The 72089-nt window shown below is 38.0% G+C and overlaps 3 protein-coding genes across 5 annotated transcripts; 2 read left to right on the top strand and 1 right to left on the bottom strand.

The window, feature by feature from the left end:
• The first annotated feature begins 19263 nt into the window (after window positions 1–19263).
• Window positions 19264–27184, top strand: LOC113330441 (protein FAM91A1-like). 3 transcript variants are annotated; one of them, XM_026577252.1, is made up of 13 exons: window positions 19264–19492; window positions 20349–20501; window positions 21167–21284; window positions 21625–21721; window positions 22125–22231; window positions 22744–22866; window positions 22988–23141; window positions 23407–23467; window positions 23569–23945; window positions 24315–25971; window positions 26216–26522; window positions 26601–26647; window positions 26841–27184. In XM_026577252.1, exons 2-11 carry the CDS (start codon window positions 20374–20376, stop codon window positions 26475–26477), a joined length of 3084 nt encoding a protein of 1027 aa, XP_026433037.1. In that variant the 5' UTR covers window positions 19264–19492; window positions 20349–20373; the 3' UTR covers window positions 26478–26522; window positions 26601–26647; window positions 26841–27184. The 3 variants fall into 3 exon arrangements, with proteins under 3 accessions (XP_026433037.1, XP_026433036.1, XP_026433035.1); XM_026577251.1 differs by adding an exon at window positions 20075–20218 and having other exon boundaries at window positions 26216–26647; XM_026577250.1 differs by having other exon boundaries at window positions 26216–26647.
• A 363-nt stretch (window positions 27185–27547) lies between these two features.
• On the top strand, window positions 27548–38402 carry LOC113330538 (isoamylase 3, chloroplastic-like). The gene is made up of 24 exons (XM_026577340.1): window positions 27548–27832; window positions 27919–27979; window positions 28061–28129; window positions 28896–29053; window positions 29381–29474; window positions 30107–30343; window positions 30597–30701; window positions 31385–31489; window positions 32320–32454; window positions 32583–32669; window positions 33257–33308; window positions 33563–33626; window positions 33731–33830; window positions 34662–34762; window positions 34947–34998; window positions 35372–35434; window positions 35941–36030; window positions 36128–36200; window positions 36390–36469; window positions 36857–36961; window positions 37039–37137; window positions 37282–37343; window positions 37683–37794; window positions 37881–38402. Exons 1-24 carry the CDS (start codon window positions 27705–27707, stop codon window positions 37992–37994), a joined length of 2346 nt encoding a protein of 781 aa, XP_026433125.1. The 5' UTR covers window positions 27548–27704; the 3' UTR covers window positions 37995–38402.
• A 31299-nt stretch (window positions 38403–69701) lies between these two features.
• LOC113330513 lies at window positions 69702–71156 on the bottom strand. The gene has a single exon (XM_026577315.1). It carries the CDS (start codon window positions 71154–71156, stop codon window positions 69702–69704), a length of 1455 nt encoding a protein of 484 aa, XP_026433100.1.
• Window positions 71157–72089: the final 933 nt, after the last annotated feature.

Below are 72089 nucleotides of genomic sequence, written 5' to 3'. Positions count from 1 at the left end.
GTCTTTCTCGGGAGAGATATACACCTTCCTTCTCTTCAAAACTCTTTGGTTGAGAATTAACCCTTGCTTCAGATTCAACAAGTTTCTTTTTCGAAAAAAGAGATCTCTTCGAAGAATTTCATATTCTAATTTCTTAGAATATAGCTCGTCAGTATGATGTTTAAGAAGTGAATCACCGATTTGGTAACCAATATAATATCCTTGAAAAACCTTCTTCAATTTCTTGTTTTCACGACAAAGAGGAGTCATAAAACCAACGAAATCTGAAGAATTCAGTTTTTTATTTTTCAAAGGATTCACTAGTTTAGAGTATTCAAAGATATCCTCTTCTACTTCTCGTTCAAAATATGAGTCATCATCGTCGGAAATTTCATCCATCCTTTCTTCTAGACAAATTTTCCACTTGTCATCGGTTTCTACATCATTAACAAGATTAACTTGTCTCGTAGAATCTCTAGAGATGATTTCTTCGGATATTGAATCTTAGATGCCATCATCAAGTGTTAATTCAAAACTCTTGATGTCTTGCTTTACGTTAAATAAATCATTATCAGGTTCTATAAAAACCATTTTTAGATTCCATTCTTATAGGTTGGATCGTACCAAACACAAATTATTAGATCTTTTCGTGTTTACCTACTCTGATACCAATTGAAAAGACGGGGGTACCCAAATATACCTCAATCTAAAACTTTTCTTACCTGTAAGTCCTTTATCCGAAAGTGATTATCTATGGACTGAGTCGAGACAATACAACTAATCGGTTCACACTTCGTGTGATCGTCTATGGATAAGAGATCGAAACAATACAACAACGAAGTGTGTTTGCTTGATAAAAAGGTTCAGACTTAACCAAACACAATAGGATAACTTATGAAGTAAATAGGAATTAAGGTTTGTGTATTTTACTTCTAATTATAATAAACACAATTATAATTTCGGAAATAGAAAAGTAAAATACACAGCAAGATATTGTTAACGAGGAAACCGCAAATGCAGAAAAACCCTGGGACCTTGTCCAGAATTGAATACTCTCCGGATTAAGCTGCTATACAAAATTAAACCAACTTCGTATAGTTAATACCAAGCAACTAAACCTATAGTTCACCTAGTTCCGTCTATATTCCCACGCCTCCAACTTATGAATAAGTCACGTACTTGGAAAAATTCCTTTGGTTCGTACTCCAAACAGTAAAGGAACAACAAATCTGTTTGGTAGCAACTCTTTTCAACCAAGTGATGTGAGTTCGAAAAGGGCTCTTCTGTTTATCTCAATAAACTCCTTCGTTAGGTTCTTAGATCTATCTTATTATCAACTATCGAAGTAATTGTTAAGATTTTGCAATCAATACTTTTAATCACAAAGAATTGTATTGATGCCGATCTACACAACTAATCAATCTAATCTACCACAAGGATATACCGATTATAGTTGGATCCTCTATACCGAAACAAGTATTGTGCACACCAAAGATTATGAACCCCAAATCAGAAATCTTAAATATCTTCTTTGTCTTCAAACATTTTTAGATCTTCAATAAACACCTGCGCACAACAACTTGAATCTCTTGTGATCAATCACGCACAGAACGGAGTCTGTTAACAATGGATTATCACAAGACGTCTTTAGATCTACAAATAGTTTAAAGATCCATGTCCAAAATTCGATCTAGTTTGAGTGAATCTTATATTAGAAGAGAAGATTCTCAAGCATAAACAAACTAGGTGAAATCAAATTTCAACCACCGTTAGTCAATCAAATCAATCGAAAACACAAGATAAACCGCAATTATCTACTTTCCCACCAACGGTACTAATAGAGCTTCTCAATCCCAAAGAAGACTTTCAACTGCGCGGCCATAAGAGATTTTGCCTAATTAGTTTACTCTCCTCTACGAATAGGCGGCTTCACCAGTAACAACACAACCGAGGAAGTTTGTTGTCACGAAGGATTAGTCTGCTCGAAATGCAAACTTTTATATTTATAGACAAGGAAGTTTGGACACTAAGGAATTTCCAAAACTGAAAATATTCTCAAGATATGCAATATATTCCAAATTCGGTTTCCATAATTCCTGGAAATGCTCTGTCCAAATTATTGACCTAAAATCTCTTTGGAAAATCTCCAACTAGTAAACTAATTCTCATTTTCCTAAAATATTCTTAACTTATTTATGTTACGATCCTGGGATTTTCTTCCTTTATCTATTAAGGAATAACTTTGAACAATTAAAGATAAGCGTTATTGCACATGTTCAAAGTATGTCGACATCCTTACTTTGTAAGTCCTCTTTCATACTTACAACCTTGAAACCGATTTTCCACACTTCCAAACCAGTTTAGAATTGGTTCATCTGACTTTCAAGAACTATGTAATTGATCAAGAACACTCAATCACAAATCATGGGTTCCACGGTTCTACCAAAACAAGTTTTGGTTCCACCTCGATGTGAGTATTGTGCATAGTCACACTAGCTTTACAAAAATTCGGTTTACTAGGTACTAGGATCGGTTCCCCGCATATATATGGTATCTAACTTGTACTTGCTGCACATGTCCATAAGATCAGTTCCCCTTTGCCTAAAAACGTGTTGCACATGTCCATAGGATCGGTTCCCATTTCTGCTAAAAACTTGCTGCACCTCATACAAGGATCGATTCCCCTTTGTGATGTGTTGCATCTCTTACTAGGATCGGCTCCCCTTTACCCAGAGTCGATCATACACAAAATCACAAACCCAATCATACCATCTCAGGTGATTACTTAAGATCGGTTTCACTAATAAAAGCCAGGCCTTTGTGAATAGTTTTACCAAGAACATAAACAAGTCATGAGCGGTTATGCTAATCACACATATTGGTTTTTCAAAAGATATGCAATGAATAACAATACCAATAATGCCTGGCGATTTCCTTTTCGATTCACAAAACAAGTTCATGAATTTACTTCCTTAAAACACATGTAAAACATTGTTTCATAGGATGAAATCCTCACCTCATACCCATACATAATCACAGTAGCATTTAAACGATTATGTCGATGTCTTATCTACAAAGTTTAATGGTTAAGCAATAAACCTCGTATTGTATTCCTTAATACTATGTCTAACTAGAGTGTTCATGCTTCGCAGTTTTGTTTTCAATATGCATGACTTGAAAGATACGTTAGGGAATGAAACAATTCAAGTCAAATATCGTTAACCTCAAGTGGAAGGATGATGTTGTCGTTGTAGCTTCTTACTTCTTCACTTCTTCAAGTCTTCGCAATACTTGTAATATCTCATATCCTAATACTTTCAAGCTAACCTATACGAAGTTGACTCTAGTACATAATCAAGCGACTCTTTAAATGAGTTTTTATTTACTAAAATATGACAACCGGACTTAACATACCAACGCTTGGTGGGTTCAAATGAGCTATGCTCTAACATGGTTAACGATGTATCACAATTCAGGCCAAAAATGAATTCAAAAACAATTCATATTTAATAATCGCATTAATACCTGCAAAATATAAGAATAATATCCATGGAACGAAATCTCTATTCCATTTTTATCTTTGCTTTATATGTCGCACTTGTAGCTTCCATAAGGGATTAAAAGAGGATATTACATAGGATCGTAATTACCACCTATCTCAAAGACTTGTAAGAAGTTAATCCCAGCCGTTTTATGCACTACTATTCCACATAGATACTGTAATACCAACTGTGACAGACCGGAAAATTACGCCCTTGGCGCGTTTCCCCACAGGTCGTAACTTCCCTGATGCGCCATGATGATGCTACAATCCGGGCATTTAAGTCTAGGCAAATGCACGTCCATTCGTCTTTGCAGGCATGCTCGTGGAGCATGACGCAGCCAATTTAGCTTCCACACCGTTCCAACTCACCCTTGATCCGCAAAGGGTTTATTAAGAAAATAAAGACTTTCCTAAAACGGCAAAAACGACCTTTTGAGGCCCTAAACGATGGAATTTGTCACTTAGAAGAGTGTGCTATAACTGATCTTTAGGTTGCTCTTTAATAATCAACTGGCAATCCAAACGGTCTTATCGTTCTGCACATTGAAGAAAAACATGGACAAAACTATCGCGTCTATTCAAGATTTCCCTTAACAGGTTCAATACATTTTTATCCAACACATCATTACTTTCCTTCATCCTCCACTTAATCTCCTGATCTGTGTCATAAAAATATATTTGTAGATATCGCGGTCGAGGTACTTTATCTGAAGCTAAAAGACTACCAATCCTATAGGAAAGATGTCCTTAAATACGGAAAGTATAAACTCCTTCAGTACCATCGGCAATATCCTTATCAAAGTAAACCCCAACGAAGTAAACGAAAAACATTGATTATAAGATCTGGTGTTGTTCATAAACTTTTTCCCTTTTTCTCCCTGATCATCATACAACTCTAGAAGTTCTATGGGTGGTTCAATAAATGGTAAATGTATCTTCCCATTACTACAACAAAAATTATATGATTCGCGATAGAAAAGCTTCGTTTGACATTTTGGACATGTTTCTGATAGTGGCAAATTGTACTTTACAAATCCAACTTGGTACGATTGTAGAACAAAGATCTTCCCCCAATACTTCGACATGGACAGCCTATCCGTCTTCCAATCTGATTTCCTTGTGGATTTACTCTAAATAAACCGAGAGAGCTCAACATTTATATATATTTAGCGTACAAAGTAAACCAAAAACCTTATAAATGTGCATTTGACTAAGAGCTTCTCCAATGGAATGTGTGTGAAGGAAAAAGTCTCCATCCACATAGGAAACACAACCATTTTTATAAAAAAGCATCTCCAACCCATTAATGTGGGGACGATGTGGCAAAAAAAAGTTAGACATCGTCTAGGTCAACCTCTAGTTTTAGACATTCACTTAGAGGATGTCTTCCCATTCTAGTCACACTTTTATTAATAAAAATCATTAAAAATAAAAATGGAAATAATTTTAACCAATTATATATCTACAAACAAGTAAAAGAAGGATACAACACTTTATGAGTTGGAGATAAAATTTACTTTCTCCTAATATTTAGGATTTTATACCTAGAAGATGTCTTAAAAATGATGCCACGTAGGAAACATCCATATTCACCATTGGAGAAGCTCTAAGGGGGTTTGGTTATAAATGCTAGTTATGAGATGATGTTTTTAATGCTACCTACCCCGAAAAATAAATCTGTAGAAGAACATGACCCATTGTGGAAATAATTTTTATCTTGTTTCAACTGTAATGTGTCCAAATTGATTTGACAACAATTGGACCCAGATATAAATGAACCCAATGTTTATCTTGTCTTATCACTTATATAGTTCACCTTGTGTACCTATTTCTTGAGACTGAGCTTGCGCCATGAGTCGAGTGCTTCTACGAAGGTTTAATGCAAGACGGGCATCCGTTGTTGCATGAATTGAGTTGGCGAAAATAATTATTAGGTCATCACAAAAAAACTACTAACATAGATGGATATATACTAAGCCGATATATATATAGCGAGATATGAAAGATAAGACTATACCGATCGCATTTTGTGTATCTGCTAGTACTCTAGGTTGATGTTGTTGATTGAATCTCGGACTTCTACGCAGCTGAAATTGGACGGCATGACTGCCTTCATTTACAACAGTTTTGGCAGCAACTTCTGCATTAACTTGCTCATACATCTCGTAGTGTTTCCCATCATCAGAACTGCTATAATTTGTTGACACATAGTTGTTGTTCTCTCTAGTGTGTAACCAATAACTATGCCTCCATCGTGTTTCTGTCAGGAAAGTATCTGATGTTTGTTCGACGTCGTTTTCTGTTTACCAATAAAAATGTGTCCAGTGGATTTCTCAATTACAAAGAAAATAAAAATAAAAAGCGAAAAAAAAAACAATTGATCCGAATACGTAATGAAATGAAATGAGTATATTGAAGTAACTAATATATAGTAGCACATGCATTTAAAGAAACACATTCAGAACCATGAATTCAGAGACATTCATAATTCATCTAGAATACATAACACAGTTTGGATAACTTTTCCTATATAAAGAGTGGTCCAGATTGTTATCCAAAAATATAAATCTACGGCTCTTAGGGGATGCCTCAACACTCGGCTCACACGCGTGGCTCTTAACTTTCCCCATTCTCCACTTTTGAGCAAATGAAGAGTCATAGTGAGAAATTATAGTTTCTTGGCTGAGCTGCAGAGAGAAAAAAAATTGAATCTGGGGAAAATACTTCCGCTCAAACCCTAGGAATGAAAAGTAAAATTAAATGATCTCCTTTTGATAATGACGGTATTCTTCAAACAAATCCTAGATTCCCGATCAATCAAGCTACTCTGAGGTGCGAATCTGTGGGAAAATCCTTTCTTTTTTACCTGTTTTTAGCAATAAATAGGTAAGGGTTGGAACTTTATTTTGATAATTTCTCTATTGCATGTCATTTTATGATTTTAGGGTTAATTTATCCATTCTTTTTGTGGTTAAATCAAGCTTTTTAAATAAGTTGTTCTATTAGGAAGAAAGCATGGTCAGTTGGATAGGTTCAGAAACACGAGAGGAGAACTCAAAGTAGACAATGAAAATGTTACCTGGTAACATTGCTTCATAGTTAATAGTTTGATTTTATGTTTTGGATGGAAAGATCAATCGAATTGATACTTTGACTTAAATTATAGGAAATTATTCTATTTTATCGTATTCCTATCGGAGTTTAAAGTTTTTGTACGGCGTAAATATATTCATATTCTTCCTATTGACACCATTGGTATATCTGGAAAGAAATAGAAAACAATTCAGTTTTTTATACAACCTCTTGCTAAAGTTTATTGAAACAAAAAAAATAACATAAAAAAGGTGTTGTTGGAAGGTATGGCTTTTTCTCACACAGTTGTTACTTTTTTGGTTATATTTGTCTTCAAATTCCTCTAATGAATATCTATGGAGAATAAAACTTCAAGTATATAAGTTGTTTGATCTAAAGATGTTTGTTTCGCTTTTTTCTTAGTATCATTTTTGGTGCATAACTTGGGATACTTTTAGTTTGTAAGTCTATAATACATAGTTTACTAACTTAATTATCTTTGTTTTAGTAGGTCGTAGGGGATCATTTGAAGGAATGGTAATTATTATCGCCATGTAAACCTCTGCTGAGCAACAAATTGAGATATGCCTAATCCTTATGAACTTTACTACTAAAATGTTTGATGTTGTGACTGAATGAAAACAAATATCATTGAAGGTGTGGCAACTATTTATGGGAAAAGAACCACAATCTCTTTTGGCAACTTCAGATACTCATAAGCTAGATGGGAAGACTCAACCAGAACTACATGGCATACTAGCTAGGTACTATCATAGCTGGATTCATAGGTAGTTAGTAGCTCTGATGATATTTGTCTTTGGTTGAGATGTGATGATAATTGATATGATCTATCACTGGATGTTAAGTCAATCAACAAGCATCTTAGGATTGACTTTTTTTAAGGTTCTGGCATGAGGAGATCTCAGTCTTTTTAGTGTTCTTGAATTTGTGTGCTCGAGATGCATCATACCATTTTCCTAATTATATCAGCAATAACAAAAATTGCATCAATGTAATGTGGGTGGTTTCTTATTATAACTTATTTGTAGATTTGGGGTTTCTCTTATTGGCATGACTGATTGAAAAACTGAAACTCGAGTTTTATATTTACTGCAAGGTCTTTTTGCATCAGTTTTGTGTTCGAGGCTGTAAGCTCAAGCATAAGAACTGAAAGAATTATTTGTTGCTCTTTATGAGATCCTCTTTGCATTGTGCTTAGTAAAATTCCATATTTTACAAATAATCTTAAAATTTTCGTTTAGCCTTAATCTTTACAAGTACTGTAATCTCAAGATGTTATATTTGTCATTTGCAGCCGTATGGATTTGATGCTGGTTGATCTAAGAGAGGAAACGTGCTGATGCAAGGGCATTACGTGCTTAAAGGGCTAGGTCTTGGTAATAAAGGTATGCGATTGGCTGACCAGGTTAGACATGTCAAAATGAATTCTATTGGTCCATTTCATATATTTCCATATAGGGAAAACAACATTGCTTGATATGTCTAGGGAAAAATATAAATCAATGCACGTGGTTTTTCAGACAAAACACAAAACCTAGCGTGTGGCGTTTGGTAACGAGTTTTATTTTCGTCTAGAGGGAAGGAGCCCATTCGACTGATTTTTGTTTTTTTTTTATTTCGGTATGAAGTGAAAGAGGGATAACTAGGGTTTCAATTCGTAAATAAGAATTCTTATACCCGATCATTATCTTCTTCTTTGGCTGCAATCAATGCCTCTTCTTCACTTCCATGGGTTCACTTAAGATCCGTTCTTTTCGTTGTTGCTTCTACTTCCTACTCTTCTTCTACTTACATACCAGTTTTCAGATCGGTAAGTAATTATTATATGTATTCTTTTTCTTCTTAATGACTACCAATTGATTTGATTTCAAGATTTTCTTTAGTTTATAATTTTCAGAATAAAGTTGGATATTGTAACTCCGTGATGAGTATTGGAATTTCAACTCTGGCATGTTAAAACAACTCTTTTTATGTAACTCAGGGATGGGTATTGTAATTTCAAGGTTTGTAACTATATATTATATGATTGCTGGGTAATGAAATTTCAAGGTTTTTATGCTAATTTTCTTTTTTGTAATCTTTAGTATCGTTAGAAACTTGGCTAGATTTAGAAAATTTAGGTCTCAGGGTTTAACATGATTATTAGTAGTTTAATTTTTGAATTATATTCCAAGTGTTCGTTACGTTCTCCCATATGCATTTTTTTCATCTTTACACAATGGTTTGATTGGTTACTGTTGGGCATAGGTTATTATGAATACAATCCTATTATTTTTCTAGGGTTTGAGTTATTATTGTTTTCGTTGATAAAAATATCGAACCATTGTCATTAGGAAACGGTACAAGAGGTATTCAGGTACTAAAACCTTCTCTGCTCTGTTGGAGGTTTGAACGCAACATTTACAACTATTTTTAGAACATAAAATTTCCATAAAAATTAGTTGCTTTGTTTTTTTCATATCCCTGTGTGCTCGCTTAACTCTCGGTTGGTGTTACAGGGTTGTTAGTGGGGCTTATAATAAGCGGTATGGGTATTCTAAAATTCAAATAATAAAGTCGTTTTGTGCTTGATGAAATTTCATGAGAATGTTTTGTACCCAACCATTTAATATTAACGATTTATCTGGGTGCATAGTGCACAAGCTGGTGAAATTATTGGCTGCACAAAAGCAGGTTAATCTTGAAAAAGCGGGGGTCTAACAACCACACCCAATATTTCCCTTAGCAATCTGTATGGACAAACTCCAATATACTTTTTAGAGAATCAATTAGACAGTTAGACTCAATCAATAGAAAAATATATCAAAGAGTTTAAATTTCTATCTCTCGATTTAAATCTTACTCAAGCAAACTACGAGTCTCAATTGTTTGGGAAATGAGAATTTCCACGTATGGTGTATAGGATACGCTCCTTCATTTATATCTACATGAATTCAGCTTTTATGCTTATTAGGTGTGGAACAACCCGGCATCAATATAGCTATGTAGGTGTGGAAAAACCTGGCATCACTAATATATATTGTTCGAAGAAGGAGTTTGTCCATATACATTGTTTGTGCATTTCCAGTGACTTAGTCACTTTGATGTTTGGGAAAAAATGTATTGTTTTCCAAATCTTGCTCATGATTTCTTTAAAGTTAAATGTTATTCCTGCTGGGCACCCCTTTTAGGGATGATGTGCTCACCCATTCCCACTTTCAGTTTCAGAGACAGATCAGAGTTTCGCAACGAAAGCTTTGAGGAGTTAACTCCGTTAATTAGTTAACTTCTGATATGTTTATTATGTTGTATATTTTATTTGTAAACCAATTGACTATTGTATATGCATCATTTGAGAGGAGTTCTTGTATATATAATTCTGAGCGGGGTTAGTTTTGGGTTAAGTTTTTGTAGCAGATTTCTTAATTGAAAGTTTAAGTATTTGATTAGGATTCGTAGTGCCTCTTTATTTAGTTAATCTCTTGGATTAGTCAGCTGCTAGATTAGGGGGCGCTACACTAACTTTCCTTTCACATATCCTAAGAGCAAGTCTTTTGACGGAATCCAACTTATTCCAAGCTTGGAAAAAGTGTGAGATGTCAAGTCTAATGGGTTCCAAGTTGGTGTCATCCACACCTTTCTCCAAGCCATGTTCCATGGTTTTATGGAATGGTATGTAGAATCCAAAAGAATGATAATCTGACTAGCGATAAACACTATTCTAAATAGCATGCTAAAAGATAAAAAACCTCGTTATTCTGAATAGCGTGAGTTAAACGCACAAAAGCTAATATGCAAATATTTTAGTCAAACACCATTGATCAAGTCAAATGCTTTTCTTTTAAACGTTAAACGCGTTTGGATTAGCGTTTCTATGATTTTATCATAAAATTTGAGCTTCCATGAATGATTCCAAATACTGAGCTCGCATGCAAGATGGTGGATGGAATTCTTCTACTATAAACTTAATCTAAGAAATCCTGGATAAATTGGGGCCTATGGTGATTAATTGGGGCCTATGACTAAAAAACAAAAAGGGTCATTAAGAAGTAATCTCTAGAAACCCCTTATCCAACTATTTAGTTAATGGCTAATTTGTCCTTGATTACTTAGCGTTAATTTAGTTGATTATTAGTAAAAAATCGTGTTAGATGTGAAATTAACTTGTGTTAATGAATCATCTAAACATGAAAAAAATTAAAAATTTGAATTTTTTTTTAAGAACACCAACCAAGAATCGGTCTATGTTCACATTAGTATCAACCGATTGTAACTTCAAAAACATACGAATTTTTTTTGAAATTTGCTTTTACCCAGAATCGGTTTATATAGACATGAATCAACCGATTATCCATAATCGGTTTATAAGGACATGAACATAAACCGATTCTGGTAACTTTTTTCTTTTTAATCGGGAAATTATGTGTTGTTAAACATCAAATACAACTATCATTTACTCTACTCGATACATATACTCGAGTTAGGAATGAGTATGATTTCATACTCATTTTCAAATCGTTTGAGAAGTCATACTCGTTTTCAAATTCGAGTATAAAATTATACTCGTTTTCAAGTTGGATGCAAAATCATACGCATTTTCAATTCGGGTATAACACTATTTTCACTTGTACTCGAACTGAAATCGAGTATTAACTAGAAGAAAAAAATGGGTTAACCAGAATCGGTTTATGTGGCCTTTCACATAATCCGATTCTAGCAAAAAAAATACAGAAGACTTGATATTTCACATAATCGGTTTATATGTGAGGCACATAAAGACCGATTATTGATTCTCTACAAATCCAAACTTTGACTCAGAATCGGTTTATGTATGTGTACTCCAAAAACCGATTCCTGATAACATCAACTAGAATAGCTTCATTCTAGGGCACACATAAACCGATTCTGGGTTGATTTTTCAAAAAAATAGATGACGAAATTTCAGAGATTCATGCTTAAATCGTTGTTGATCTCTAAAGGAACGGATTAAAGGGAATTAACTCAATCATTCGAATTTGTTTATCGCCGATTTTTTTTCAAAAACCAAAAAATAGAGAATTAAATTGTTGTTTGTGATTAGGTTTTAGTTTTTTTTTTGTCGATGAATTGGGTTATAATTTTTGATTGAAGATTGTTAATACAAATGATTGTTAATATAAATGATTTAGATTTTAGAAATTGTTTTAAGAATCATTAAGAATGTAATCTAGTATTTTAATACACTTTAGACACCCCTTATCGTTCTCTATTGGGTAGATGAAGAAATCCATATGCCCCAATTTAACCAGGTAAGAAATGATAGAAATGGAGTAACATTCCCCGATAATACTTGCTTGAAATAAGTGAATAACAAAGAAAACTAATAGTAATTTACAAAGATTTGGCCGGGAGATGTGCAACAAGTTCCCCCCCGATACATTTCTGAATAATGATACCCAACCTATGGAAAAGAAAACTGCCTAAGTTGCGCCCCTTATTATTATTATTATTATTATTATTATTATTATTACTACTACATAATTAACTAATTGGAAGCCTAACAAGCTAAGATCCAAGCAACGTAATACTACAATAGTTGAACAGGTTGCCGTGCTAGCCTACCAGCGAGCCTCATGAGGAACAAAGCCGAGGGAGCCGAAGCGGATAGTGTGGCTAATGTCGTCGCAAGGGGGGCAAGCTAACTCCACATTCCATGTCAAACTCTGTAATATTGCGCCATCTGGAACTCGAACCTGGGACCTCGGATAGGGGGGCTGAGATTGTGTCACAAGGGGGGCAAGGTAACTCTACCTTCCATGTTAATTCCTGTAATATTACGCCATTGGGGGCTCGAACCTGGGACCTCCTGGAACGCATGAAACTTTGGGAAACAGGGATGACTAGCTGAGCTAGGTGCCCGTTTATTATTGTTATTATTATTGGAAATAAACAATGTTCATACAGATTTTGTTGGTAGTCGAGCTACCAACTGGGCGCCAACACCCTTTTGGATTGCAATGCCAATTCTATGAAAAAGAAAGTTGCTAGAGTCTCTAGCATCATTGTTAGCCAGGAAGTTCTTCAATCTCTTTAAGAATATGGTAGTGTCTTCCCCAAGTTCACCTAGTATGGTGAAAGCTAAAATACCCAGCTCATATCCATTTGCTTCACAAGTAGCGAGATACTTGTTGTGTTTGCGAAGGATAGCCTTTGAAATTGCCTGACCGGGTGCAAAATAACGAATGTCACTCGTGAAAGGAAACATACCTGTGATGTCGAAACATGTATCCTTGCTGTTGATCCAACTGTACACCAACAAATCCGCGGGTAGCATAGTGGTAGTCCCTGAAGAGAGACCTAGTGACGCTTCTTTCCTTGCCGAAATACCAGCCTTAAAACAGACGTCGACAAAGATATCCCGTACAAGATCATGGCGAAATTTAAGCCCGACCTCACTGGCACAATGTAGTGCATGGTCCCCGTATATGTCCATTTCTCTGTTGCAACAAGAACATCGACTTCCTGCTTCGAATAGGGGGATGCCGTAACGGTAGCTGAGGACGCATATGAAATGACGAGGGCTGATTGTTTGGTTTAAGCCGCTGATGGGTATTGCCAGTAGGTAGTCCTGTGCATGCTTGATTTTGTTACTCTGCCAAAGCACATTGTCTTTCACAGACATGGTATAGGCCGTGGGGATCGGTTTCTTGATAGCTTCAAAATATTTTAAAGCCAACGAATGCATGGAATGCATGGGTAGGGGGCTGTAATATCAAAGCTAAGAGGAGGAGACTGAGTTCCGCATACCTGATTGTATGTCTGCAGGGCTAGCTGTGAAGTTTCACTCGGTCCTGAAGTTTCAACCTGTTGCAATATGGTTCTTTGGACCGTATGCATCTGGAACTGTGAGGAAAGGTAGCAATATTTAGACGTGTCACACATCGTGTAGACTCCCAGGCCTTCGTCTTTGATATGAAGCGTCGCCAACCGGAACTGAATTGGGCCAAAACAGGAGCCATCTGCTGTAATTAACAGCCGAAGGTATTGATAAAGGGAGTCATCATAGCGAGAGGCAGCATGCTCAACAGCAACTGGTGCTGTCATGCGCATTGTGAAGTACAATTTAGAGACTCCTACACAGTTGCGCAACAATAATAGATCGCACTGGAGGTCTTTCAGCTTTTTCACCATGTTCATAAGGTGGATAGTCTTCTCGACTCGTTGGGATACCATGTCTTTGCAGAAATGTAGGTTTAGGCTAACCGGGCCACCTAGTAGTTTGACTCCGGCTGTTGACCTTCCAATGTCATGTGGGAAAACGTCTTTGTTGCAGCTCCGGGGATCTGCGTTAGGCCAGAATACCTCCGTTTTGTGAATATTGAGATGTAGACCTCGAATGGTACCTTTCTCCTTAATGATCTGTAGAGCTTTAGAAACTTCTAGGGTGTTACCAATGATCGTGCCGTCGTCTAAGCGCCACGCCTGTAAGTCCAGTTTGCACTTGGTTGCAATGTTCTTCAAAACGGGGTGCAGTGTGAGAGCGAATAGTAAGAGTCCAAGGGGGTCTCCCAGTTGGACCCCTTGTGCCGAGGAGAGGATGGAATCCTTATAATATAACCTGGACGGAGACGCATAGCAGAATTCGACCCATCGAGACAAAGCTGGGCAGTGTAACCTCACCTTCTAAATTAGTGCAGTACGATCCACCATGTTAAATGCATTCATGAAATCAGTGAGTAACATGGTGGTGTATGAACTATTGCCTTTGATGTCCAGTAGCCTGTTGACTACGTGAAGGATGCTTTCACCGCCGCATGGGACCCCAACGCCAAACTGATAATCTCCGAGGAACGACGACATTTCTTTCCCTACCTTTGTGGCAGCCAGTTTGGATACCAATCTCCTCCAAATGGTACCTGATGAGTGCCAAATATTGTATATATTTATCCCTTTTTGTTGGCTTTTTAACTCATCTTTTGCGCATTAATTCTACATTTTATCCCATATTCTGTATTTTCATTGTTTTCAAGAATAAATATTTTTATTAATTAATTTTGCATTTTTAGGTAATAAATAAAGTTCGGATGAGTCGTGGAGCGAAAAGAGCAGAAAAGTAGTGAAAAGCCGGGAGAAATTACGCAAGGAAGCCGCGAAGAATGGTGCGCACAACCTCATTTTCTACACACAAAAGCGCCTCCGTTCTCAGCCATCAGATCAATCCTCAGAATCCGACGGTCGCTTCACACATCCTTCCATCTATCCGTTCGATTCCACTCCGATCCAATGATCCAACATCTCAGATTCGCCAACATCTAAACTTGAGGTCTCCGCCTCACACCATAGCAACACATACCCTATTCCCAACCAAACAACCCCTAATCCTAATCCCATCGAGCTCTTCTTCCCCTCCTTCCCAAAAAGTTGCAGAGCTCTGCAACACCACCTCCCCTCTCTGCCGCTGTCGCCTACACCACCACCACACCATCACCTCGAGTTCCACCATCACCACTCCATCCCAAGTCTCTCCCTAGTCTCGTTTCTAGCATCTAACTAGGTGCTACAAGCTAGAACAGTGAGAAGCTAGGTTTCACCAACAGCGAGGAGAAGACACAATTGAGGGCTGGAAAAGCATCAGAAGAGCAGAGGGGACATACCCAAAGCATGGGTCGAGCCAATTTTGGGAGAATGTAAGCAAATTTTATGTAATTTAAAATTGCCCTAATTTTCTGATTTGGGGAAAATGGGTGTAAACCCTAATTTGCTAATTTGGGTATAAATAGGACTGATGTGTGATGAGAAAAACTTGTTCTTGGACTAGCCAAGCTTCCACCCAATTTGGGTTAGGTATTTCATTGCACTGTTAGTTTTTGATGTTCTTGTTAAATTTCAGTTTCAACTGTTAGTTGTATTTTCACCCTTAATTGCACCTGCTGTCATGTTAGCTTGCATTGTTAAATGTTTGTTTGTGTATTGTTACTGTTAGTGTATTGTTCCTGTTAAATGTGCTCTTGTTAATGCACTGTCAATGTTGATGTGTATGTTTGTGGTTTAAATGTGTGATAGTATTCTGTTTAGGTTAGTGTTAGTTCACTGTTAATTTTTATGTTAAACTTGATGTTACATTTGAAGGAATGCTAGGTTAGATACATCAGTGAGGCTTTGAACTAATTGTGTAATGGCAAGAAATCAGTGCTCAAAGCAAGCTGATTTTCTTGCCATTCCTTGTGTAATTGCTTAACTCTAGTGCATTGTTGTGATTGTGCAATGGGAGGAAATTAGTGCTCATAGCAAGCTAATTCTCCTCCCATTCCATTGATATGCCTTAGAATGCCTTAGCCTTGTTAGCTTCTTCTCCTCCCTGCCCTTGGCTAACAGCCTTGGTTTATGTGATTTTTGGTTCCTGCTACTTGCCATTGTTTACACTCCATCTTTGCATTGTGCTGTGCACTGCCTTGTGCTGCTGCTACTTGGTTTCTTGTTGCTTCCCTTACTGCTGTTTTCTTATCTGGTGCTGCCAGTTCTTCCATGCCCTGCAACTCTGTTGCTTGTCTGCATTTTCTTCTACTGCTGTTGCTTCCCCTGCTTGTGCAGCTGTTGTACAATACTGCTGCTGCCTTCTTTTCTTTGCTGCTGCAGCTCCCTTCTCTTATTCCACTGCTGTTGCAGCAACAGAGTTGCTGTCTTCTTGGCCTTGTGCTGGGCACTGCTTCTGTTGTCTGCAGTTGCTGTTGCTTCCCCTGCTAGTGCTGTTGCTGTTGTCTGCTGCAACTCCTTTGCTGCATTGTTCTCTTCCCATTGCTGCTGAAGCTGCTGCTGCAATCCTTGCTGTGCACCTGCTCCTGTTGTGCATTGCCCTTGCAGCTGCCAAGCCAAGTCCAGTTCTTGCTACTCCAAAGCCCAAAAGGCCTAGTTCAATAGCTAAGCCCAATACAGTTAAGCCCAAGGCTCACTTCAGACTGAAGCCCAATTCAGTCATCTGTGGGCTTAACCAAAGCCTATTTGTTTAAAACCAAAGCCCATTTGTTCTAGACAACTGAAGCCCAAATTCAGTAAGGCCCAATCCAATGCAACCAACTTGTGGGCTTATTCCATAAGCCTAAACTCAAAGGCCAAAGCCCATTTGTATTTCAAAAGAACAAACTGAGCCCAAGCTCAGTTCCTTTTATTAAGAACAAACCCAATAGTACATTAAGCCCAACACTTCCAAAGGGCTTCTAAGCCCAAAGCAAATTTAGGAACCCAATTAGCTAAGACACATTTCCGAAACACACCCGATCTCTGTGGATCGACCCGTACTTGCACGAGCTACAACTGACGACCGTGCACTTGCGGTATTACTGTAGGCCCGTTTCCATTACGCTTCATTTCTATACCCCTTTTCGGACCTGTCAGTACCTATGGCAATAGGACGAATGCCACCACCAGGATTTTGCAGGGGAGTTAGAGGAGCGTTTGATATAAATTCTCCAAGTACAGATGGGCAGTTGCCAGCTAACCACAAATTAACCACCTTGGTTACAGAATTAAGTAAATCATCCGCTACTGCATTTGCTGAGCCGCTCATGGCGTCAAGGAGATGTTGAGAACGTAACCCGTCTCATCTACAGGAGGTTCCTTTGGGGAAAACTTTGATTGCCTTGAGCACAGACACATGATCAACTGAAATGGCATCACACTGAATGGCTTCAGCCGGGATCGTTGGTGGAGGAGCCGGAGGGTGTTTACGCTATAGTTCTGTAAGTGTATCTACTGTGAATGCAGCCACACCATCTGATCCCAAAACCTTGAATGCTGCAGCGTAGTGTCCATCCGAGAGTTTCTTGCGGCAAGCATCTAGGTTTGCACAGATCTGAGCTTGTTTGCTCTTAGGCTTGCTCAACTGACATCGTTTAGGTTGGTCCAGCATTGTGTTGATCAAAGTAAGACAACCATTTGGGTCACGCCAAGTTACCAAAGCTTGGTTAATTGAAGTATCCTGTAATCTTTTCCTTGTCCCTGAACGTTCCTCTGATGCATTCCTGGGAGTATATCGGTTTAGGGTGCATATTGGCAGCAGAAGAAGTTTAATCCAGTGAGATATCTCCCTTGGGTTAGAAATTACTGCATCTAGGCAAGATTTAAGGGTCCTGGAAAACATCAGCCTGCACGGTGCAAGGATTGAAGAAATAACGATGAATTGTCTCTGAAAAACTTTGTTCAGTAACTCCAAAGAGAGGGACTCAAACTGGACATCTGAGGATGTAGATGGAGATGGAGTATTAGTGACTGCCGTTGAGGGCTTTGGTATGTCTGAGATGAGAAAATTCACAGTGTCCCCATTGGATGGTCCAGGGATGATGTTGTTACCATGTTTGCAGGAGGCGTGTAAGACCATACAATGACTGCATAACCAACTGTGCAATTGTTGCAATACTTTTTCCCACGCAATGTAAGTAACCCTGTCAGTTGCCAGACGATCTCCGCATTGCTGTTTTGCTTGTTCTGATGGGAAGTGCCTGTCAGTAAGATGTCTCTGAAACGAACTACGAACATATCCCTTTCCATTAGTCCCATCGTTGCAGTCGTCGTGGTTTTTGAAAGGGCAGTGAATGCGGCCATCATCAGGAGGGATGGAGGTTAAACTACGATGAGGTTGAGATGCAGACACGACATTAAGCGCAGGAGGAGAGGATGTTGTTACAGGCTGAGAAGAAGAAGAACGTGTCCGTCCTCTTGGCATGGTGATAACTGCCCAATCGACTAGAAAAAGTTGAAGATCAGTGCAAGCTAAGAAAGCTCAACAACACACTACTACATGAATTGAACAGGTTACCGTGCTAACCTACCAACGAGCCTCATGGGTAACCTAGTCAAAGGAGCTGAAGCGGGAGGGGGGTTGAGATTGTGTCACAAGGGGAACAAGCTAACTCTACCGTCCATGTTAATTCCTGCAATATTACGTCATTGGGGACTCGAACCTGGGACCTCCTTGAACGCATGAAACTTTGGGAAACAGGGATGACCAGCTGAGCTAGGTGCCCGTTTATTATTATTATTAGAATAAAGAGTATTACATTAACTAGTTGGAAGCCTAACAAGCTAAGCTCCAACAACGCACTACTACATGAATTGAACAGGTTGCCGTGCTAACCTACCAGCGAGCCTCATGGGTAACCTAGCCAAGGGAGCCGAAACGGGAGGGAGAGCTGAGATTGTGTCACAGGGGGAAAGCTAACTCTACTGTCCATGTTAATTCCTGCAATATTACGTCATTGGGGGCTTGAACCTGGGACCTCCTGGAGCGCATGAAACTTTGGGGAACGGGGATGACCAGCTGAGCTAGGAGCCCGTTTTTTATTATTATTATTATTACTCCCTCCGTTCCTTTTTAATAGACTGGTTTCTATAAATAAATGTTTCAAAAAAATAAGCTGATTTTTTAATTGGGAAAGTCAAATATTATTTTAATTTTCTGGGACTACTTTTTTATTAAGTTCTTTTGATGACAAGTGTCATGTGGACTATTTCACTTAACTTCTTTTATTGACAAGTGTCATGAGGACCACTTTCAATGATTAGTTCTCTTAATTTTCTTAAATTCCTCTATAAACAAAACTAGCCTATTAAAAAGGAACGGAGGGAGTATTATTATTATTATTATTATTTTTTTGGCATAAAAGCATGGGAGGTAAGAAAGAATAAAATAAAAAAATTTCCAGCAGTCGTCTTTACTACTTTCCCAGGCAACGGCTTCTTTGCCTGGACTGAACCCATCAAAAAAACAAGATTAAAATTTATCTTAGGTATCCTCTATTAAGTCTCCGACTCCAAAAAGAAATCAACAGTTTCGAGCCATTCCATGGTTGAATCTAAAACACGAAACTGAAACCCTAGATCGATCTTCAGCTCGATTTCTTCGACTATCGTCAACAAAACCAGGTACGTTGCATCTCTCATTTAGAGCTGCTTGTCTGCTTTTTAGATCTCAGGACAGAAATGTTTTTCTTTTACTGTACTGAAATTTTCTTTTGAGTGTCTGAGTTTGACTTGTCACGAAGAAGAATAGTGGATTTTGTTAAAATTTGAGCATACATTGAGACATCCGTTAAATTGAGTATAGGTGAGAAGAGTGAGATGACTTTCAATGTATGATTTAGGTAGATCCGTTTGAGATCTCGGAGAATGCAAATGAAAGAATTTGAGGTTTATATCTATCGGTAATGCATGCCAATTTGTTAAATTGTGAGGAACGTGGATGGGACTTTTGATTTTAATTTTGACTATAGATACTCAATCAGCAATCAAATTTTTAAATACCTAAAATTCATACTTCAAGAGCAAGTGTGTATTAAGCACTTTATTTTGGCTGTAACATTTCGTTGTGTTTCCAAAGTCAATTCCCATGGACCTAGGGTTGTCCCTCTTTTGACACTAGCTTAACAGTGGTGCTTCATAATCTGTTGGTTTCACTCTACAGCGACCCTTTATAATGCCACCTACATTTTCCTCTTCCATTTTTAGCACTCGGAAGGTGGACTGCCGAGCGCGGATTGGGTTGTTTGGGAATCCAATAATAAGGACAAGATCAATGCACCTCATTATCATTATCTATAAGAAAATGAACTTTTGACCTTGAAATAAAGTTTCACCTACATTGCTTGATAGGTGCGATCTTTTGAACTCGAATCGCATTTTTAATAAAGTTTCACCTAAGGCATTTTCAGATGCTGAAGTTAGTTTGTTATAGCAATGTGCATTTTTAATAACCTTTTATTTCTGCTGGGTTTCATTTCAGGGAGAGAATCAAGCATTGTGATACTATGCAGCATCTATCCACCACTATCGAGGAACAGCTTCTTTTAAAAGCAATTAGAGAAGAATGCCATTGGGACAGTCTACCAAAACGGCTTCAAGCAACCTTGTCTTCTAAAGATGAATGGCATAAAAAGTTAGTTAATTTCAAACACTCTATTTGTCATTTCAAACATTTTACTCATCTGTATTCACGCTGAGATCGCATACTCAAGGTGTTAGAGTTTGGTGAAGCTGTTTTAACTAGCCAACGAGGATGAACTCATGCAGTGTTTATAGAAACCTGGCCTAAATGCACATGCTATGTGCAGAATGGTAGTACACTTGTGTCAAATGCTTTGTGCTGAAGTTTGAATATATCCTTTACAAGATCCAACTGTTTTGAAGCCTGTAACTTCTTAATGAAAGACTTAATAGAATTTAGGAATCACATTTTTAGCTTCTCATTCCAGTGTTTAACAATTGTTGGGAAACTAATGGACACGAGGATGATTTGCATGTGAGCTTTATATTGTAATTTATTTTCTTTTTCATTTAATTACACTGTGTTGCGGATGAGTCTGTTTTGGAAATATTAATTTGGAATGTTTACATCTTTCAGCTGAGTAGAAATGTTTCGTAATTTCATGTATCAAAGTTTCTCAACATCAAATAAGCTGGCTTTGTGATTCTAGGCTTCTAGCTTTCTTACTTATTCTCATGTTTACTTCAATATTTCCTGCAGTCCCCTTGATGTTTTCTTATCAAAATCAAAGAAGACATTATCATCTTAATTAACAAAGTCTCACAAAATATCTGCAGAGTAATGGACCATTGCATAAGAAAGCGACTCCAATGGAACACTTGCTTTGCTCGCAAAGTGTGCAAGGAAGGCGAATATTATGAAGAAATGATGCGTTATTTGCGAAAGAATCTAGCTGTGCGTACTGAACCCAAAAATGTTTTCCCTTGTTGGTCCATGACATTGTGTATGTCATGTCACTGTAGTTCTTAATCCTTTGTGACTTTAATGAAATAAATGCATTTGCATTCTATAGACTGGTAATTAAACAATTCCTGCTCGAATCATTAAAGACACAACTGATCTCATGACCTGAGTGATTCCTGTCACTTGTAGAGCCTTGCTTTTTCTTACAAGGTCATTACTAAATGTCCATGTTATCCTGAGCACATCCTGATGCTTAGTTACGCTCCTTTCTTTTCTTTTGATAACACTTCATCCAGGATTCTTTTGTAATTTGCCCGTGTTTCTATTGCAGTTGTTCCCCTATCACCTTGCAGACTATGTTTGTCGTGTAATGAGGGTGTCCCCTTTCAGATACTATTGCGATATGATCTTTGAGGTTATGAGAAATGGTAACTGAATTTTTCCGTGATCTTACAAAAATATGATATCACAGCTTGCTTTCATTTTTGTTTGATGATCTGTGAGTAGCTTCATTAGTCTGTCCTTTTTGTGCCTGTATTCTTATAGCTAGTTAAGTAATATTTTGTGCTTACATTTTTCTTGATAAGGTTTTTGTTATACAAACTACTTAATGACCCTTGGGTACTCCAGTTGGTCTTACGTGTCTTTGACCCTCATCCAGTAGGGTCTTGTTGAAGTGTTCTTACCATTCTCCCTTAGTTCATAGCTTGTCTTCTCTAGCAACCTTTTTTTTTCATATTGATATGGCTCTTCAAGGCCTGAGACAAGACATAGGATCAATGTCATCTGTAAATATCCATCTGTTTCCTCATATGTTCGTATTTCATGCAGAGCAACCTTATGACAGCATCCCAAATTTTAGTGCTGCGGATGCCTTAAGGCTCACTGGAGTGGGAAGAAACGAGTTCATTGATATCATGAACAAATGCAGGTCTAAGGTACCGGTTAGCAACACAATTGTATTAACGTACGTCTAAGTTATAGAAGTAAGGTTGGTAGACGTGATATTTTCCAATGGTTTGACTCTATTTCTAGGCCTACTGAAACTCATATGACGGGCAACATTCTAATCGAAAATCAAACTGTAGTTCATCATTACCTATCCACAAATCTTTGTACACGCATTTCATATTAAGCATGCCAATGGAACCCTCCTCAATTTTAAACTACATTAGCTAGCTTACTGGTTGTAGAATAGAATGATTGAAGGAGGCTCTCCTCACAGTCCTGAATAATCTATTTGACCTCTAAACAAACTGTGTTCTAACCATATCTAATGATGTCATCCACGGGTTGGTTTTCCGTGACAATGCTCACCTATGAGGTGAAAACATTCAACAACACTTGTTTGGTGGATGTATCATCAATGTCATCGCTCATAAATTTGCAGCTACAGATTGAGTGCATTTTATCCTTGTTTTAACTACCATATACTTTTGGAGCTGTCCAGAAAATCATGTGGAAGCTGAATAAGTCAATTGCGAAAGAATTGCTCCCTACCCAGCCTGTAGATTTTGCAGTTGAACCTTGGTGGGGAGTCTGCCTGGTTAACTTTACTTTGGAAGAATTTAAGGTGAGAGATGTGATTATTGCTTCTTCGAAGTACATGCACAAAATACTTAGATTGGCATTTCACATCTACTCATGTTCAATGATCACGATGAAAAATATTTGGTTGATGTTTGCCTTTGTAGAAACTCAGCGAAGAAGAAATGGCCACAATAGACAAAGTTTGTAAGGAGGAAGCAAATGCGTTTGTTCTCTTTGATTCTGAAATCATAAGGGGTCTTTTCAGACGAGGATTGATCTATTTTGACGTTCCCGTGTACCCAGATGATAGGTTCAAAGGTAATCTACATACACTATGTCTTTATGTAGATACTTTGTTTATAAATACCTGGATTGGAATTTAAATATGACACTATTAGTTAGTGGTAATTGTTTTATTTTTTCCTCTTTACTTGTCTCATGCACACTTGTTTAGTTTTTAAAAAAATACCTGGATTGGAATTTAAATGTGACACTATTATTTAGTGGTAATTGTTTTATCTTTTTCCTCTTTACTTGTCTCGTGCACACATGATTTGAATGATTAATAATTATACCAATTCAGTTTCCAGGCTAGAAGGTTTTGTTTCCAACAGGGAGCAGTCTTATGAAGACCCGATCGAGGAGTAAGTTTCATTTTTGGACCCTATTTTCTTTCCTTTGTGCTGTCTTTTTTGTTAGCTACTTAGGATCAACTTCGTAATATCTATGTTCCCCCTATCTCCAGGCTATTGTATGCTGTTTTTGTCGTGTCAAGTGAGAATGCAACTGTTGCTGAATTGGCTGCTACTTTACAAGCTGACCTTTCCCAGCTGCAGGCTGCGGCATCTTTTGCTTCTCGACTGGGTTGGGCAGTAAAAGTGATTGATCCAGCATCGGTTCTTCAGGATTCAACCATTCCTGGCACGCCTACTACAATCCCCAGTGACGATGAAGATGGATCCCATGCTAGCATGAGTTCAGCCAACATGTCCATGGATGGTACTATGCAGCCCGGAGATGCCTTGCTTGCAAACTCTAAGGCAGCTTCTGGTCCTGCTCGTGTTGCTTTTGTTGTTGATGCTAATATAACATCATATCTCATGATGGGTTCTGTGTCACCAGGTTTTGCTTCTCCCCTTCAAAATTCATGACCACTAAAGTCTATCATACGCTTATCTGTAGCTTTACCCTATGTTTTTTTTCCTCGTCTTGCATTTTGCTCAAAAGAGTGGGTATGTAGAAGTCCGAACCAAACTAGTTAAATGTTCAGTTTTAGAATGATCTGGGTAGTGAAGTTTTTATATGCGGGTAACCGAACTCCACTAACAGCGTCAAAACCGTATCAACTTCTAAATACAAAATCTATCTTTTGACCGTTCTCTGTAACATTTATTTTAGTAGCGGTCGGCCGTATAGTGAAATCACGTGGTCAATATACTAATCGCCACCTTTCTAACTTGGCCCTTCTTCTCGTGACATTCAAACTTTCAGGCTTGAAATCACATGCTGTGACATTATACGAAGCGGGAAAACTAGGTCATACTAGCATTGCTGACCTTTGCAAGGATCTGACAACACTAGAGGGCACGAAGTTCGAGGGAGAACTGCAGGAATTCGCCAACCATGCTTATAGCCTTCGATGTGTTCTGGAGTGTCTGCTATCCGGCGGGGTAGAGAAAAATGAGAATGTTGAAGAACTTATTGATAAGCTTGAGACTGGATCTTCAACTCTTGAGCCTCCATCGTCAACTCTTGAGACTCCATCGCCAACTCTTGAGACTCAGCTTGAGGACACAGTACCTCTTGTAGCTGATCTCAATATAGCAGAGGAACCTGTTGAACCTGTCAAAAATGAAGGCAATGCAGCTGATGATGATGAGGTTCTAGATTCAGTCGTTTCTGAGACCCCTCAGGATGTTTCTATTCCGATCGAATCTGTTACAGAAGGTAATTTTGTTGAAAATAGTACTGGCTTGAACGAAGATGCGATTCCAGAGATTAGTAACCTTACTGATGGGAATGCTACACCAGTTGATGGTTCAGTTTCTGGAAAAGGAAACTCGAGGAGGAAAAAGAAATATTGTGTTGACATTCTTCGTTGCGAAAGCTTGGCTTCACTTGCACCTGCAACGTTAGACCGGTTGTTTCTTCGTGACTATAATATTGTTGTTTCAATGGTTCCTCTTCCTCCTTCATCTGTTTTACCGGGACCAGGAGGGCCCATTCACTTTGGTCCACCCTCTTATTCATCTATGACACCTTGGATGAAGCTTGCATTCTATTCAGCTGTAGCAAGTGGGCCTCTATCAGTTGTTTTGATGAAAGGGCAATGTCTGCGCTTGCTTCCTGCACCGTTAGCAGGTTGTGAGAAAGCACTTATATGGTCTTGGGATGGGTCTTCGGTTGGAGGATTAGGAGGCAAGTTTGAAGGGAATTTGGTCAACGGAAACATGCTTCTACATTGCTTGAACTCACTTCTCAAATGCTCCGCAGTGCTAGTGCAGCCTTTCAGCAAGTATGATCTTGACAAAACTGGAAAGACCATTACTCTGGATATTCCTTTACCCTTGAAAAACGCCGATGGTTCTGTTGCTCCGATGGGGAAGGAGATGGGACTATCTGAAGAGGAAAGTTCAAGCTTACACACACTGTTAGCTTATCTAACAAACAAGATAGATTTATGGGCAGTAGGCTATATGCGTGTGATAAAGCTTTACAAAGAAAGGGAAGAACACTTTTCACTTGATGATGAAAAGTATGAATGGGTTCCACTAAGTGTTGAATTTGGTGTTCCACTTTTTAGTCCGAAGTTATGCAATGCTATTTGTAAAAGACTCGTTTCATCACAATTACTTCAAGCTGTTTCACTGACTGAGCATCATGATGCGATGCAAAGTTTAAGAAAAAAGTTGCGTGATATTTGTGCAGAATATCAAGCAACAGGGCCTACTGCAAAACTTCTTTACCAGAGAGAACAAGCAAAGGAACCAGCTCCCCAGCTTATAAACTACGCTAGTGGAAGGTGGAATCCATATTTAGATCCTTCTTCTCCAATCTCTGGGGCCTCAAGTGAACATCAGAGGCTAAAACTTGCGAGTCGTCAACGTTGTCGGACTGAAGTGTTAAGTTTTGATGGAAGCATTCTCAGGTGATTTGACTGTCTTTCTAAACAGTAGTTGTGGTCCTTGTTTCCCGTGCACAATGATGGGTACAATTATCCCATGTATACCTCTATGCATTTACATGAGCGTTTTTTTAGTAAACATAATTGGAGATAGACAACAGTCCCAGCATTTGATTCTCAACGTTTACATACTTATCTTTTTCAAGTTACATTTTAATATCCTTCAGAAAACTGTCATGTAACCTGAATAATCTTATTACATTTGCAGGTCGTATGCTCTTACTCCTGTTTATGAGGCTGCCACAAGGCCCATCATAGAGTCACCAAAACCAGCAGTAAGTGCAACGAAAGCGGAACCAGACGATGCTGATAATAAAGAAGTAGTCCTTCCAGGCGTGAATCTTATTTTTGATGGGTCTCAGTTACTTCCCTTTGAGATAGGGGCTTGTCTTCAGGCCCGTCAACCTATCTCATTAATAGCAGAGGCTTCATCAGCTTCTGCAACTCTTCCACTAAACAGGGCACTATGACCAAATTTCTGTGGGTTGTCTAGACCTAGACCTAGATGTGAAGAGGTCGGTTTGTTGTTAACCAAATAGCACTCTTCTTTCTGCCAGTCCCACTCATATTATTTTTGTTTGGATCTTCCACAGTATCCTGGAAGATCGCTCATTGTATGAAGCAGATGTTAAAGCTTAAGGTAATTCCTACTTTTCCACAAGTAACAGTAGTGCTGTAGAATCTTGTCTGTAGGATATTACTTTGCCGATATAATGCTGGGGAGGTTCTCACTTTTTATGGGGTCGATATAGAAACCCAATTGATTCGAAGATTATGAATTGGCTTTATTTATTTTGGATCTATTGCTGATATTTCATTTCTTGTTATTGCAGGTGGCTGGAGCTGGCTCAATTCTTTGTCAAACTGTGGTAGTCGTAGGATATAAATTCATAATATGTAAAAATGAAAAACCTGGAGTAAGAGTTTCCTGCCGAAACTCATGGGGATACCAAGAATGTGATTTGTTAGTAATACAGAAACTAATCCATAGAAAGCTGATTTGCCATTTTGCATATCCAACATGGCTTTAGAGTACGTTTCACATGCATTGCTGATCATATCACATGCATTGCTGTTTATATCTTTTTGTTCACGTCCTTGTCAAAAAATTATGTCTTTCTGTAAGGTTTAAATCTTTTTGTTAGTAATACGGAAACTCACCCACCCCATTTAACTCTGTTTATCGTGTATGCGTTTCACTGCGGTTACTTCATGTATCCAAGAAAAGAACAACTCCATCTTCAGTATTTGTTAAAATTAATTTACGCTGTCGCTGACAATAAATACATTGTGTTTCTGTGTTCGAAAAGTTATGTGGGGAGTGTGGGTGGGTATCGGTTATCATGTGAGTATTTGCGGTTATCAAGAATTAGCTAGTTTAATGAAAGGTTTAAGTAACCAAGCAACAACAAAAGGTGACTTTGTCGACATTTTTTTTCACTCCACTTCACACTTGTACTGATGATAAAACTCCAGGACACGTGTCACAACGTGAAGCCGAAAATAAACGTACCGTTCACGTGTCTAACAAAGGACGCATTCCAATGTCCCTCTCTCTCGAATTCAGAGAATCAAAAATGAGAATCGGAAGAAGAAGAAAAAGAAGTTAAAAGGATCCGGAAAAGTTCCTTTTAGCTGAATCTTTTCAGTTTAAGAAAAAGGAAGTCTGCTTTTAAGGGTCTTCTTTTCGATTTTTCATGGATGCTTTGCTTTACTCACATCAACAGCATGGAAGTAAGATTCTACTTGTTCAGTCACCTACACACACCAAATTCCACCATTCCATTACTTCATCAGCTGGGAGTTTTGGTTTGCTCTCAATGGGGTGAGTTTTAAAATTTACGTGTAGTACGAAATATTTTGAGAATGTGATTTTCTGAACTTGATTTTTGTTGTTAAATTATTATACAGATTGAGATCAAGTAAATCTTTGTTTGGTATCAAGAGAGACAAACTCAACAGTAGTAGTAAGGCATGATTCATTCTCCCTTAATTTTGTATCTTCATAATTGTATATGTTTGACAATGTAATTATCTTCTTGGCATAGGTTAGGTTACTGACCGGATCAAACATAAGGTTACAAGCGTTTACGATCGCAGTTTTCAAGAAACCGTAATCGAGGTATTTTCTTACTACCTGGATGTGTACGTGCCATTATCTGCCAAATGAAAAATTTTGTGTTTTTTATCACCTATACACATGTTGTATGCGAAATTAGTGAGATATATTTGAATAAAAAAATGAAAATAACTGTGAGTTGTATTTTGTAATGATTGAAGATAGTGTGCAGACAAGTTGTTTGAACATAACTCTGTTTAAGATGTTTAGCTTTTCATAATCAAGAGAAAGACTATGAGGCTAGTTCACAAACAAAAATCTTGAGGTGAGGAGAGACATAATTACAAACAAGAAGACTGTCAAACTAGCAATCTTAGTATTTACGGGAAGGATAAGTGGTGAGATGCTTTCCCTGTTTATCGAGTAAGAAAGCATGACAGAAAATGAATTGAAATGCATGTGTAGTGAATGCATTCAAGTGCATGCGTGGTAAATGAATTGAAACGCGTGAACATTGTATGGGAAATTCTAGGAGAATTTTGAAACCACTTTGATGAACTTGTCATCTTAGAATAGGTTTCTAATGATTTTTAAATAAGGGAAAAATTCTAACCAAGTCTTTTTATGTGGATGTCCCTTTTATCATGTTACTGGAATATGTCCACAGTACCAGGATATTATAACTATGAAGGGAGTGAATTTCTTTTCTGTATTAAGGACGTTTGTATGATATCATTTTGTTTTTACTTGAAATTTAGCTTTTTTTTATAGTGTACTTAGTGGTCACTACTTATCACTGAGATCGAACTTTCATGCTTTGTAACTTTAGGAAGAAGCTCCTCAAATGTCTGATATCAATCCGTCATTCAAAGTTTCGTCAGGCGAGGCGTATCCTCTGGGGGCATCAGAAGTGGAAAAAGGAATCAACTTTTCCCTCTTTTCGGAACATGCATCTGCAGTCACTCTTTGCTTATCAATTTTGGAGGGGTAACTGCATAAATCTTCTTTGTTTCTACTCTTTGCTTTCTAAATTGGTAGTTTATACATAAAACTAAAATCCATGTTCTCCATTTATCCGAGTTAAGATTAACTAGCTCAACCTTTCATGAGTGAACCACTTTATAGTGGCTCTTTCACTTGTTTTACGTTTCCTTTGAGTTGTTTGATGGTGCCTTAGTGTACAGATTATTTTGGTTTTATATCTCTGGCCTCCATGTAGGAATTTTGCTGTTCGTTCTTTCTTTAATTACATCAGTATTGCGTATGATATTTTACTTTCTACCATGGGATTTACACAAGTGTATGTACTCTTAGGGGTAAGCTAGGTGATCTAGATACTGGTCTGGTGGAGATAACATTGGACCCTCACCTCAACAAGACAGGAGACATATGGCACATATGTGTGGAGGTAGTTTTGATATTGATTCACTTTTAATTGAGTAATTATATTGGTTACTGTTCACGAGCCAGCAGTCTCTCTCTCTCTCTCATTTATAGGTTCTCACTTTTATGCTTATTTGTTGTCCACTGGCCTCCATCATATTAAAAACTTAACACGACAAAACATTTCACTAGCTCTAGCATTTTGTTCTTTTTGTAGGTAGTGCTGCTCCTTCAGTCAACATTTTATCAAATGCTCATCTTGTCAAATGCCTTTTTGTTACTTATATTCTTCAATGCTTAACTCTTTCGAATTACAGCCATAAAAAATATCTAAGTTTATCACTCAGTTGTGGTGATCACGTCTTCCGATATAAGATTATTTTGAGGTGATTTCAGTAGTCTTTTAGGTGATCCCTTGCTTACCTCGCTGGTCCCAAACAAAAATAATCTAAGAGTTTCTGGAGATGTGTAGTAATTGTTTCTGTTGGTTTTTATAATTTCGTCAATGGTAGGTCTTAAAATATCTTTATACTGTATATGTTATATTTTTAATAAATAAATATGCTACTTTTATCAAGGATGGTAGTCTTAAAATATCTGTATACTGTATATGTTATATTCTTAAAATATCTTTATACAATTTATATTCTCTTGTAGGATCTACCTCAATCTGGAGTTCTTTATGGTTATCGCGTCGATGGACCACGAGAGTGGCAGCAGGGGCATCGGTTTGACAGCAGTATTGTACTTGTAGATCCTTATGCAAAGCTAGTTGAGGGTCGGAGGGTGTTTGGAGATGTTAGTCACAAGCTATCTAAATTTCTTGGAACATATGATTTCACAAGCTTACCTTTTGACTGGGGAAACAACTACAAGCTGCCAAATATACCAGAGGTAAATCTATCAAGTTGTTCCTCTTAGTAATGTTTTTCCATATTAGACTTGTTGCAAAATGGGCAATAAAGAAGACCAAGGATAACTGGGAAAAAGACTAGACTTGGATTCATAATGACTCGTAAAGAACATCCAATATGTGTATCAATTCTTTATTTATTTCTGTTTCAGTTAGTTATAATCACCCATTAATAGATCAATGTTCTTGGCTTCTTGCTAATAATTCATCTCTCTCTCTTTCTCTCAACTGCAGAAAGATCTTGTTATATACGAAATGAATGTTCTTGCGTTTACTGCTGATGAATCAAGTGGCCTTGAGCCAAACATCCGTGGTAGTTACCTTGGTTTGATCGAGAAGGTAATGACTTCTTTCACAAAACTAATGATGGTTTTCTATATTGTTGAAGACTGTTTCCAGTAAAATGTGAAGTTAGTACTAGAAGATTGCTTTGAACGAAAACTATTTCCACAAAGCAAGAGAGTTCCCTTGAAGGAAAGTGATAAATTGGAATGATAACTAGTAATAGTAATTAAGAAGTTGACTTCATTTCAGATTTTCAGTTGCTGGGGATCGACTGTGATTCTTATTTAGGCAACACGACATAGAATAGAACTTTCAAAATTTCAGATTGAAATTCCACTGCACTATTTATATATCTTTCCAGTGTATATTGTTCATTTGGGTGAGCACATTGTAGAGGTATTCTTTGACTGTTTTCATAAACAACCTAAATGTGGCTTTAAGTGTTGGGCACAAGAAGAAAAACTTCCCTCCTAGAATGTTGGCCAGTTTTATGGTTTCATTCAAGAGATGATTGCTACAACTACTTCGCTTTATCATTATTACTGATAGTAACCCCGTTACTAGTAAACTGGCTTCTTTGAATCTTAATTTTTCTTACAAGCTTGCATTGTTTTTCCTAAAACATACATCTACATCGTCTTGGCACTTGTAAGGAAGCTTGTAACTCGTTGTTAGGGTGACCTAATACTGAGACCGCGATTAATTTATTCGAGCCTCTGACAAATTTTCTTTTTTAGATTCCACATCTTCTAGATCTTGGGGTCAACGCAGTGGAATTGTTGCCTTTATTTGAGTTTGATGAGTTTGAGCTTCAGAGGCGTTCAAATCCAAGAGATCATATGGTAACTGTTCACCTTTTAATTTTGTTGAGCACAATTTGCTTCATAAAATTGTACTCTAAGATCGCCAATCACGAACCGCATGCAAAGTAATGTCACTTCTTTTAGGCATTATCTTCAGTTCTTTTGAGGATTCCTTTATGTTCCTGTTATAGACTGGTAGAATTCAGAATCAAGTAGTACGCGACTAAAGTTTAGGTTGGAGTTTGTTTTTTTTCCTGCATTGTTGACTCCTTGTAAAAGTTGCATCTTGATGATATACTATTGTACGCCACTTGTGTGTTGGACTAAACTTTCCCCACAATCCTTCAGCCAAAACACTTTTGTTTCTTCGCCTAGCAAGAAGGAATGAAGTTTGACAATTATAAATGTAGGGAGTCTTTCAACTATAGTGGCTGTTGACTGATTGTCATGTTAACTCAAGAGGCATTCCTTCTTACTAGGCAAAGGAAAGAAAGTGTTCTAGCGTCATTATCTGGATAGCTTACTCCAACAACACGTGGAATAAAATAGAATATCATCAAAATGTAATTTTTACTGCTGATGAATTATAACCATAAGAAATTAACTACTGAATTAGCTGTCACTACTGCTACAAGAATTATCAGTTTCTGCAAGTGGATTTTACTTGCACGAGATACGTCTGGGGTGTGCTTTGTCCTATGTATAAGCATTGTGGTCATTTATTCATATGCCTACGGCCACACAAGAGCTTGACATGTTTCATTGTTCGTTACTCGTCAGAATTGTGGTTTTATTGGGTCAAGCCTTTCATTTTGAGATTACTTTAGACCTGACTAGCGAAACTTGTGCAAATTTTCTTGATATTCTAGATCAATACGTGGGGTTACTCTACTATAAACTTTTTTGCTCCCATGAGCCGCTATGCGAGTAATGGTGGGGGACCTACTGCTGCTTCTCTGGAGTTCAAACAAATGGTGAAAGCGTTGCATGATGCAGGAATTGAGGTAGGTTATATTTTCTTCTTTTGTTGTTTTTGCTTTTAAGTGAATTCTGAGAAACCTACACTTGTATACTGTAGAAGACCCCCTAATATCTCTCTTTAGACTGATTTACTGGTATTCCCATATTACAGGTTATATTGGATGTTGTCTATAACCATACTAACGAAGCTGATGATACCTACCCTTATGCTACATCTTTTCGTGGCATCGACAATAAGGTGAGTTATCTGTGCTCACTAATTCAAAGTTCTTGCTCATTGATAATTTGAACACTATGTGTGATGATTGAAATGGTTCGCCTGTAGTTTTCCCAATTTTCTCATGATATGATTGGTAGTGATTTTTGACATACCAATTTCATCAGTTACTCCCAAAACATGCAAGTGTCAAGTTGGTCAGGCATTTGGTAGTTGTACCATGAGATCCGGGGCTCGATCCTACCTTTGCCTAGTTATCCGGGCTTTGTGGATGACAAACCACTCTCTCAGTTCGCGAGGGTATGAGTTCCACTTGCCATATTATATGTAGCAGGCAACTGAAATTCAGGTTCTTTGAGGTGCAGATACATGCTGTGTATTTATTGTTTGTATGTATTGCATGATGGAAAATGTAGCCTTTGTTTGTTTTCCACAATCTTGCAAGCAAACGATATGTGAGAAAAAGAGCAACCAGGATGTCTGGAAGCCGTTATTCCAATTTTATTGCTCTGGTCAAAATTCCTATATATATATATGATGTATATAAGTTTGAGATTTGCGGATGATTTGTGGGTTTAGTAATAGATGTTTGTACTATTTAATTTCAGGTTTATTACATGTTAGATGGCAACGGTCAACTGCTTAATTTCTCTGGATGTGGTAACTTCATCTTTCTTGAGCTAATTTTCTTCGTTCAATTTTGTTACCCTTACAAGTCTTACTCATTAGTTATCACCTACTATTCTACGTCACTACACCTTCTTCATTTTTAAATATGAAATGGATATATAAACTTCTTGCTTAGAGATTATGCTATCAAAGAAAGATATGTCCGATCTTTGGTTTACAATTCAATTGATATATGAGACGGTCATCATAATGATGTCATGCTTTATTTTAATTTTTGGCACCAGGAAATACCTTAAACTGCAACCATCCTGTGGTTATGGATCTTGTACTTGATAGTCTGAGACACTGGTATGGCCACTTTTTTCATTTCATCGTCTCCTGTTGTTTTCATGAATGGCAAACCACTTTCTTCTCTTATCTCATTTTCTTGTTTTCCTGTACGTAAACAAAAGGGTCACCGAGTATCACATCGATGGATTTCGCTTTGACCTTGCAAGTGTGCTTTGCCGAGATACTGATGGTTCTCCACTGAACGCTCCTCCTCTCATTAGGGTAACAACATTACTTACGGTTGATCGTCTAGTTATTATTATCAAATCTGGAGTTCCTTGAAATTTTAATTGCACGGGAAGCATGATGTAGTAATTTTTTGCAAAAAGCAGTTATTTCCCACTTTAATGGATGGCAAAAAAAAAACATCTTGGAAAAGATTGAGTCTATATTAATGGAAGCTCCATCGCAAATAAATCTACGATATGTCATTCCAAAAGTACGCTGAAGTTTTCCTTTATAAAATTGTGAAAGAGACATTATTAGGGCGGGATACAGTCGTTGAATTTTTCCTATTTTTCAATAAAAATTGCGCCTCTATTACTTAGCAAGGAACAATGTTATATTGGTATGCTCAATTCGTAATTGGTTGCAATACACTCTGGTTTCCTTGACCATTGCCTCTTTCTGTACTCATCCGGATAGGTTTTTGTTAGCCACCCCCAAAATTCCTCCCTCTGATGCTAAGAAAATACCTAGCCCGAGCAATACGAATGTGGGTTTATATGCTAATGCAAAAGTCCTGAGGTGATATTGGAAAATTGAGCTACTCTGAGAACATTTTAGAAGTGGGTTACGTATGCAGGTATAGTGCTGATCACCACACAATCCATAGGTTTCGTACTGAATTGTGAAATGGACCAAAAACCAAAGTTTCGGCAGTGTTTTAAATTTTATGCATAATGTTATATTTTATGCACTGATATGAACTTTATACGGGATTCCATATTCCTATATATGTTATTGGGTGCCAAACATGCACGTATTGACAGATTTCTAACTGCTTTTCTCAAGTAATTTCCAGGTTACTTAAATATTTCTATTTCGGAGCAGGCTATTGCCAAAGATGCTATTTTATCTAGGAGCAAAATTATTGCAGAGCCTTGGGATTGTGGTGGTCTCTATCTTGTTGGCAGCTTTCCCAATTGGGATAGGTATTCGTATTCATATTTCTCTTGATTTTTATTCTTCCATCTTTTTTGTTGGAAAGCATAACATATGTTACATGCTGTTCATCAGAGCTACTAAGAGTTCAGTTATAGTAGATGATGGTTATATCATTTGTTGTCGCAAAAAATGTGTTTTATATGAAGTTATCATCTTGTGTTGACCTTCTAGGTGGGCTGAATGGAATGGAAGATATCGAGATGATCTTCGAAGATTTATAAAGGTAAACAACTCCCTGGAGATAGGTTTGATTGTAGATTTTTGTTCTTGAGTTACAAGCATGGAAAATATATCATCTTGGCGTTTAAGCATACCATGCATGTGGAACAATAATGAAGTCTATCATATTGGTGGATACAGTGATTTCAGTCTTATAAGCTCAACAGAATATATGATCATATCTCTTACATCCATTTGCACTGAGATACCATGACCGCCGTGTGCAGTTTTGAAGCATTTATTTTATTAAAATACCACGGGACTGAATTTTAGAATAAAAGATCTCAGATTATGATAATTTGATTAAGTTGTATTAATCTTTTTTTGTTTCTTCGAACAACATTTTTGTTATGATCAAGTGATTTGTCTGTTTTTAGGGTGACTCGGGAATGAAGGGGAGTTTCGCCACTCGAGTGTCTGGATCTGCTGATTTATACAGAGTAAGGGTTATGTAATGACAATAGTTTTAGTAACTAACTTTGAAACTCTCATTAACTGTCTGTGGTTGAACATTTACTATTACACAGTTACCATTTTTAGAAACCAAGTAACTTTGAAATTAAAAAAGGATGATGAGTGATTTTAAACAAACGAATGGATCACTTCCAGACAAATTTCATCAATTAATTTCTTGCTGAACATGACAATTTTTTCCTTCCATGCGGTTATGTGCATCTCCTGAAATTCTGAGGTTATTCATTCCTTGTGATTGGTGTTTATTACGATTTTCTAGTCGAGCTCTCTGTTGTTGCCATAAAAAACTGAACCGGAAGGGCACATATGTCTCAAAGCATATTTCACAGCGTACAATTACTATTAGTAAATATTTCGTTCTTTACTTCCATGAACGTATTTGTTTTAGTCTGTAACAAGGTAACATTGTTAGCATCTGATTAGGCATCAGTTCCTTGATATGGTGTTTGATTAGTACAATCTGATTACGCAGGTAAACAAGCGCAAACCTTACCATGGTATTAATTTCATCATTGCACATGATGGTTTCACTCTATATGATCTTGTATCCTACAATAACAAGGTATTGTTCTATTTCCGAACAATTTCATATGTTCTTCTATTATTTTCTTATGCTCTTTGTTGTCAAGATATTTCTCTTCTTTTCTTTGTTTTGTTAGCACAACGATGCTAATGGGGAAGGTGGGAATGATGGATGCAATGATAATTTTAGTTGGAATTGTGGACACGAAGGTAATGTATGTAGCTTATACTTATTAAAAGAGAGTTGAACAATTAAATTAATTCTGGTAAAAGAATATAACATTAATAATAGTGGCACCGCACCACCATCCACTGATTCCTTTCATTTCTTACATATATGCGTCTTGCATTTACTTGCTTTTTGCTAAGAAGTTGTATATTTATTTGCAAATTGAACAGGAGAAACTGCTGATGCAAACATTAAAGCTCTTCGGTCACGACAAATGAAAAACTTCCATTTGGCTCTAATGATCTCACAGGTAGACTCTTCGATAATCATTTTTACCTTTACTCTTTAGCATGTAAAGTTGAATTCTTGTTTTCTGGGTTAGAGCTCAATTAAGTCATGTTCTCTATATCGTTGATTTTAAATTCGCTTGCACTGGTACAAGTTCTTGCATGCATCTCAAGATGTCAAGATTCATAGAACTCAACAAAGGTTGTCTACCTTGGTCATGTCAATTGAGTTTGGCATCTTGTTCTACTGTCTAAATAAGATTCTTGCTATTCCATCCCAGTTCTTTTATTCTTGGAGTGAGATGAGTTTAGTTACACATTCACAAGTTTAAAACTGAGTTCTGGTTCGTAATCAATTTCTTAACTACCAAAAGTCGACTTGATTTATGTGCAAAATTCCATGTATACAGGGGACTCCAATGATGCTGATGGGAGATGAATACGGCCACACACGGGAGGGCAATAACAACAGTTACGGACATAATAATGCAATGAATAATTTTCAGTGGCACCAGGTTAGTAAGGATATTTAATTCTTTTTTGTTGTCTACTTTGAGAAATGCCTAAGAAATGGTAGATTATTTGTGAACAGCTTGATGCCAGGAAAAAGAATCACTTTAGGTTCTTTGCAGAGTCGATAAAGTTTCGTCGAAAACATTCTGTATTGGGACACGACCAATTTCTTGAAAAGGTAAAAGATTCATTGACTCTCGTTTTTATTCGATTCTAACCTCTTACAGCTTCTTCATTTCTTTTATTTGTTAAAGTGAGTAAGTACTACTAATGCGAACTTAATTTCCATGTGTTACTAATTTTTAATATCCAATTCGCGCAGAATGATGTTACCTGGCATGAGGATAACTGGGACAACCATGAGAGCAAGTTCCTCGCATTTACGTAAGAAGTAGCCTTCTGCTTTATTTTTATGTTGACTCGGTAAAAGACCACTGAAAGAAGAGATAAATAAAAACTTTGATTTGTTATTTTGAAACTAAAAGTTATGTCCAAACTTGAATTACATCTCTAAACAAAAATGTCCTTACACTATGCAAAATTTATTTCTCTGTTTGGTTATTGTTTGTGTCCTTTGCTAGTTCCTGGACCTTAGCTTTTAGTAATTTGTGAGCTCTTTGGCTGACATTATTATTGGTCTTTTTCTTGTCCAAATCTGATTTGGGAACAATGTAGTCCCATCACTCAGGCATGTTTCTAATTATTGAAACATGGATTTTGCAGGATCCATGAAAGGGATCACGGGGCTGATATTTATGTAGCATTTAATGCACATGATTATTTTGTTAAAGCTCTTATACCTTCACCTCCTCCTAATAGGCGATGGCTCAGAGTGGTATTCTTTCTGCATCCATATTTTTATGTCATTTTTGATATATTTGGTACTGAACTGACGAGTTATGTTCTGGTCCTAAATGGCAGGTGGACTCCAATCTTGAATCTCCAGATGACTTCGTTTCTGAAGGAGTTCCATTTACTGGAGATACCTATAATGTTGCACCCTATTCATCAATTCTTTTTGAAGCCAAGCCATGAATCCCAAGTTACCAGGTGGATGTCTGTTTGAGATTCGCTCCAATAATGCTGGTAGAACTAGTAATACCAGACTTCAACATGTAATGGTCGAAATATCAGTGCTTCAGTAAGATCAGAATTTTAACGTACTCCTACTAGATCCACTAGTTAATTTATTAACATGTTTAGTTGAATATGAAATTTTCAATAGATAAGCTTTGATATCATGTTAATTTTATCATTAAACTCGGATTTTCCTTCTTCTGTCATCCGAGAAAGCAAAGATGCTATGGTCCTACTGTTACCAGTTTCATCTGCCTCTATATTCCCCTCCACGTTTGTTTCGAAGATTTCCTTTCGCTTGGTTCATGTTAGTAATTGGTTATGATTTATTTATTATGTTTTTAAATAAAAACGGTTTGTGGTTGATTCTTCGTTGTCAAGGAGGGTGGGTTTCCCCGCGGTTTTACGTTTTCTTTATTGACAGTTAATATCCGTGCCTTTTTCTCTTACTGTCTAGTATAAACCATAATTTTCACTATGGTATTGGAGTTTTTCTGATCCAAATAATAATTTTCTTTTTCGGGATTCGTAAATACAAATTGATGAAGTTTCTGGATGGATCTTATCCTTGTCCCGCTCATTACACAAGTATTATGAGTCGAGCAAATGAAATCGAAAATCCTTTGCATCTTGACTGGATTGATGAACACTCAACGATTATCATGTGGATTCAATCAACAATTTTCAGTGATTTCTTACTTGGCAAACTCAACTACTTCCTATCATCTTTAGAAAAGCATCATGACAAATCTATTCCTTCTTTGATTACTGAGATTAAGAATCTTGCTGATCAATTAGCCGCTAACGATGAAGTTGTTTCTGATAATGGACGGGAAGGCTGCAAACTCTGCCGCCAACCACACAAGAGAGTGGTGTGATAAGATGAAGAATGCCCAGGAATCCATCTTTCGTCAATCAAAGTTACTCTATCTGCTTTGAACTTGGATTATATACCCTTTTGCAACTGCTATAAGAACTAGTATTGAATTGCATGATATAAATCTTGGTAGAGGAGGAGGAAGAGGATATAATCCTAATTTTTCTAGAGGTGGTGGACGATTTGGTGTTTCTGGTTATTCTAATAGGGTATCTGGTTTTACTTCAGCTGGTAGAGGTGTTTTTCATTCAAATGGTAGAGGTTTCAACACCAACACTCATACTGGTAGAGGTTCACGCATCTTACTATCTCCTACTTCAACAAGACCTCCACAACATCTTTTTTCAAATGACTGACCACCAGGTCAGATATGTTAATCCTAATTTTTCTAGAGGTGGTTGACGATTTGGTGTTTCTGGTTTTTCTAGTAGGGAATCTGGTTTTACTTCAGCTGGTAGAGGTGTTTTTCATTCAAATGGTAGAGGTTTCAACACATAACACTCAGACTGGTAGAGGTTCAGGCATCTTACCATCTCCTACTTCAACAAGACCTCAACAACATCTTTTTTCAAATGACAGACCATGTATGTCACAGATTTGGTCATGCTGCGGATGAATGTTAGAATAGAATTAACTTCTCATAACAAGGTAGAGAGCCTCCAAGAAATCTTCAAACAATGCTAGCCTCAACTAAGCTAATATTTTTGGTGAAAATCCTTGGTGTATGGAATCTGGTGCAATCAACATCTTATTACAGATGCTACAAATTTTGATGAGTCTATTTATACTCCTTATGTTGGTACCCAGAATATAACTTCTGCTGGTGGTGAAGGTATGCCTATTTTTAGTCATGGCCCAACTGCAATTTCTTTACCTAACACTAAATTATGTCCGCATAATATACTTTATGTTCCTAAAGCTTCTCATAATTTGATTTATGTCCATAAATTTGCTAAAAATAATCATTACTCTCTAGCTTTCACTTCCACCCATTTTTGTATCAAGGATCTCTACTCAGGGAAGATTCTTTTCCAGGGACCCAGTGAAAATGGTCTATATCCTTTTACAAGATAATCAACATCAACACCTACCATTGCCCTGTTGATCGCTGTCGTATGCGTCAAAAATAATTTCACTTTCTCACTTCAACTAGATGTAAATATAGTATGTGATAAGAAAGAGTTCGTTCCCACAGAGAGGCTTTTGTTGTTAAACAGTTTCAGTTTCTTAGTAACCAAGGTTTTTCTTTTTATTTTATCAAAGCAATAAAAATGAATTGAAAGCAAATGAAATAAATGGAACAATCAATAAGGAGGAGATATTGATCATGGGATAGTATCATTCACAAACATGTATTTTCATCAATGACTAGAATTGATATTTTAATCTCTCATTTATTAAAAGTCTTAGGATACCTTGATCGCAAGAATATCCCGCTAATTCCCTGATTTCATCACAACCACACTGCAGTACAGCTTCAATCTTGACCACCAACAACAACAAAAATATCTCCATCTCTAATAGGTCGAACCCATCAGTTTCTTCATTAGGTTCTCAATCAACAAACCCTAGTTTATGAAATTCTAAATTTCAAATTAGGTTAACTCCCAATCTCTGTTCGTATCTGCTTCAATTTCAGCTTCAGCACAAACCCAACTCCAATTCCTTCTGTTAACACCATAGTCACCTTGTTATCTCCATTCCCTTCTCACAACTCGACCAGAGACTCAGCCACAGAAACCCATCTCTGATTCTTCTCAAATTGGGACCAACTCGTCTCTGTTAATAGCAGTATAAATTCCACCCTCATCAACAACCTTTTCTCTCTGGAAATCTCTCAATTTCAGATCATTCTTCACCATCATCTTGTTTCTAACTTTCAGACCGACACAATAATGAGAAGAGAAGATATTTCTGGGTTGTAATAAATGAAATTACTATATATGCCCAGAAGTTGGATAAGGGTTATCCACTATCATTTGTCCTGTCAGTTCCAGGCAACGGACAATTCATTCGTTCTTGCTTAATTGTCTGTTTTAGGCATCACCTCTTTCTAGTGCAATCTTAGCCGCTCCATCGCTCGCCTGTGAATTGGCCTTTCTTTCCTTTGCGCTTTAAATGGACGTTTCCTCCTTGTTTTGCTCCCAAGGACTTCATTGCACCTAATAACTCAAAAATAAACATAAGAGATGCAATTCACAAGGATAATAACAAAGAAAGCATAAATACTAGATATAAAATTAGGTGTTTTACAACACCTATCAAATTCCCCCACACTTAGACTTTGCTAGTCCTCAAGCAAATCGAACAAAACTTATTCTGAAGGATAGATATACCCACAAAACCTACTTTTCCAACTTACTAGTTCTCTGTAATGATAGCATCCAACGCGCTAAGAATACATAGAGATTCTTAGTCATAAGAAGTTAGACACATAAATGAACACAATCTCATCCTTAAAAGTTGAAAGAGAAATAACCATCCCTTATCGAAAGAAATTCGGGTTTGGAGTGATCGAAAGTCTCGACTCTGCCTCACAAGAGAGGGTTTTATGAAGTTGCTCTCAATAATAAATAGCTTTTTATGGGTCACACATGTGTCCAGGTAGGAATGAAGAGAGAATCCTGTGACAAGTTGAATAGTAGGAAGGCAAAACCCTCCGAATTGTTTTGAAAACCCACATCTCTTATTCATTTTGAAAACCCTTTTTTCTGACGATCTCTACGAAAGGAAATCAACCACTTAACGAAGGTGGGAATATGCTTACTTACCTCGTTATCCGTTCAACGTGCAGTTATCACCACTCTCACAGCATCCATAGAAACGTCTTCGGTCTTCAATCCTTGTCTTAATTTTCGTCTTCGGTCTTCAACTCTTGATGATGAAATCTTGAACTTCGTAGAATCTTGAAAATGTGATTATTTCCTCTAATTCCTTGTTGCTTGAAACTTCATTATGGATAATTCTTCTTCCATTGGCTTTATTGAATGAATACGAAACCAAAAACGAACTAAACAGACCAAAAATATGATGCAATGATTTTTTTTTTGTTATTTGCAAGATACATAAAGTAAATACAAAATTAAAACAAACAAAATATTAAACTAATGATGAACCTAATAAAATTTTCTCTTGTCTTTTTTTTTGAGACAAGAAAAAATAAAATACAAACTAACAAATAAAAATGCAAGTACAAAGGCCATGGTGTAAATACTTTACCGCTCAATTCTTGACAACTTGTATGTCTTGATATCATAAATTTCTTGAATTCTCATCTTGATAATCTTCACTCTTGTACAATAGTCTTCAACTTGTAAAAATTCTGCTCCCTGTCTTGTTGCTTTACTTGAATCTGACATCTGCTCATTTATGTACTGTTGCTTGTAAACCTTGAATATCTTCAACTTTCCTTCAAATTTTTGATGCTCCTCTTGTTGATGATGATGGTGTTTTTATGGACCTGTTGGTGTAGAGAGAGATAAAGTGGATGGTGCTAACTGCAAACAAGATTATAAGTGGTATGTAAGTTAGCAATCCGATGTCACCATCATGATTGATAAAATAACACTCAAGAGACCAAAATAGTGCTTCTATTGGTGGGAGGTTGGGTAGCTCACTATTCTACCCAGATTTTACGTACAGTGACACACACTCTAAAAGCACATATTTAGACACGTACAAAGAAATGAAGGTCGGTGCCTCTCATGATGTAACATGGGTAGTCTCCACTATGGGGGATCACAAGTCTAATACCGAATTCAGTCTGCACCTCATTTGCCACTGGCATGGTTAAATCCAACTTTAACTCTCATACAAGTAAGAAACCCGATTATGTTCTCTGTCATCTCTAAGTTCAGTCACTCTTATGGGAATATCGATGTAATCTTAGCGATATGTATACTATGTGACTCTAAACTAACTACAAGTTGGAGTTTCTTTATTCACTAATTTACACAAAAGTTGATAATTTTGAAAAATTTACAATGCAAATGCTTAACCACTCCCCAACACTTAAACTTTACATTGTCCTCAATGTAAATTGAGTCATCCAAAGTAAGTCAAGGTGGGAAATCCTACATGATAATGTGACAAGAAATCAGAAAAAATAAATGCAAGACAAGAAAAAGCTAAAAACAAGACAAGAAAATAAAAATAAGACAAGAAATACTCATCCTAAGGGCTGCCTCCCATTTAGCGCTTGGTTTAAAGTCGTCAGCCCGACTATCTCCTTGCTTTCTATGAATCCTCCAGAGGGAGTGCATCCACAAAATTAACTCCTTCCACAACTTCGGAAGTGAATTTCTCATAGTATGGTTTCAACCGGTGCCCATTAACTTTAAGTTCCTTTCCTGTAGCAATACTACGAATTTCTACTGCACCATGAGAAAAAACATTAGTAACAATAAAAGGTCCGATCCAACGTGACCTTAATTTACCGAGAAATAAATGCAAGCGAGAATTAAAGAAAAACACTTTCTGCCCAACACAAAATTGTTTTCTAGAAATCATAGTATCATGAAATGCCTTCGTTTTCTCCTTGTAAATGCGTGAGCTTTCAAATGCATCATTTCGAAGCTCTTCTAGCTCTTGGAGCTGTAACTTCCTTTGCTTTCCAGCACCATCCATCTCCATATTGCATTGCTTAATATCCCAAAACGCCTTACGCTCAATTTCAACGGGTAAGTGACAAGGTTTACCATACACAATCCTAAAGGGAGACATCCCAATAGGTTTCTTGAATGCGGTTCTATAATCCCACAAAGCATCATTAAGTCGCATGCTCCAATCCTTCCTTGTTGGATTCACCGTCTTCTCTAGAATGGATTTCACCTCTCGGTTTGAAACCTCGGCTTGTCCATTCGTTTGGGGATGATAAGGTGTTGCAATATTGTGCGACACATTGTACTTCTTCAACAAGCTTTGTAAGATCCTGTTTTTGAAGTGAGAACCCCCATCGCTAATTATGGCTCTTGGAATTCCAAACCTTGCAAAAATATTAGCTTGCACAAAATCTGAAACCACTTTAGAATCATTAGTCGGGGTGGCTTTAGCTTCCACCCATTTGGAGATATAATCAACAACAAGTAGAATATAATAATTCCCATGGGAGTTGACAAAAGGACCCATAAAATCAATACCCCATACATCAAAAACTTCAATAAATTGAATAAAGGTTTGTGGAATTTGATTTCGAGCACCTAGATTGCCTGTTTTCTGGCACCTATCACATGTTGTACAAAATGTATATGCATCTTTAAACAAGGTTGTCCAAAAGAAACCACTTTCAAGTACCTTGTAAGCGGTTCTCTTACTCCCAAAGTGTCCTCCGCAAGCATATGAGTGACAAAAAGACAAGATAGAATTAAATTCAGATTCGGGAATGCACCTTCGTAATACTTGGTCACTACCTTGTTTCCATAAGTATGGATCATCCCATATGTATCGGTTCCCTAGCCTTTTAAGTTTGTCCCTCTCAGCACGAGACAAGTTCTTTGGGATTTGTTTAGACACCAAGTAATTGACAATGTCGGAATACCATGGTTCTCCAAAGGCAATTGAGAATAGTTGCTCATCCGGGGAACTTTCATGCAATGGGATAGCTTCCTTGTCCACAGCAATACGTCTCAAGTGATCCGCAACGGTGTTCTCAATTCCTTTCTTGTCCTTGATTTCAATATCGAACTCTTTCAAGAGTAAAATCCATCGTATGAGCCTCGGTTTCGCCTCTTTTTCATTAGCAAGTACCTAAGTGCTGCATGATCAGAAAAGACAACAACTTTTGTACCAATTATATAAGAGAGAAACTTTTCCAAAGAAAAAATAATATCTAACAACTCTTTTTCAGTGGTTGTGTAGTTTTCTTGGGCCTCATTTAACGTTCTAAAAGCATAATAAATAGCATGAGGTATCTTCCCCACACGTTGCCCAAGCACTGCAACAACCGTGTAGTCACTTGCATCACACATGAGCTCAAAAGGCTTACTCCAATCCGGTGGTTTAATGATAGGGGCTGAAATCAAAAGTTCTTTCAAACGATTGAATGCCACCATACACTTTTCATCAAAGTTAAAAACCGCATCCTTTTGCAATAAGTTGCAAAGTGGTGATGCTATCTTGGAAAAATCCTCGATGAATCTACGATAAAAACCTGCGTAACCAAGAAAAGAACATATCTCCCTCACCGTAGTGGGAGGGGTTAGAGCACGAATAAGGTCTATCTTAGATTTATCAACTTCCAAGCCTTTTGAAGATATTATATGGCCTAAAACTATGCCATGAGTTACCATGAAATGACACTTCTCCCAATTCAGCACAAGATTTGTTTCAACACATCGTTCAGGGATTAATGATAAATTGTTCAAGCAAAGGTCAAATGAATTACCAAAGACACTAAAGTCTTCCATGAATACTTCAATTATGTTTTCAACATATTCTGAAAAATACTTACCATACACCTTTGAAAGGTAGCTGGAGCATTGCACAAGACAAAAGGCATCCTTCTATAAGCAAAAGTACCGAAAGGACAAGTGAAAGTAGTTTTCTCTTGATCCTCCTGCGCTATCACAATCTGACTGTAACCTGAATAACCATCAAGAAAACAATAGTAAGAATGTCCAGCTAAACGTTCAAGCACTTGATCAATAAAGGGTAAAGGAAAGTGATCCTTCCTAGTGGTAGCATTCAATTTTCTATAATCAATACAAACCCTCCAAGCGGTTTGCACACGAGTTGGGACAAGTTCGTTCTTATCATTCTCCACCACTGTTACACCTGATTTCTTCGGCACTACTTGTACCGGGATCAACGACTTGCTATCGGATATGGGGTAGATAACACCCACGTCCAAAATCTTTAGTATCTCCTTTTTCAAAACTTCCATCATGGGAGGGTTCAAACGACATTGCGCTTCCCTTGTAGGCTTTGCATCGTCCTCCAAACGGATCTTGTGCATACAAACGGCAGGGCTTATACCCTTGATATCAGCAATTGTCCATCCTATGGCCGTCTTGTACTTCCTTATAACTCGTAGAAGTTTTTGCTCTTGTAATTCACTAAGCTCGTTAGAAACAATCACAGGTAACTCTTCCTTGTCACTCAAGTACAAGTACTTTAAGTGACTTGGAAGAGGTTTCAATTCCAACTTTGGAGATTTAACAATATAAGGCACAAGTTTTTCATCATTGCAAGGTAAAGAAATGAAAGAGATATTATGAGTTTCCAAGTATCCTTGTAGTGAGTTAAGATCACCAAGGGATTCCTTGACTTCATTACCACACTCTACACCATTATCCATAGATGTAGTTAAAACAGTTTCCAAAGCATCACTACCGTTCAATTCAAACATTTGTTGTGCCAATGTATCCATAACATCAATGGAAAAACAAGAGTGGACATCACTAGGATATCTCATCGTCTCGAAGATGTTGAAACGTATTGTTTCTCCATCAAACTCCATAGTTAGCTTTCCCTTATCTACATCAATAATAGTTTTCGCCGTTTTCATGAAGGGACGCCCAAGTAGCAATGGAAAAGACGAGTCCGGTGAACCTTCATTCATCTCTAACACACAAAAGTCAGCTGGAAATACTAGTTGATTAACTTGCACAAGAACATCCTCAACAATACCCATTGGGTAGACATTAGAGCGATCTGCTAATTGCAACACAATTCCTGACTTTTAAGAAGACCAAGATTAAGCGAATTATACATAGATGCAGGCATAACATTAACAAATGCACCTAAATCCAACATATATTTATCAAATGTAGTGTTATCAATTTTGACGGGAATGTCAAAGCTACCGGGATCCTTGCATTTCAGTAGGAGTTTGTGTTGTAAGATTGCCGAAGCGTTCTCCCCCACACTTAGCACTTCATTGCCTTTGAGCCTTTGCTTATTGGTACACAAGTCCTTCAACACCTTTGCATACTTTGGCACTTGATTTATAGCATCTATGAGTGGTATGTTCACATGAATATTCTTGAGAATATCCAAAATCTCCTTTTCTAGTTCCTCCTTTTTGGACTTTGCAAATCTGCGAGGCAAAGGTAAATGAGGAACATAAGCAGGAATAGGAGTTTTACAGTTAGGAATAAGTACCTCGGGAGTTTGAGGAATTTCATCCCTCTTTTCCTCCAAAACCGACTCCATTGGAGCTTCTTCTTTACCCAAATCATCAATTTCGGGTTGCACAAGTTGTGTACCACTTCTCAATGTAATAGCATTGACACCTTCTTTTGGGTTAATAGGTTGAGAAGGGAGTTTCCCACTATTTAGTGCTTTCAATTGGTTCAATTCAATAGCCATAAAACCCATTTGTGTCTGCAACTCCTTGATAGAACTCTTAGTCTCTTGTTGGATTTCTTGAAACATAGTACCAATACCCTTCATCATTGCTTGAAGCTTTGCATCGATATCAGAACCTTGACTTTGTGGTTGTTGCTGCGGTTGCTGAAATTGTTGTCGTTTTGGTTGGAACCTGCTTGGACGGTTGAAAGTAGGTTGTTGAACTGCACCTTGCTTGTTGGCATAGCTGAAATTGGGGTGATCTCTCCATCCCGGATTGTAAGTGTTGGAGTAGGGATCATACCGTCTTTGCTGATTTGGAAAGATTGCACTAGCTTGCTCCAACTCTTCGTCGTATGAAGGTACAACAACTGAATCTATCTTTTGCATCATTCTCGCCATATTATCCATCCTTTGATCGCGGTGTGATGATGAATCAGTAACTTCATGCGCTCGCCTAGCCATTGGTTCACCTCTTGTGTAGAATTGTTGCGAATTCGCAGCCATGCTTTCAATCAACTCCGTAGCTTAGGCCACCGTCTTGTTCACTAGTGCACCACCACCCGCAGCGTCAAGAAGATACTGATCACTTGGTTGGAGACCTTCGTAGAAGTATTGTATTATCATCACGTCACTAAACTGGTGGTGAGGGAATCTTGCCACCAATCTCTTATACCGTTCCCAACATTCATACAATGACTCCCCATCTCTTTGTTGTATACCACAGATCTCCTTACGAATTTGGATAGCTTTTGAAGCAGGAAAATATCTCTCTAAAAAGAGCTTCTTCAACCCGTTCCATGTTGTAACACTCCGGGAAGGCAAGTAATACAACCACTCCTTAGCATTATCCGCCAAAGAGAATGGAAAAGATTTTAACATCACTCCATCCGCATTAGTCTCCGGTGGAAGCATAGCCATGATAACGTTGTGGAAATCCATGAGATGCTTGTTTGGATCCTCATCTACCATGCCATGAAACTTCGGCAACTCTCTAATCAACCGCGGCTTGATCTCAAAGGTTGAGTTTATTTGAATACACCACCGTTGTGCGTCAAGCCTATGAGAAGCCAAGTCCTTGAGTGTACGATTTGCATCACCCATTGTTTATTCTTCTTCAACTAGTGGTTCTTCTACAAATGGAACCTCTTGTTCTTCTTCTTCTTGACGAAGAGCTTCGTGTTCTACTTCCAAGTATTGTTCTTCCGTTGTGTCTTGCTTTGGTTGGAGTATTGTGCCTCTTCGAGTAGTTATCCCGCACCTTGCGTAGTTCCAATCTTTAGAAGCCAGGGATTAGGTACCTGAAAAACAATTCTCACAAACAAATGAGAAACAAGACAAGTAACGAAAAACAAAGATAAAAGTAGAAATAGTAAAAATAAGAAACTAAAACTAACTAACAAGCTGTATGCCTTCCCGGCAATGGCGCCAAAATTTGATCGTTGTCGTATGCGTCAAAAATAATTTCACTTTCTCACTTCAACTAGATGTAAATATAGTATGTGATAAGAAAGAGTTCGTTCCCACAGAGAGGCTTTTATTATTAAACAGTTTCAGTTTCTTAGTAACCCAAGGGTTTTTATTTATTTTATCAAAGCAATAAATGAATTGAAACCAAATGAAATAAATGGAATAATCAATAAGGAGGAGATATTGATTATGGGATAGTATCATTCACAAACATGTATTTTCATCAATGACTAGAATTGATATTTTAATCTCTCATTTATTAAAAGTCCTAGGATACCTTGATCGCAAGAATATCCCGCTAATTCCCTGATTTCTCACACCCACACTGCAGTATATCTTCAATCTTGACCACCACAAACAACAAAAATATCTCAATCTCTAACAGGTCGAACCCATCAATTTCTTCATTAGGTTCTCAATCAACAAACCCTAGTTTCTGAAATTCTAGATTTCAAACTCATTTAACTCTCAATCTCTGTTCGTATCTGCTTCAATTTCAGCTTCAACACAAACCCAACTCCAATTCCTTCTGTTAACACCATAATCACCTTGTTATCTCCATTCCCTTCTCACAACTCGACCAGAGACTCAGCCACAGAAACCCATCTTTGATTCTTCTCAAATTAGGACCAACTCGTCTCTGTTCATAGCAGTATAAATTCCACCCTCAACAGCAACCTTTTCTCTCTGGCAATCACTCAATTTCAGATCAGTCTTCACCATCATCTTCTCAAAACAGCCGCCATGGTTTCTCTCGTTTCTAACTTTCAGACCGACACAATAATGAGAAGAGAAGATATTTCTGGGTTGTAATAAATGAAATTACTATATGTGCCCAGAAGTTGTATAAGGGTTATCCACTATCATTTGGCCTGTCAGTTCTAGGCAACGGACAATTCATTCTTTCTTGCTTAATTGTCTGTTTTAGGCATCACCTCTTTCTTGTGCAATCTTAGCGGCTCCATCGCTCGCCTGTGAATTGACCTTTCTTTCCTTTGCGCTCTAAATGGACGTTTCCTCCTTCTTTTGCTCCCAAGGACTTCATTGCACCTAATAACTCAAACTAAACATAAGAGATGCAATTCACAAGGATAATAGCAAAGAAAGCATAAATACTAGATATAAAATTAGGTGTTTTACAACACCTATCACCTGTCCTGTGTTAAAGCTTCATCTCAAGTATAACATAGGAGGTCGGCTCATCCATCTTTTGAGTCTTTTAGTAGAGTTTGTAAGTCAATAAAACTTGACATTGTCTTGTCAAAGCCCTTATTGTGTAGTGTTTGTCAAATTGGCAAGATTCATAAACTTCATTTTAGTATATCTACTTCTTCATCTACATGTCCACTTCAATGTTACATATGGATGTATGAGGTCCTACTCCTGTTGTGTCTGTCACTAATGTCAAATTTTATGTCAATGTAATTGATGATATTCCAAATTTTTTGGGTTTCCTTTAACATCTAAATCTGATTTCAAGTCTATTTTTATTCTTTTCAAAGTTTATGCTGAGAATTTACTATCTATTACTATCAAAACTATTAGAACTGACGGAGGTAGTGAGTTTGTTAATCATGAACTCAACACTTTTCTCTATATTTTTGGCCTTACACATAAAGTAACATGCCATCACACACCTGAAAAAAATGGTGTTGTTGAGTCTAAACACATGCGCCTTTTGGATGTCACTTGAACCTATTTAATTCAATCTTATCTTCCCATTACTTTCTGGTTTGAAGCTCCCAGTACATCCAATTATACTATCAATAGGCTTTCTACAAAATATATTCATTTCTTATCACCATTTGAATAAAATTTTAAGCAACAACCTGATTGTTCTTTTCTTAGAAGTTTTGGTTGTCTATGTTTTCCTTGGCTCAGGCCTTATACTTCTAACAAATTGAAACCAAGAAGTTCCAAGTGTGTTTTTATAGGATATATAGTTCATCTCAAAAAGGTTACAGATGTCCCAATCCTTCTACTAGTAAGACTTTTGTTTCTAAACATGTTACATTTCATGAACACATTTATCCATATTCTACACTTGTAGCAGATACTGTAGCTTCCTTATCTCATTCGTTTGACATAATCGTTGCTCTTTTTGACTATATTCTACTCAATCCATCTGTGCTTGATATTGTCTTAGTTTCTGAACCTTCTGACTCTTCCGTCCATATTTCTACACCTATTGAGACATTGGACAACCACACCATGACCACTAGACTCAAAAATCACATTTACAAGATTAAAGTTCTCTTTTCCACCAAACACATGTTACATGCTGCTTGTTTGGCTACTCTGACTCCACCTACACCTGCTACTTATGCTCACGCTGCCAAAATACATGTTTGGATAGAGGTTATGACTAAAGAACATACAACTGTTATGGATGCTGATACTTTTACACTAGTGCCACCGGATCAATCTCAGAATCTTGTGGGTTGCAAATGGGTTTTTAAGGCAAAAAAATGATGGTGGTACTGTTGAGAGATATAAAGAAAGAGTAGTTTCCAAAGGTTTTCATCAGCTTGAAGGTTTGGATTACAACGATATTTTTAGTCCTGTGGTTAGGCCCACAACAATCAGATTGATTCTATCCATTGCAGTGAATTTTGATTGGCAACTGAAACAATTTGATGTTAGTAATGCATTTCTGCATGGTGATCTCAAGGAAGCCGTGTATATGGTCCAACCTCCAGGGTTTGAAGATCCATCCAAGCCTAACTATGTATGCAAACTCAAGAAATCTTTATATGGTCTCAAACAAGCCCAAGGGCCTGGTATGAAAAACTATTTGATGCCTTGATTGCTCTGGATTTCAAACCTTCACTAGCAAACTCTTCTTTGTTTGTTCAGAAGTTTGGTGCTAAGATGACATTCATCCTAGTTTATGTAGATAATATCATCATCACAGGGAATGATACGTTTCACTGCAATTCCATTATTACTCATTTGAGCACTCTGTTTCCAGTTAAGGACTTAGGGAATTTAGATTATTTTTTTGGATTAGAAGTCAAGAGGAATTCGACAGGTCTTTTTCTCTCTCAGACAAAATATGTACTGGATCTGCTTCAGAAAACTAATTTGGTTGGTATCAAGCCTTGCAATTCACCCTATCCTGCTAATTTCAAGTTATTTGCTTCTAATGGTGAACCTCTATCCAATCCTACTTAGTACAGGTCTTTGGTAGGTTCTTTGCAGTATCTTACCTGGACAAGATTAGAAATATGTTTTGTTGTCAATCAGCTTTGTCAATATTTACATGTTCCAATAACTGATCACTTGAATGCAGCCAAAATGGTTCTGATATATGTAAAGGGGACTATTGATCATAGATTGTTCTTCTCAAAAGGTTTTACTGCACTATAAGATTTTACAGATACAGATTGGGTCGGTAACCATGATTAGGACTGCACATGAACCATCCCGTCCCATAAAACCGTACCGGAACCGCAGGAACCGTACTGGTACCGTCCCGAAACCGCTGTCAGATGGGACAGGTACAAGTATCAAAAACTGATACCGTGCCTAGAATAGGTACGAGTAACGGTTCTATGTTATTCCCGTCCCGTCACGTCCCATAATACCGAGGATTTCCATCCGTTGAAATTAGGATTAAATCCTAGCCGTTGTTATTGGAGAAACAATTGGATAAGAACCTAATATTTGTGAAATATAAACTGAAGGAATCTCTGTAGTTTCATTATTTCTAACATACCATTAAAAATTCTTGATCCACAAATTTATCTCACCTCTCTCTTTTACTCGCACCTGGATCACACAGGTATGGCCGTCGGAGCTGGTTGTCAAGGTGTCGTGGTGTATGTAAACATCGCATCTTACTATCTCATTGGGTTGCCCATCGGTATCTTTCTGGGATTCAAATTGGATTGGGGCCTAGAGGTGAGCTTTTAAGTCTGATAACCAAAGATTTAATAGTTAGGATTTTCATCTTAGATGCCATCTATATCTTTTGTCTTTAAATAAGTTTTGCCTAGTGTGAGATATCGAATTACATTGAAAAATTGATTGTCTTGCCTGTAATTCTCTTAAGACTCTTAACAGTTAAAGATTTTAAACTTAGAACTTTCAAAATGATTTTTTTTTTTTTTTTTCTTTTACATATACTACAGGTAAAGAACTGGACCCGCACCGTACCGAGTTAAACAAGTACAGGTCCCGTCCCGTACTGTACAAGGTATAGGTACCGATCATAGAGAGGTACAGGTACTGAGCTACGCAAAAACCCGTACCGTCCCGTCCCATGTGCAGCCCTAGCCCTGATTACGGAAGATTCATTAGTGGTTACCGTGTATTTTTTGGGAACAATCCTATTTCTTAGTCCTCCAAGAATCAACCTACTGTATCAAGATCAAGTACATAAGCTCGGTACAAATCTCTTTCTTATACAACTGCTGAGGTTTTATGGATATGTCAGTTGTTTAAGGATCTTCATGTTTTTTTCCAGATCGTCATAGCATTGCTAGTGACAATAAGAGTGTCATTGCTTTGGATTCCTATATAGTGTTTCATAGCAGGATGAAACACTTAGCTATTGATTTTCATTTTGTCAGAGAGTTGGTCCAATCCAAATCTCTCAAAGTTATTTACATATATTTCCACTTTGCAGCAAGCAGCTGATCTGTTCACTAAGGGTCGAGCCACTCCAATGGTTGATTTTCTCAAGCACAAGCTTCGGATTGTTTCTCCTCTTCAGCTTGAGGGAGGGTAATGACAGTTAATATTTGTGCCCTTTTCTCTTACTGTATAGTAATATACGGTTTTGTTTATATCTGTTATCTGTAACAGGATTTCTTAACCTCTCGTTACTTTATGTTACCTCCTGTATTGGATATATCATATATAAAACAATTTGTAATTTTCTTCTTGGTTAGTGAGAATGATTTCCTTCCCCTGAACCATTTCACTATTCTTGCCGTCAGGGCATACTGATGGTTTTCATGGTGTTTCAATCATTGTCAGGCGAATCCAAGCTCACATGACTCAATTTGTTTTGGTTGTGCATCTTATCTCATAAGAGCATCTCTAACCATTAGAATCGTATAACTTCTCTCATGGTGGGCAGAATTCACAATTTCAAGGAATTTATAATCCCATGGGATTAAAAATTTCGGGGTTCATGCAAATCCTTCTTACGTACAGTAATTCACCAAAAGTTCCTATCATAGAATTCCCTTGATATTTGACATTATCATCATAATCTTAAGATTATTACAATTATTCTGTTTATAAATCTCAGTTGTACATAACCAAAATATGAAAAGAAAATATAAAAAGACATCATAATCTGATTTTTAATTTAATAAGTATCATAATTTTGAACTCTAATACTAGCATAAAATAATTGTTAAAGCAACCAAAGCCCTGTTTGGGATTGTCTTTTCTTCCTACGAAAGTACTTTGTAATCAACTTGTAACAAAAATTTTAGGAAAAACATTTGGAAAACTTTTTCATAGTGCTTTTCTCCAAAAGCACTTCTGTTTAAGGCCAACTTTAAAGCTACTCAGGAAGCCCGGAGTAGTTTTTAAAAGTAGAAGTTGTGGACCCACTCAATTTTAATTAATTGATAATCTATTTTAACCTGTTTATTATATTGAAAGACAAAATTTTCACTTGTTGATGGTGGTTTTTAGTTCAGGGATAGAATTTTAAAACCCTGTATTAATGCGCCGTTATTCTACAAAGAAACTGACCCATTTAAAAGTGATGAGTGCCCAGGCCTCTTTAGTTACATGTGTATTGAGCAACTCAGTATATTTATATATAAAATTTATCCAAAATGGTGCGTTCAACAACAATCCCAAATATTCTATGAATTTTATCTCCTGCCTGTATCACTCACTAATACATGGCCTGTCGAGTATATATTCTATGCATGTTCCCCAGCCGAACTCTTGATGTTGATATGACAATTAATGTTCGCTCGCAGCTGAGTAACATGAATTTCCAAAAGTTTCAAGATCAAGATGTGCATGGAAGTACTCAGTTAGAGGTGCGCCAAGTTATGCTGCCCTATGAAATATAATTAATGATTTTGTATGAACGTACAAAATTCACCAGAAATTGATTGATTTTGTCCCAACCCACAAAATTCAATCTTTCTAAACCTAATTTTACTACTTTACAAAAAATTAAGTCTTTTTGCGGCCTGCGCAATATCTCGAACCCTATTGGTCGAGACCAAACCTAGGCAAGCTAGGAAATTGATCCGCAATGGACTAGTAGGAACAGAATCCTACCAAAAGAAGAAAACAAGAAGTAAAAGAGAAACTGCGGCAAATAAAAACAGCAGCAAAAAGAGGCGCGCAGCCATGCCACTTAGCTGGCCGGCCACACCCCATATTACTGCGTGTCGGGCCCTATTTCTCGTCAACCAATCAAAACACTTCAAAGCGCAGCACACACTTTTGAATAAAATTGGAAGTTGGCTGGTCCATACTCTTAATTCCTCAAGGAATTGGGTATAGGCTGCCCATGTTAAACTCAAAACAATCACGACCACACGTTTTGGCCAGCCAATTCGACGATCCTGGCCTCCCCTCATTGCAGCCAGACAAGCTCCATGATATTCACTGGCGCGCCCACTTTCATTCCAACCAATCATAATTCTTATAGCAAGCCAGCAACAACCCTAACCGCTAGCCAAAAGTAGGGTGTCCGCGTGGATAAAAAGGGTTTAAAGAAATTAAGACCGCACATGCCAGTATTAAATCAATCATGACCGTCTAACTTCGCCGGACGAATTGATCGGTCTATATTTTATTTCAACAAACATTCAATACACGGATACGCTCACTAGCGACCCGACTATAGCGTTGGCCGGTCGAATGGTCCACAGCCTGCCGCCAACACAAAAAACCATTGTCCCAAAATGGGTTGGCCACACGCCTTTTAAAACCTAAATTGAATCAACGACAGCCATTAACTGCCGCAAATTATCTCGGCCGCCCAACTTCGCCAGTCGAATCAGCCGACCTAACTCCTATTTTAGGTGGCCAACAAGATGTTGCCATGATCACTGGCGATCCCTCTTCCATAAGGAACAATCGGACAAGCCACGACCTGTTTATATGGCTCCCAAACGGTCTCCCAAAAGTGGCTAGTCAACGGCAGCCATTAACTGCTGCAAATCATCTCGGACGTCCATCTTTTCTAGCCGAATTGACTGGTCTACATCTAATTTTTGGCGAACAATAAGATTTCGCGAACCATCACTCTCCTATAAGGACCGACCGACCTACTCATGGCGTTCCTAAATGGCTCATGGAAGCTTCCCAAATATGGCCGGTCACACTCCTTTTAAGACATTAAGCTTCGCAATTAACTTAAACGAGCATTACACAATGATGCTTCACGAATATCGATTATTTTGAGATGCTTGCTTAAAAGCGATGCATTATACGCATCGATTACAAATGATGTTTTATAAATATCGATTCCAAAAATAATTTTATTATTTGACCTAAAAGCATTACGTACTGTTTTAGCGGCAAGTCTCACAACTTGACCCACTTGGCGGCTTGCTGTGTATATTTTTCTACAAAATAATTGAGACTTCAAACATGTCACAAACTGGGGGATGTTCATCAGGATATTGGTCTGACGGTTTACAGCGTGCGGCGTGCAACACCCCCATTATGAGAAAGTATCAGGAAAGGCGGATAGTTAGTGGCAGCGCAGAAGTAATGGGTGTAAACTGACCCTTCTTCCCTCATAGTAAGATGTGTTTTTCAACGTTTTTCACACGATCCCACTTCTCCATCACTCAACTACTTCCACTTACTATGAGATCAGAGTGCGTTCAACTGTGACTTATATAAATAGGATTTCAACCTATTTCAAAAAAACAACAAGTGTTATCAACACAAGTATCCAGAAACCACATTTTGATACAAATCATAAAATAGCCACACCTTCGTTCTGATTTCAACACCTTCTTCGCTTCCCTCCCTAAGATCAACCCTTCTCCTTCATTTTGTGACCGAAGCAAGTCTGGAACGACCATTTCTTGGTTTAGGCCAGGATTGTACAGATTGATCTCTCGAATCTAAAGTACTCCCGTGCAGTGCATTTGTTTAGGGTTTAGATTTGTTTCTCGGCGACACACCCAAATTTACCATTTCCAGCACATAATCAGTTTTTACCCCAAAATAACCCTTAAATATTTACCTATCTATAGTTCAAATTATATTTATTTTTTTGTATAAAATAATAATAATAATAATATTTAAAAAATAGATAAATGATTAAGATAAGTATTAGAGCATTGCTCGGTCGAACTCGCATGCGTTGCTATCTCAAGCATGTTTGTCAATGTTAGTGATCAAAACTATAAGTCTTGATTTCTAGCCTATTTATAGATGTCTCGGACTAGGACATAGTTTGTGTAGTTGAGCTTAGACTTCACTCGTTGATAGTTTTTCACTAAAATTGACAAAGGGGGAGATTGTTAGAGCATTGCTCGGTCGAACTCACATGTGTTGCTATGTCAAGAATTTTTGTCAATGTTGGTGATCAAAACTATAAGTATTGATTTCTAGTCTACTATAGCTAAGTCTCGGAGTAGGATAGAAAGTGTAGTTGAGCTCAAGAACTCCATGACGGATCATCATACAAGACGAAGAACTAATCAAGGAACTGGTGGAACTTCATGGACAAAAAGGTATGTGGAGACTTGAACTTATCTATCACTCAAAAGTCTATCTACTCTATATCGAGACAAAAGTCGTTTTGCTATATAGACTTTGATTATACACATTTTCTATCTTGAGCCGAGTTTAACTCACCTATCTATTTCTCGAAATATGTGTTGGTAAGCTTTCGTTTTGGCCAAGTTCATCTTTACCTAGTGACGAAAGTCATATTATGTTTCAATCATTTTCAAAATTGCTTTGACAAAAAATGGTTTGTGAATAACAACTATATAACATCCTCTAAGAATGTTTCAATGATTGAAATGAGAGTTTAGATTATATAACCAATGATGGATATAAGCATTGTTGTGGAAACACATATATGCATAAGTCCATATTCCTTGCGAACTTTGTTGATCAAGAGAACCGGAATAAGAGCCGTGAACTAAGTCCGCGAACCCAGTCCTTGAACTGGCGGAAGTTTTCGACCCGAGAAAATCTGCTAGAGTTTGAAAACTCCTTCCGGGAACTTAAGTACGCGAACCCAGTCCGTGAACTTGAGTTAGGTTATATCTAAAGACGATTGTTTGTGAAATCATGTTTATATAAACTAAGGAATGCTAATTGCAAACCGTGGCTGTAAAGTTCATGAACCGGTTCGAGTGAATCAAATTATTTTTGCTTCAATTGTGTCTTGTGTAGTTACATAAGATTTCCTTGCAATTGAACAACTCTCTAACTAGTTCATTTGAGTAATTTGAACTAGTTATGGTGAAGAAGAATATGGTTGATATCAAAGTGCCCATACGGCTAACCATTTGGTTAACTATTGTTGAACCAACAAACGTACATGTTTGGGTACGGATACACAAACCTAAAAACGTGCATTTCATTTGTGTGTAACAAGCTAGGTTTTCGATATAACGGTTGAAAGATATTTTCTTGAATCTAATCAGGTTTTCATCTAACGGTGAATATTGAATGCTTTGTTACCAAGCTAACATTGACTGCAAACCCTGACTTGAAATACTATATAAGAGAGAACTCTAGCAACTAGGAAACCTAATCCCCACACCTTACGTGTGATACTAGTTGTGTAAGCTAGAGTCGATTATCCTTTAACCTTTGGTTTCATCTTTTAAACCAGGTTAACAACTTAAAGACTTCATTGGGATTGTGAAGCCAGACCGATACTACTTTTTCGTAGTTGTATGATCTGATCTTGTTGTTTCTATCGTACGAGTACAATCGCAAAGATTGGCTTGAGATTGATATCTCCTATAGGCAAGATATTAAAGTAGTCACAAACATATTCGTCTCATCGTTTGTGATTCCACAATATCTTCTTTCGCCGCGTCGATTAAGATTATTGTAAGGTGATTGATAATACTAGGTTGTTCTTCGGGAATATAAGTGGGAGACGGATTTATCTATTATCGTAGACTTTTCTGTTTGATACAATTTTTTTTATTAAAGTCTTCGACTTTGGGTCGTAGCAACTCTTAGTTATGGGTGAGATCAGCTAAGGGAATCAAGTGCATAGTATCCTGCTGGGATTAGAGACGTAAGGAGCGCAACTGTACCTTGGATCAGTGTGAGATTGATTGGGGTTCAACTACAGTCCAAACCGAAGTTAGTTTGTAGTAGGCTAGTGTCTGTAGCGGCTTAATACAGTGTGTGTTCAATATGGACTAGGTCCTGGGGTTTTTCTGCATTTGCGGTTTCCTCGTTAACAAAATTCTGGTGTCTGTGTTATTTCTATTTCCGCATTATATTGTTTATCTTTATAATTGAAATATCACAGGTTGTGCGTTAGGTTCAATCAATTAGAATATCCAACCTTTAGTTGTTGATTTAAATTGATTGACACTTGGATATTGGTCTTTGGTACCATCCAAGTTATCTCTCTAGTATTTGATAAAGACTCGCAGACTTCTATTTGCTTGAGTATAGATCAACTCGAGAGATTGAGATATTAACTCTTTGACATACTTTTATCTAGATTGAGTCTGACTGTCTAGTTGATTCTCTAGAAAGTATATCGGAGTTTGTCCATACAGATTGCTAAGAGACATATTGGGTGTGGTTGTTGTACCCCCATTTTTTCAATTGGTATCAGAGCAGGAAAACACGTTTAAGACCTTACAAGTATGTGTTTGTAGCGATCTGACTCTATGGACAGAGTTGATATCTCTATTAACGTACCACTAGTTTTCGATGACTCTAATTACTTATGGTGGAAAATTGCTATGCGAGCTTTTCTTCAAGCACGTGATTTTCTATCATGGGTATATGTTATTAATGGCTATGATGCTCCCGTTGAGGCAGTTGGAAATGTGAAGGTTCCCAAGAATATTGGTGAATACAGTCCTGCCGAGATACTTGCTGCAAAGTAAAATTCCGACTGTTTGAATGCCATCATACATGCCATTACCCCAAATCTTCAGCACCATGTGTCAAATTGCACCATGTCTAAAAGATGCGTGGGATATCTTAGAAACCGTATTCTAAGGAAATTCCAGTGAAAATGAAGCTAGGCTTCAAAACCTTAATTCCTATTGGGAAAACCTTCGTATGGCAGATGAAGATACATTTGATGAGTTTAATCACAGAGTGTCTGAAATTTTTAATGCATCTTTTGCATTGGGTAAGACTATTACTGAAAAGGACATTGTGATGAAAATTCTCAGACCACTGCCATCTAGATACGACTCTAAGAAGCATGCCATCGTTGAGGGAAATAACCTTGATAATCTCTTCAGAAATATGTTGGTTGGGAAACTTAAGATCTTTGATCACGAGCATCCATCCAAATCTAAGGATGTTGCGTTCAAAGCACTAAAAGACACTAAATTACTTGATAAAAGTAAAAAACTGTATATCTCTGAAGACGATCACTCTGAGACTGATTCATCAGATGAAGATCTTGACAAGTCGGTCTCGATGATCACAAGACAGTTTAGGGATCTTCTGTTGAAGAAAAGTAAACGGTTCTCCAGAGATAAGCCTAAAGCATCAGTCAAATCTCATAATCGTATTCCTCCTAAAAACAGGGACACAGATGAAACTGATGACGAGGATATACCTCATTGATTTAAGTGTGAAGAATTTGGTCATTTTTCAAACGAGTGCCCAAATCGTAGAAAATACACTCGGAACAAAGGTCTTGCTGCAATTCTTGATGAAATGTCTGACAACTATGATTCTAATGAAGACGAGAAATCATTTCTTGGTGAAAATATTGATTTTGATAATTGTAGCAATACATACATCAATCTCGATATTCTTTCAGAAGAAAACTCAACCAATATGGAAGAAAAAATTGACCCACTTTTTGGAAACTCTGTTTGCATTTCAGGATCCACTATGTGTCTAGCTGCATGCACATCACAGATGCCTGAATATTATCCAAGACTGACGTGCTCATTTTTTTCTCTAAAGGGTCATGAACTATCAAAGTGTTACAAGTACAAACACCATTGGAAGCACGTCAACAAACTTCAACGAAGAGCAAATCGATTAGCAAATAAGCTTAAACTCACTCAGAAAACTGCTGAGGTATGTAAGATTTTATCTTCGTCTAAGAAGTTAGTTTCCAAAGACAAAACAAGACCATTAGAGAAGAAAGTATGGTCAAATCGTTTTGATAGACAGAAGTCTGAGGATTCCTCTCAAGAGGATTATGGTGGACAAATTGTTGTTTATCGCAACACAACTTGATTGTGTTGTTTGTAAATCTTGTCTCATGTGCCTGATCAAAAGATACAAGGTTGTGTACCTCTCAGGCTTTAGGAAAAGTTTTTCATTTCTTAGTTTTGTTCTTCCCTGTCTCTCAATAAAAGACAGGGTTATTTTCGACAATTCTACTCTCTCTAGGGTTCAGAGTTGTGCGTGCACGAACCTGTTAAAGGGTTGCCTAACTCTACATTCCTTTTTCCTTGTCTATAACCTCCTTTTATCTCAAGACTACTTTTTGAGTTTAAATTGTAATTTCCTCTCACAAACCCATACAATTATGGATAGTCCAAGAATGATGTCTTTTGATGGAAATGATGTTAATATGATTGTTAAGCCATCAATCATGAAGGAAAAAGATAAATCTTCATTATCTTCTACCTTGAAAATAAAGAGAAGGAATGCGAGGAAGACAAGAGCCGTTCCTTCAAATTCTCAGAAGTTTTATGACGTTCTTGAAGTGATGAAGGAGATGCGAAAGGAGATTCAGAAAATAAAGGCATTTGTGTATAAAACTCATGAGATTCAGAAGGCCCTGGTTCGACATCAGTCAAGAAGGTTTATTGATATCAACTCCTACCTTAATGAACCTTATGTCCCAATGGCTGTTGACGACAAGGAGTTCGGGGACGATAAAAAATTCTTCAAAGGTCTTATTGCCTGGTAAATCTTCTTTTATTATTTTTTAGAAGAATAACTAGAGTTTGGGACCCATTATTGTGATTACACATAGTTATGTCCAACGTTTTCATCTTCATGTTTTTAGGTTTATTTGTTTAAATTCTAAAACGGTTGGAAGATGATTTTTGCAGTATTAATCTTTATGGTTTTATATATTGCAATTTGTTATGGGATATGTATGTTTGCGTCCGTGAACTATGATTGTCCCATACCTTGTCAAAAGTAAAGTCTTTCATAAGTCGATATTCACGTATTGATAAAAGAATGAATGGACTTTTGACAAATACAAAAGTTAAGCCTATTATGTTAATTATTGATGGAGGATAGGTTAAAATCTTTTGTTTACAAGGATTATGTCTATTGAATGTCGTTATGCGAATAATGATGAAAAATAGAATGAATCCTTATGTATTCCGCAGTATTGATCTTCCCTGATCCATATTTTTTGTATATACTGTGTTGTTCCGTAAGGTGTCTTATGTTGAGCACTATCGACTGAGTTTATTATTTTCTTATGATTAGCTTAGTTGTTGCTTCGTGAGGTACTTTATGTCGAGCATGACCAATTAAATTGATTACTTTTTGTGATTAGTTTGGTTGTGTATTCCGATTAGATTAATTACGGGTTCTCTTGTGATTAATCTAATTGAGTATTTTTGAGTCTCCATAAGTTCACTTATGTTGAGCATTTCCGATTGAATTAATCGTGGTTTCTCTCTTGGTTAATTTAATTGAGTATTTTTGGATTCAAATTCATACTCGTATGTGATTAGTTATGTCCAAAGAAATTCTTCTTTTCTTTCGAAATTAAGGTCGCTCTTGTTGTTCTTTCGGGAATGACATTTTATGGGGGAGAGTTCTTAATTGAACTTGTGCTTAATTGCCAAATCTTTACGGGGAGTGCGGCTGTGGAATATTATAGGGATTATCTTGTATCTTTTAACTCCTTGATGAATGCATTTAGCTTTGGATTTATGACTGCATCTAAACAAGATGATATATGCTTTCTTTTGGTCATGAAATATCTCTTTTGGAAATTTCATTAGGATCCCGTTCTTGTACCTTTGCCAATTTTATTGACAAAAAGGGGGAGAATTAATATGTAGTTCACACTACAAATACATATGGTTTTCGGATCATTATGTAAGGGGGAGTGGTTTCCATGTGAGATGGAGTATTGACTAAGGGGGAGTGATACACATCACCATAGTATTGTTGTCAAAGTTATGATACAATTGAACTTTGATGTTGTGTAATGATACTATCACACTGTATAACAATGATCGAGAATTATGTCTTCTCATTGTTATAGCTACGGATTTTCAACAACGATGATGCTGAACTTACAACCTTTGGGATCATTGGAGTACTTGGAAGTGACGAAGATTTCGAGTAATGTTGAAGATTAGACATGTGGAATAGGAGCTACATAAGTTTCTTTATCTTTTTTGTATTCCATATGTATTGATAGTTTTTCACTAAAATTGACAAAGGGGGAGATTGTTAGAGCATTGCTCGGTCGAAATCGCATGCGTTGCTATCTCAAGAATGTTTTTCAATGTTAGTGATCAAAACTATAAGTATTGATTTCTAGTCTACTATAGCTAAGTCTCGGACTAGGATAAAAAGTGTAGTTGAGCTCAAGATCTCCATGGAGGATCATCATACAAGACGAAGAACTAATCAAGGAACTGGTGGAACTTCATGGACAAAAAGGTATGTGGAGACTTGAACTTATCTATCACTCAAAAGTCTATCTACTCTATCTCCAATCTTGAGAAAAAAGTCGTTTTGCTATATAGACTTTGATTATACACATTTGCTATTTCGAGCCGAGTTTAACTCGCCTATCTATTTTTCGAAATATGTGTTGGTAAGATTTCGCTTTGGCCAAGTTCATCTTTACCTAGTGACGAAAGTCATGTTATGTTTCAATCACTTTGAAAATTTCTTTGACGAAAAATGGTTTGTGAATAACAACTATATAATGTCCTCTAAGCATGTTTCAATGATTGAAATGAGAGTTTAGATTACATAACCAATAATGGATATAAGCATTATTGTGGAAACACATATATGTATAAGTTCTTATTCCTTGAACCGAAGTTTGCGAAATTTGTTGATCAAGAGAATCGGAACAAAAGCCGTGAACTAATTCCGCGAACTCAGTCCGCGAACTGGCGGAAGTTCTCGACCCGAGAAAATCTGCTGGAGTTTGAGAACTCCTTCCGGGAACTTAAGTCCGCGAACCCAGTTCGCGAACTTGAGTTAGGTTATATCTAAAGACGATTGTTTGTGAACTCATGTTTATATAAACTAAGGAATGCTAATTGCAAACCGTGGCTATAAAGTTCATGAACCGATTCGAGTGAATCAAATCATTTTTGCTTCAATTGTGTCTTGTGTAGTTACATAAGATTTCCTTGCAATTGAACAACTCTCTAACTAGTTCATTTGAGTCATTTGAACTATTTACGGTGAAGAAGAATATGGTTGATATCAAAGTGCTCATATGGCTAACTATTAATACCGGAATTCTCGTTAGGTTTTACCCGTCATAGTCTACCAAGATGACCTCACTTTTCTCAGCATGGTATTAGAGAGATTTGTCTTTCCATTGTACCTTGTCCTTTCTTATATAGACTTTCCAAAAGCCCATTCTTTTTATGACATCTTGCCATGTGTCCTAAACCCCCTTAATTACTACTAATGCCATCCCTTCTCTAATATAACCTCGTTCTTCCTTGTTAATTCCTTCATTGTCCCTTCCAACTCATGGATACTTCTTTGGTGGATTTGGGCCTTAGTCCCCATGTTCTATGTGTGGCCTTTCCCCTCTTTGGGGAATCCTAACCTGGTTAAGGGGAATCATTTTTCATGTATCAACATTAGTCCCCTGATTATGAGGTTAGTCGTAAGATAACCTTATAGTCATACTTTTATGATCGAGTCAGTATACGCATGTCTTTGTGCATGGAGAATATCGCCGGTTACTGCCTCGTGAATGGTATCTATCTCTCATATATATATATATGTACAACCGGTGCCTTCTCATCGTATTCCGTAATTTCTTCTTCTTTCTTCCTTTGTGGGCTACTCGACTTACATGGCTGACTCTCTCCACGGGTACGTGCTAGTCTTAGCGCCTATTCCTTCATTAACCTATGTGATGTTCAAGCATGATGAACTGAAGAGTCTGCTGCTCGTGAAGGCTGAAGTTGAAGCGCTACGGGAGCAAAGGATTACTAATAGATATGGCGTGAATACCAAGTTTAGGGAGGTGTCTGAAGCTTATCAAACCAAGTTAGACACGGAGCCAGCGGGTTGGGTGTCGTCAGAGACTCAAGGCGCTCTTGATGATGACGATACTGCACATGGTGCGACTAATCATTTGTATGCAGATTCCCTGGAGATGGTGGCTACAATAGACCGGGCTATTTTATATTGTCGCCTCTGGATTTCCAACCTAGTGATGCGGCCACTCCTTGGTCACACTCTGGTCTTAACAGCGTCTACTTCACTTGTTCTTCATCCTTATGTTGAGGATGAACCAGCGCGTCTGCTTGTTCTAAGGGAGGAAGCGGGAATGTTGTGGATTCTTCGTTCGTTCCACCGAGACAAAACGCGCAGAGAATATGATGAACACGAGGACACCCTATCACTTTCCCAAGGGGCTGGGACCGAGGATAAGATCATTCAGGCTATTACTAAACGAGTTCATGAGGCTGATCAAGATTTGCGCTTGGCTGACGCACAATTCAGCGACAGTCGCCTAATGGTGGAGTCTCTGGACGTAGACATTGCTCGCTGTTGTTCATTATTGGCATACTAAAAAAATTTTAGTATATGTATTTTTTTTAGTATTTCTCGAAGTACGACCCCCTTTCGATGTTGTCCACGTGTCAGCCGTGGTTTTATGGTCGTTGTAATCGTTCATGCTTTCCTGATTCTCTATAAATATGCAACATTAACTTCTTTGAACTCCAACTTGTATGCTTCTTTCTTTTGTTCTAAATGGCATATGTTCTTCATGGTTACGTACTTTCACTGGCACCGATACCCTCGCTGGTTGACCCTCGATACAAAGAGGAGGAACTCGCAAGGCTTTTGCTAGTAAAACCGGAGACGGAAGCGCTCAAGGCACGGAGGGAGATTGACAGGGATGCCAAACGGGCCCAATTTTCTGATCAATACGATACATTCCAGATGGCTGAAAGGGTTCGAGCGAAGGGGCGCGTATATGTCCAAATCCGTCGTGCATTGGACGAGATGGTTAAGATCCTCCAAGCTGCCGATCAGCTATTTAAAGAGTCCTTTGTGATGATGCCAGCATAGATCAAGCCATAGCTGACTGTCGTCAATCTATTTCTGAGCGGGCTTCCCCTCACTTGCACGGGTATACTTTAACCCTTGCAGCGGTCTTTGCGCTTGTTCGCTCCTTTGATATCCCTGGTGAATTGAGGCGTTTGCTCCTTTTGAGGGGGGGATATATATGTTGTTGGCTTCTCGGGTGGTGCACGTGGACAAGATGCGCACGATTTATCATGGTCGAGAGGAAGTGCTAACCGCTGCTCGTAAATCAAAGGTTCCCAGCGAAATAAAGGAGCTCGCTGAATTGGCTAATGAAGCCGATTATGCGTTGGCTACTGCTATTGATCAGCGTGAGGAAGCGCTCTTAATGGTGCAGTCCGTAGATGCAGACATTGCTCATTGTCGCGTGTTACTATCAGATGATGTATGAGTGACAGACGACTTGTTGTCGTTGGTTAATTTATTTATTTTTTAGCTTTCCATTGTATTCGGGTATTTATTCTATGTAATGTATTTCATTCCGTCTGCCTCCCTTCTCTCCCTCTTTTGTGAGGGTTTAATTAGAACCCACAATTGAGGGATACCACTAGAAATTGCGGGATATAAATTAAAAGGGGGTACTTTTTCTAATGATGAAAAGTCAACAATGTCCTTCACTTTAATATAAACTAAAAGAAATTATTAAAAGTATCCCCTTGGTTTCACGATTTCATCATTGAGAGAGACTTAAGCTGAATTGTAATTAATTTCTGCTTGCTTTTCTTGCCATTTTGGTGACAGAATGAGTCCTTTTTACAAACAATAAAACAAAATACCAGTAGAGAGCAAAATGGTAGAAATCAAGGTAACAACTTTTCGTGATTTCTTTCACGCAAATTACTAGTAATATAACAACTTCTCGTGTGATGCGGTAACACAATAGTTGAGCGTGGAAACGTGATTCACTCTACGTCGGGTTTCCAACTGCATATACGTATACTAAATTTGTGATCCGACTAGAACACGAGTTAGGTAGTTAGTGGCCCTGGTGAAAATTAAAAGCCAAAATTAGAATAATCTGCTTCGAGCACCAACTGCCTGCGACGCTTGAGTACGAATAGATAAATGATCATCAAAAATTAAGTTAACATTTTAGCTGTCGGTATTGTTTAGGGTATGAATGCAATACCGACTGGAACTATCAATATTGATTTTGGTTTAAACTCAATACCGAGTGCAACTGTCGGTATTGGTAGGTATTTGAAGCCAACACCGAAAGTTCTGTTTGACAATACTGAAAAAGAGTTCGAAATGAGAGTAATTGAATGAATACTGTTAAACTCACGCATTAGTTTGAAGAAGCTAGTGAAGATGAAGACCCCATTCCTGATATTAGATTTTTTGAAGGACTTGATGATATACTTTCTTAGAATTTAAGAGTGTTTGTATATATTGCTCCGTCCAATGCTATCTAGTATCTACAAGTCCTCACCACACAATTCAGCGAATTATCGATACTCACGCATCAGTTTGATGCTTGGTGAATCCTAAGTACGTGCATAGTTTTGCTATATAGGAAATGTACATGAGTTGGCTACAGCTAGACTTACAGGGTTAAACTCGATCTTATTCTTTTTTTTCTTCTTCTCTCTCTATTTTATTATTAACTAAAAAGATAAAATCAATATCTAAAGTTTAATTTTAATTGGGGATACTCAAGGGTGGCTTAGTCATTACCTATTTTTTTGGATAAAGGTTTTTTTAAATTACTTCATAATGTTTTATTTTTATTTTTTTTTGAGTATCCCCCAATTTCTGGTGGTATCCCCCAATTGTGGGTTCTTTAATTAAGGATATGCTTATTCCATCCCTTCTTTTAACAGGGTTGCTGGATAGGAACTTGTGATAAAGCGTATTGACCCTCTCCCCCTCCCCCTCTCTCGTTTCATTTTTTTAGCGGGGTAGGGGGAGCGGGATATGTATGTTAAACGCGCCTACTCCCCCTCTTGTTTTTCTTAATTGGGGGGGGGGGGGGTGTATGTTAAACGCGCCTACTCCCCCTTGTTTTTCTCAACAGGGAACTCTAGCAATTGGCATTCTTGCAACCTTCAGTAAATTTGTCAATCGATCGGGCGCTATTGGCATTCCCGCGGCCTTTTGTAAATCGATCGGGTGCAATTGGCGTCCCCAAGATCTTTGTTAGACGTTGCGAATCATATATCCAAATCGGGTTTTATTCGAAATGAGTTTTACATTGATCTGTTTATGCATAGAACTTCTTTAGACATTTACCATTGATGGGTGACTTGACTTTTCTACCATTCATGCGTCTGAGATTGTAATACCCGCTTTCTGCTACCTTCCTTACTCTGAAGGGTCCTTCCCAGTTCGCGGCGAATTTACCTGCACTAGCATTTCTTTGCACTGAGGGGAAATCTTAAGGACCAAATCGTCTACTCTGAATCTTCTTTCATTTACATTCTGATTATAATAGTTCGTTGTGTGCTTCCTGTATGCCTCAGCGAACCGTTCCGCCCGGGCTCTCCCCTCTTCTATCGTATCAAAATGAGCAAAGCGGCTTACTTCGTCTGGTTTCGTATGACTATCCATTGCTACTCTCGTAGATGGAATCGCAATCTCCGCCGGTAAAATTGCGTCCTCCCTGTAGACCAGAGAATATGGCGACGCCCCGATGGAACTCCGTTTCGAGATTCTATATGCCCATACCGCGAGCGGGATCTGCTCGTGCCACTCTCGGTGGTGGTCCTCCACTATCCTTCTCAAGATCCGGATGAGCGTATTATTGCTCGCTTCGGCTTTCCCGTTCCCTTGAAGATAGTAGTGGGTTGATGTATGAAGCCCCACATTATATTTTCGTAGCAATTCTATTACGTCCTTGTTTACGAATGACTTTGCATTATCCGCCCTGATAATCATGGGCACGCCAAATCTGCAAATAATGTATTCCCTGATAAATGCTGCAATAGTTTGCCCGACATAGTCTTTGAGAGGTATCGCCTCGACCCATTTCGTGGTGTACTCGGTGGCGGTTATTATGTACTTGTGACGCTTTGAGGACATCGGGTTGATCTGCCCTATAATGTCTAAAGCCCAACTGTGGAACTTCCATGGTGTTACCACGCTATGAAGCAGGGTGTGAGGTGTTATGATTAGGTCTCCATGTGTTTGGAAGTTGATGCATCTTCTCACATGTTCCGCGGTATCACTTTCCATAGTGGGCCAGTAAAACCCGCCTTCATAGAGCTGTAGAAATAACTTCCGCATTCCTTGATGTTCTGCATTGTGGGACCGAGTCATTACCTCGACGGCCTCGTCGTCTAATAAGCACCTTAGCATAGCATTAGTATAGCTTCTACGGTAGAGAATCCCCTCATGCATGAAAAAACGCGCCGCTTTCTTTTGGATTTTTAGGGCCGCCTACCTGTCACTGGGTAATTTTACGTTTAGGATGAAATTTATATACGGTTGTCTCCAATTTACCCCGTCAACTGTGAAGATTTCGGCGGGTTGTGGTGGGGGCTTGGCAATCAGCGCAACCGTCTTGGAAGTCCGCTGCTTGCGCTGAAATACTAGGCCAGTATACCCCTTTCATCTGGAGATTTTTGTATAGGTGGACTGCTGCAGTTTACCCACATGTTGTCGCGTGTAGCTCATGGAGTATTTTTTTCCGCTTCTCTCTTATTTATGCACCTGGCGAGGGATCCCCCTGTTGCTCGGTAGTAAAGAGCTCCTTGGATCAGTACGAATTGTTTCAGAGTTCGGGTAAGTATTACACAATCCTCCTCCGTTTTGGCCAGATCGTCGATGTAAGTCTGCCTCCAATCGTCCGCCTCCTCGAAGGCCATATCTTCTTTCCAGGTGCTGGGAAGCTCCTTCCTCTTAACCGTTACCGTACCCTCCTCCTTATCATTCAACTTCATCTTGCTAGCTAGTGTTGCCATGGCATCTGCGTGTTTGTTCTTGCCTCTGCATGTATGATCTAGGGTCGACCCTGTCTGACTTATCAGGTTTTGAGCCTCTGCTCGATACGGAGCTAAATGTGGCTCATTGACGTGGAAATCCCCGTTTACTTGGCTAGTTACCAACCTCGAGTCACCTTTTATTTCGACGCCTCCCAAACCAAGCTCCTTTGCCATCCTGAGCCCTAGGATCAAAGCTTCATATTCGGCTACATTATTACTATAAGGGAAGTCCAACTTGAATGAATACGAGAGCAATTCTCCTTGTGGTGCTTCAAACACTACTCCCGCTCCTCCGACAGTATCATATGACGATCCATCGAAAAACATGGTCCAAGGCTTGTTAATATCAGCGGCAGCTACCTCTCCCGGAACCCGTTCATGAATCTCGTCATCTCCTTCTCCAAGAAACATAGCCATTAGTTCAGTGATGGCTTGCCCTCGTACTCCTTTAGGTCGCTGATACTCGAGTTCGAATTCTGATAGATGCAACATCCATCGGACCGTTCTCCCAGTTAGGACGGGCTTAGAGGCGAGGTAGGCTATGGGGTTTTCCGCGGCCATAACGATCGTCTTATGTGTCAGGAGGTATGGCCTTAATTTTTGTGTTGCGTAGATGAGGGCTAGGCATGCTTGTTCTACTCGTGGGTATCTCGATTCTGCGTCTCTTAAAACCCGACTCACGTAGTAGATGGGTGATAATTCATTTCCTCCCATATCTTGTGCCAGGACTGCCCTTATGGCTGAGCTTGTGAACGTCGTGTATAAGTAAAGAGGCACTCCTTTTATTGGTGGTTTGAGAACTTGGGGGCTGACAAGGCACTGCTTTAACTTTTCAAACGCGACCTGTTGACTTTCTTCCCATTCGAAGACTGACCCTTTCCTTAGTAGGGGCAAGAACGTCGACATCATCTGAGCCAAACCAGACACGAAGCGTCGTATATACGATATCCGTACTATAAACGCCTGGAGCTCTTTGGCATTAGTCGGTGGTGTCATGGTCATGATCACCTCGACCTTACTTGGATCCACCCGAATCCCTTCATCGGTTACAACGAATCCCAAGAATTTTCCGGATGTAACCCCAAAGGCGCACTTGAGCGGCTTCATCTTGAGTTGGTACTTCCTACATCTTTCAAAGACCATCTTTAGGTGAGATTCGTGGCTCTCAGTCTATGAAGTCTTAACTACGATGTCATTCACATATACCTCTACCGTCTGATGCAGTAGATCGTGGAATATGGATGTCATGGCGCGCTGATACGTGTCGCCGGCGTTCTTTAGTCCGAAGGGCATCACCACGTAGTAAAAGTTCCCATATGGAGTTTGGAAAGCAGTCCTCTTTGCATCCTCTTCAGCCATCTTTATTTGGTTATATCCATTAAACCCATCCATGAAAGAGAAGCACGTCTTGCCTCCAGTCGCGTCCAGCATTAAGTCGATGTTGGGCAGTGGGAAATCATCTTTTGGACGAGCCCGATTGAGATCCATATAGTCCACGCAGCATCGTATCTTTCCATTCTTCTTCACCACTGGGACGATGTTGTCTAACCAGGTCGGGTGATAAATAGGTATGATGAACTTGGCTTTCAACAGGCGTTCCACTTCTTCCTTTACTACGAGAGCGGTTGCCCTCGGGAACTCTCTACTTCTTTGTTTTATCGGCTGGAATTCAGGAGACACTCCAAGGTTATGAGCTACGAGGCTATTGTCTAGACCCGGCATTTCATCACAATCGTAAGCGAAAACATCTTTGTATTCCCTGAGCAAGGAGATAAATGCTTCTCTTTCTTTCACGTCCAAACTTTTACTGATCATGATTGGTCGCTTGTCATTTTATGTTCCGATGTCAATTTATTCTACATCATCCATGGTGAGGTCTTTAGGAGCCCGTTCTTATATAGATTGTGTATTCGCACCAAGTAGTTCCTGCAATTCTCTATCATCGATTGTATTGTAAGGTAGCTCGTTTAGGATTTGATCGTCTGAAGGGGCCTCTACATTGGGTGTGTCGAAATTTTTCGTGCTTGTAGATTCTCCCCCGGTTAATTGATATAAGCAGTACACGTGTCCCCTATA

This window comes from Papaver somniferum, unplaced genomic scaffold (genome assembly GCF_003573695.1).
Source record: "Papaver somniferum cultivar HN1 unplaced genomic scaffold, ASM357369v1 unplaced-scaffold_118, whole genome shotgun sequence".
In the NCBI taxonomy this organism is placed as follows: domain Eukaryota; kingdom Viridiplantae; phylum Streptophyta; class Magnoliopsida; order Ranunculales; family Papaveraceae; genus Papaver; species Papaver somniferum.
The sequence above is the reverse complement of the archived record's forward strand: the minus strand, read 5'-3'. Positions and strand labels throughout refer to the sequence as shown.

What these genes read in the sequence shown, in the direction of transcription:
- LOC113330441 (XM_026577252.1), top strand. Translation starts at nt 20,374, where the DNA reads ATGCAGCATCTATCCACCACTATCGAGGAACAGCTTCTTTTAAAAGCA. An exon ending in CCCAGATGATAGGTTCAAAG is followed by an intron (nt 23,142 to 23,406) that starts GTAATCTACATA and finishes ATACCAATTCAG; the next exon opens with TTTCCAGGCTAGAAGGTTTT. An exon ending in TATGAAGACCCGATCGAGGA is followed by an intron (nt 23,468 to 23,568) that starts GTAAGTTTCATT and finishes CCCTATCTCCAG; the next exon opens with GCTATTGTATGCTGTTTTTG.
- LOC113330538 (XM_026577340.1), top strand. Translation starts at nt 27,705, where the DNA reads ATGGATGCTTTGCTTTACTCACATCAACAGCATGGAAGTAAGATTCTA. An exon ending in TATGGCACATATGTGTGGAG is followed by an intron (nt 29,475 to 30,106) that starts GTAGTTTTGATA and finishes ATTCTCTTGTAG; the next exon opens with GATCTACCTCAATCTGGAGT. An exon ending in ACGACCAATTTCTTGAAAAG is followed by an intron (nt 37,138 to 37,281) that starts GTAAAAGATTCA and finishes CAATTCGCGCAG; the next exon opens with AATGATGTTACCTGGCATGA.
- LOC113330513 (XM_026577315.1), bottom strand. Translation starts at nt 71,156, where the DNA reads ATGGTCTTTGAAAGATGTAGGAAGTACCAACTCAAGATGAAGCCGCTC.